The following is a 72,089-nucleotide window of genomic DNA, read 5'->3' on the forward strand; positions in this document are numbered from 1 at the left end:
ATTAATTGACATAGTAATGAGTAACCAATATGTTAAAAGTAAATGCGAGTTCCCAGCCACCTTCTGTGACCACCTCATTGACATTTCAATTTTAGTTTCTACACAACATATAACATTCAAAACATAACATGTTATACATAAGATCATATCATCTTAAATTAAGGCAGACATGTGGTATTTAACCTTTTGGGATTGGCTCATTTCCCTTAGCATTATGGTTTCCAGTTTGGCCCATTTGGCCACAAAGAACTGCATTTTGTTTTTTTTAATAGCTGAGTAGTATTCCATGGAGTAGATGAACCATAGCTTTCTTATCCAATCCTCTGTTGATGGGCATTTTGGCTGCTTCCATGTTTTTGCAATTACTGATTGTGCTGCTATGAACATAGGAGTGCATGTTGGTTTCTCATAAAACAAGTGTTCTGGATATATTCCTAGGAGTGCTATTGCTGGATCATATGGTATGTTGATTTTAAGTTGTTTGAATGTTCTCCATACTGATTTCCAGAAAAGTTTTATAGCCCCTGTCCCATTCATGGGATTGTGACCTGGTTCTGAACAAAGGCACCATGTTGAAATGAGACTATCTGAAACTATATTGTGATTTATTAGGCTGAAAAATGGATATTGTTTAGATATTTAGCAACATTAACATTTTTGCAAGCAGACTGGGTAATTTTACAGTCCTTGAAAATAATAGCACAGGGGCTGGCATGGAGGCATTTCAGACTAGTCCTTTGTCTGCTTGCCAGTATTTCATCGCTAGTTTGAGGCCCAGTTGCTCCACTTCCCAATCCGGCGCCCTGCTTATGGCCTGGGAAAGCAGCAGCGGATAGTACAAATCCTTTGACCCCTGCACCCACATGGGAGACCCAGAGGCAGATCCTGACTTCCAGCTCAGTACTAGCCTAGCTGGAGCAGCGTCACCAAGCAGAAAGTGAACCAGCAGATGGAAGATCTCTCTCTTTCCTTCCCTCTATAACTCTAGCTTTTAGGTAAATAGAAAAAATCTTTAAAACATTTTTAAAAAGGAAATAGTGTAGGCATTTTTATCATCAAAGGAAGATGTTCCCAGTGTGTCATGACAGGAAAGCACTCGTTCAGTGTTTCTAGTGTCTGTTCATGAAAAACAGCTTGAAATACCATCACCAATCATTACAATTACCTTAACAAATGACATCTAATACTTTGACAATCAGTGATGTTGTATAATTTGCATGCCATGAAGTCCACTCTTTTTTTGTATGTAATCCAAATTTGAAAACAGGATACAGCTAGATTAGCAATAGGATAATCAAGAACAGACCGTTTCTATCCTTCCTGTCTCCAAATTTCCCCTTACTTACCAGTAAACACAGGCAATCAATTTGCTGTTATCGCAAGCTCCTTTTCTAGAATTTCATGTCAATTAATCTTGTACTAAGTACCCGTGGCCTATTTCATTCTCTGTAGCAGAATGCTTCTGAGGTTCGTCCATGCTGTCATGTGTGTAATTAATTTATTCATTTCACCACTGTGTCACACACCATCGTGTGAGCATGTTGTAGTTGGTTTAGTATTTACCAGCTGAAAAATATCGAGCTATTTGCAGGTTTGACTATTTAAAAATGCTACGAATGCTTGCACACAAGGTTTCGTGTTCACCTGCAGCAGACCTGCGCTGTGAACTGCTAATTCCACATGCTGTTCCGCTGCTACATCACTGTTTTCATTCCCAGCAGGAATGGCTGACATCTCCCAGCTGTCCACAACCTGCTCAGCACTGAGTTTCATCAATCATTTTCATTTTCCTGATTTTATCAATAGTATCTATTTGCTTTCCCTTGGCATTTCCCTAATAACTAAGAAGAATGTTGAATAGTTTCTTACATTTATAATTGTCCGTATAACTGAAAAGACACATATCACCAAAAAAGTTAATGCAGTGACCATTAAAAATCTTCTATTAAAAAAAAAACAGTTTGTATATCTTATTATTGACTTTTGAGTGTTCTTTATGCAGTCTTTTTAAAAACAGCTTTATTTATTTTTATTGGAAAGGCAGATCAGACTTGGAGAGGAGATACAAAGATATTCCATCTGCTGGTTCATTCCCCAGATGGCCACAATGACTGGAGCTGAGTTGATTGGAAGCCAGGAGTCAAGAGCTTCTTCTGAGTCTCCCAGAAGGGTGTAGGGTCCCAGGCTTTGGGCCAACCTTGACTGCTTTCCCAGGTCATAAGTAAGGAGCTGGATGGGAAATGGAGCAGCTGGGACATGAACTGGCACCCACATGGGATCCTGGCAGCATCAAGAGGAGAATTAGCCAATTCGGCCATTGCATCAGGCCTTTTATGTAATCTTAATACAAGTTTTCTATGACATATTTTTTCCCCATTCTAAATCTTTTTTTTCATTTTTTTTTACACAGATAAGTGTGTCTCTTTGGAATTGTACAAAGTCTTAGAAAGAAATCTCAATTTTAGGAATAATTTCTGCTTTTGTTCATGAGTGGGTATCTTGTTTATTTTTGTCTAACCCAGAATCACAAGTATTTTCTCCTACATTTTATTCCAGAAACTTTATAAGTTACACTTATGTCTGTAATACATTTGCAGTTAATTTTTAAAATATGCTGTGTAGTTAAGAGGCAATGTTCTTTTTTTTTTCTGTTTCAGTATCAATTTTTTTTATTCTTTTTTTTTATTCATTAATTACATTGTATTATGTGACACAGTTTCATAGATACTGGGATTCTCCCCACCCCTCCCACAAACCCTCCCACCATGGTGGATTCCTCCACCTTGTTGCATAACCATAGTTCAAGTTCAGTTGAGATTCCCTCATTGCAAGCATATACCAAACCTAGAGTCCAGCATCTTATTGTCCAGTCAAGTTCAACGGCTTCTTAGGTATACCCTCGCTGGCCTGAAGACAGAGCCAGCAGAGTATCATCCCGATCAATTAAAAGCTCCAACATACCATCAGCAAAAATTTACATCATTATGGAATTAATTGACATAGTAATGAGTAACCAATATGTTAAAAATAAATGCGAGTTCTTAACCACATTCTGTGACCACCTCATTGACATTTCAATTTTAGTTTCTACACAACATATAACATACATAACATAGCATGTTATACATAACATCATATCATCTTAAATTAAGGCAAACGTGGTATTTAACCTTTTGGGATTGGCTCATTTCCCTTAGCATTATGGTTTCCAGTTTGGCCCATTTGGCCACAAAGAACTGCATTTTGTTTTTTTTTAATAGCTGAGTAGTTTTCCATGGAGTAGATGAACCATAGCTTTCTTATCCAATCGTCTGCTGATGGGCATTTTGGCTGCTTCCATGTTTTTGCAATTACTGATTGTGCTGCTATGAGCATAGGGGTGCATGTTGGTTTCTCATAAAACAAGTGTTCTGGATATATTCCTAGGAGCGCTATTGCTGGATCATATGGTATGTTGATTTTAAGTTGTTTGAATATTCTCCATACTGATTTCCATAGAGGCTACACCAGCCTGCAGCCCCACCAGCAGTGGAGTAGGGTTCCCTTTTCCCCGCAACCTCGCCGACAAGTGTTGTTGGTGCTTTTATTCATGTGGGCCAGTCTTACTGGCGTTAGGTGGTACCTCATTGATGTTTTAATTTGGATTTCTCTTATTGCCAGGGAACTTGAGCATTTTTTCATATGTTTATTTGCCATTTGGGTTTGTCCCTTTGTGAAGTGTCTGCCCATTTTCCATGCCCATTTCTTGAGTGGCTTGTTTGTTTTGACATTTTGGTTGTTTTGTAGCTCTTTGTATATTCTGGAGATTAGCCCTCTGTCATGTATGTAGTGTGCGAAGATCTTCTCCCATTCTGTGGGATGCTTTTTTACTTTGTTGATTATTTCCCTTGCGGTACAGAAGCTTCTTAGTTTGATGAGGTCCCATTTGTTTATTCTGGTCTTGATTGCTATTGCCTTTGGTGTCCTTTTTAGGAAGTTGGAACCTACCCCTAGATCTTGCAGAGTATTTCCTACATTTTCTTCCAAAAGTCTGAAGGTTCCTAGATGTAGGTTTAGATCTGTTATCCATTTAGATTTGATCTTAGTGTATGGTGAGAGATGTGGGTCTATCTTTTTGTTTCTGCAGGCTATTAACCAGTTGTCCCAACAGCATTTATTGAACAGACCTTCCCATTTGAGGCAGTGTTCTTTTTTAACTCAACTAGTCCTGTAACGTATATTACAAGGCAATGCTTTTCCTACTACATTACCTTAGTTTCTTTGTCCGCAGTATGTTATATGGGCTTACCTCTACTGTCAGTTCAGTCTCACCAGCAGATGCTTCTACCTCTACACTAAAATCTGATTATCTTGATACACCGTAGGTTTGTTACACATTTTGAAATCAGGTGTTTTAAGTCTTCCACTTTGAATGTTAATTTTTTTGGCTGTTTAATATGCAAAACTGGTGGAATCCAGTTGAGATTGCATCTTAGGGTAAATTTGAAGTCAATGAACATTTTAACAAGAAGTTTTCAAATGAATTGACATAGTATCGTTTGATTTACTTTTGTATTTTTTTTAAAGATTTTATTTCTTTTTATTTGAAAGGTCAATTTTACAGAGAGAGGAGAGACAGAGAGAGAGAGAGAGAGAGAGAGAGAGAGAGAGAGAGAGAGAGAGATCTTTTGTCTGCTAGTTTACTCTCAAAATGGCTGCAATGGCAGGAGTTGAATTGATATGAAGCCAGGAGCCAGGAGCTTCTTCCCAGTCTCCCAAGAGGGTGCAGGGGCCCAAGGACTCCGACTATTCTCTGCTGCTGTTCAAGGCACATTAGCAGGGAGCGGGGTAGGAAGGGGAGCAGCCAGGACACGAGCCAACACTCATACTGGATGCTGGCAACACAGCAGGAGGATTAGGCCTGCTGTGTCACTGTACCCGCTTCCGATTTATGTTTGAAAATTATTTCAGTAATATCTGCTGCTTTCAGGGCACAAGCACGTCATTGAGTCTAGCCTTGAGCTATTTTGTGTTTTATGATGTTAAAATCAACGGTACTGTCTTTATGATTATACTATCTATTCGTTGATTTCTGATAAGTAGAAGTGCCATTGGTTTTTGCATTTTGCCCTTCTATGCAGAGGCATTATTAATTTTTAAATTCTAGTAGCTTTAAGATCCTTTAAGATGTACTTTCTGTGTGCAGAAACTAGATTCTATTGAATTCCTGTTCCGTCTCTGTGAACTTTGTCTTTCTTCCCTAAGGCGAAGGATTGGATCACTGTTCACTGTTGAATGCAAGCGCCAAGGCTGGCATCCTTACTCTGTGCCAGTCATCCCCTGATCACGGGGCAAGCCCTTGGCCTTCACTGCTGAATGACTGCCAGCTATGGGTGCTGCTGGCAATTCCCAGTTTCTAGCCAGTCATGTTTCCTGGACACTGACTCTGAACAAAAACGCTTTTTGTATCTCTGAGTTTGGTTACGGATTTCAGACTTTTTACTTTTAGTCTCTTAATATGATGAGCTGGCTTTCGGCTGTTAACATGAATTTGTGGACTCCAGAAAAACCCACCTTAGGATGAATTACTCTTGGTATGCAAACACTCATTATAGGTTTGTATAGATGTCCTACTTAATTGACAAAGACCCTTCGAGTCCCTACTTGGCTGAGAGCTGCTTTTTTTCCTTTTCGTTTGATCACGATTGGATGTTCACTTTTGTGAAGTGCTTTTCCTGCATCCATAGGAACTATTGTATGTTTTTCCTGCTTTAATATACAGTGAGTTACGTTCCTTGGTTTTGGGAATATTGAATCAGTCTTGCATCCCAAGGTGAAATCATATTTGATCACGATGCATTATCTATGTTATATACTGCTGGCTTTTTGCTAATATTTTGATTTTTCTATGCTGCAGAGGGATACTAAAGTGTAAGTATTTTTACCTTGTAACATCATGGTTACTTCTGTTGTCAATGTAATGCTGGTCTTGTTAAATGAGTTGGAAAATATTTCTTTGTCTTCTGTTGTTTTGGAAGAATTTCATAGAATTTGAATTATGTCTTCTTTAATTGTATGATGCAATTAATTAGTGAAGCCATTGGAACAGTTTGTATTATTGAAAAATTTTAACAATGAATTTAATTTCTTCAGTAGATTCAAAGCAATTCACATTTTTTTGAATGTACATAGTGACTTTCAAAGAAATTTCTTTTTCATGTACATTTCCCAATGTACAAAGTTGTATTAACGCCTAGTGATTGTTGGTGACATGGCTGATGGCTCCTCTTCTGATATTAGCAATTTAGTCACTTATGGCTATGCTCTGCTCTTTTCTGTCTTCTCTCTTTTACTAAATAAATGAACAAACACAGTTGTAGTCATGCATCTCTTAATGACAGGGATAAATGATGAGAAATGTATTGCTGGGCGATTTTGTCATTAGATGAGCATCAGCATGTGTTTACATAAATTAAGATGCGTACAAGGCAGTGCAATCTCCTGGAACCAAAATTGCACACATTACTGTTGCCTGAAACATCGTTATGGAGGTTCAGCAATTTTCTCTCTCTTTCTAGGGACCAGATTATAGTTTTATTGATTTTCCTCTAGGTTTCTGTTTTCTAGTTCATTTGTTCCTTCTTGTATCATTCAAATTTTCTTTCCTCTGCTAATTTAATGTTTTGCTTTAATAGAATGGAAATCCTGTACAGCTGATTTAAGGCCTTTGGCAGGCCCTACGTCCAGGTGGTGGCCCTTGGTGATGGCGGACCAGGTCCAAGGTACCATGCTCTCTGCCTTCCATCTGCAGTCTCACGTGTGGGAAGCTGCTTACCTCTCTCCTAGCCCTAGGCGATCTTTAATGATCTGGGCCCAACTCATGTTGCTGTCCCCAGGCTCCAAAAGTTTTCTTTCTTTCTCCAGTTGCAAAGATTCGTTTCTGTGTTCTGAGGTCTTGGGGTTACTTTGCTTTCCAGTGGTATTTGGCAGCTTTACCTGATTTAGGAAGGTGTCAGTATTCGACCAAATCTCAAGTTCACCCCATCTAGATATCTGAGGTGGTGTCTTTCCATGACTTTCATTCCTTTCTGTAGCACCAACTCGCATTCCCCGAGTCCTGCCCAGGTCTGATGGGTGTCTGCTCAGCTCCCTGGAACCCCTGAGCTTCGTTTAAAGGCCTTCCGTATGGGGCCGCTGGACTCTGTCCCCAGGTACGAGTGAACACCCGTGGGCACCTCATTTGTTTCTTTCTCACAGCAACTTCAGTCTCACACGATGTTTTGGCCAGTTTTCCAGCTGTGTATATAGCAGGAGGGCAATTATATAGTGGTTAATCCTTCATAAGTGAGAACCCAGGGAAACAGAGGTGTGCTTTGTTTGTATAATAAAGGTAAATGAGTCCGTGGAAATTTTAAATCCACAAATTTAACTGTAGTCGCTGCATTCTGGAAGACAGTTCCATGACCCCCACAGTGTCCCAATGGAGTCCCAGGTTGGGAGTGCAGCACAAGAGTCCCCATGTACTGCCAACAGTTCTGCTGAAGCTACAGTAACACAGTAATGCTTCGATGGCCCCTCACACCAAACACGCGTTTGCTCCTACTACCCCAGTTCTGTGCAGCACCACAGGACTCTCTCTCAAATTTCCACTCATTCCTCCAAGAAATCTTCCTTGGTTCTTCCCAGGCCTAAACTTGCAGGTGTCTGAGGGTTCTGTCTTTGGAAATCTGATCCACAGGAGCCACCTCAGCCCCACTGCACTGTGAAAGCATTCCCCTTAGGGGCTTGTCCTGCTTGCTGGTCTGTGCGCATTGAGGTGTGGGTCTGTGATTTATTGGCCTTTGCAGACTAGTACAGTAGTGGTCTTGTTCATTCCAGGGATTCCAGATATGATAATAAGATCCCCAGTATGTTTGTAGCTTCACATAATGAAACAGTGTCTTTAACAGAAGTGATATTGAGAGTGCTACTGGTTCTTAGGAAGAGGTGAGTCTGCCACATAGCTGACACCCTGATTCCTTCTGCTCTTGGCTTCATTGATGCCCTTGGAGCCCATGTACTTGTAAGGCTGATCTGGAACATGCCAGAGAGTAGAGCAGATCACAACTGCAATTCTTCAGACAAGAGTTTATGTGGCAAACTAAAGTAAGATCCAGCTAAGATAATCTGTCCATCTGTAACTCCCTAACATCTATAACTATCTTCCAATCCACTCATCTATCTAGGAATAAACTATGCTCAGTGTGTCCTGATTGAACAGCCACTTTTCCAGGACAACCAAGGAAGGGAGAATGTGAATGGTGGTCTGAAAATGTGTATCTCTAGCACAGAAGAGGGGCCCAGTCAATTGACTGAATGAATGACATTCTCTCATCCTGAATATGATGGCTCTAGGAGAGTTTCTTAAAACATGGTGGAAAAATTGAAATGCTGGGATAGTTGCAGAACAGTAGTGCTTTTGCAAATGTAGTTTTTAGTAAAATAATTTTATAATAACTTGCATTAACTTTTAACATAAAATTATAATCAGAAACATAGATATTCACAAAATGCCATCAAATCAAATGGAATCATATTGCTATGAGTAGTTTAAATGGATATTAATTTATTTCTTATTGATTGCACCATCTGCTAACACTTGCTAGTATGCTCTTAGTAATACATGCCAAACATTTCTGAAACAATGAAGGCAACAATAAAATTGACATTTGTAAAACTACCTGCTCACTAATTTTGTTTTTCAAGAGGAAAGACCATTGTTGCTCTCCTAGGCAATGGAATTTCTAGAACTAACAGCTTCAGGACCTTAATCTGAAAAATATTTCTTGTGTTCTGGATAGTTGGATCCTAGAAATTAGGATGCAGGACCAATCAATTTTCTTTTTTTGGAAGATTTGTTTATTTATATTGGTAAGGATGATTTACAGAGAAACAAAAGAAGAGAAATATTTTCCCTCCACTGTTTCACTCCCCAAATGACTACAATAGCCAGAGCTGAGCTGATCAGAAGCCAGAAGTCAGGAGCCGGGAGCTGCTGGGTCTCCCATGTGGGTGCAGAGTCTCAAGGCTTTGGGCCATCCTTCACTACTTTCCCAGGCTACAGGCAGGGAGCTGGATGGGAAGTGGTGCAGCTGGGACAAGAACCAGTGTTCATATGGGATCCCAGCATTTGCAAGGTGAGGATTATACAACTGAGCCATTGCACTGGTCCCAGAACCAATCAATTTTGAAGAGGGAGAAAAACAGACCATATGTGAACTCATCAGTATCCGGGAGCAATGTCAAAGGACAAGCTTCAACCAGCAGTGGGATGCAGGAGGCCTCGTGCTGGCCTGCTATCTTGGGGTGACGATGGAGAGCTTCATCCTTGACTTGTGTCCTGAGCCTGTCTTTACTCATGGACTGTCTACCACCCGCTTCCAGCTGGATGTCCAGCTTCTGCTCTCCTTCACCGGTTCACCCTGACCTTAGCTCTTGCTGTGGCTGCCACCATCGGTGCAATTCAGTCCCTGGCTCCATAGTTGGCTGCAGTCAGGCCCTGAGCAACCCTGCTGGGTGCTCAGTCCTGACCCACCTGAGACACACACTTGCTTCTGGTTCGTTTCATAAGGCCACTGCACAGGAGCCAGGGGAAGCTTGAGTAGGTCTCTCTCCCCCCTCCCTCTGCTGCCACTCTGATTATTCTACAGCAGGTCACCCGGCAGACATCTAATGGCACGGTTGTATTGCCTGGGAGCTGTCACACTGAGTGTTAATGGAGACTGTGCTGAACGCCCTTCTGGGTCTTTTTCAGAAGTGCTTTGTGTGAGGAGAGAGAAAATGGAGGATGCTTCGGGAATTCTAAACGAGGCCTGGGTCACACATCCCACAACATCTGGCTCCATCCTTGAGCTAAACGCACCTTTGGCAGGCTCTGGTCATTCACCCTGGACTGTGAACAATCACAGAGGCTGAGCCACATCCCTGGGACCTCTTGTTTCTCCTGATGCCCCCTCTTGGCCCCAAGACTCGAGCTTCTTCTTTCCAGGAGACACACTCTCTCCCTCTCCTTTCCTTCTCCAAGTGTGATTTACCCATCTCTCTTTCCTGATTTATACGGATGGAATGACAACTGGGGAGTCTCCCAGGGTCTGTGTTAGCAGGAAGCTGGAGGCAAGAGAGTTGGGGATCAAACCCAGGCGCTCACGTGTGGGGTGTGGGCATCTTAACCGCTGGACTAAATACCCACTCACTCCTGTTGTTAGTTGTTCTAACCAGCTTCATGTGGCATCTCAATGTGGTTTTGATTTGCATTTCTCTGGTAGCTAGATAGGAGAGAAAAGTAGCAATCAAAACTCCAACCACAAAGTAATGACAGGAGAGGGACGTGTCAGTCATCTTGATTTGATCGGGACATGTTGTGATCATCTATTGGAATGTCACACTACACCCCATAAACAAACATTTATGGAGACTGCACTCCACAAATAATTTGTAAGTGTTTAAAATGTCAAAAATACTGAAGATGGTGGAAATGCTAAATAACTTGATTTTTAAATATCAAAATATGTGTATTGAGTATCATGCTGCATCCAACGCACAGGGGCAATGAAAACAGCAATAAATAATTGATTTAATAAATGCTGCTGGGACAGTGTTGTGGCCTAATTAGCAGCCCATAGGAGAGCTGTTTGAGTCCACCTCCAGTTCATTTCCTTGCTAATGGCCCGAGAAAGCAACAGAAGCTGGTCCAAGTGTTTGGGTCCTTGCACCACGTGGGAAACCCAGATGAAGCTGTTGGATCCAGCTGGCCCAGCACTAGTCATTGTGGTTACTTGGTGAGTAAAAGCAGAGAAGAGCTCTCTCTCCCCCTCTCTTTGTTACTCTGGCTTTCAAATAAATAAAAGCACATTTGTTTACAAAGAATTTAGAAGACATAAGAGACATGTCTCAGTAAAGAAACTTTTAAAAAATATTTATTTTTATTGGAAAGTCAGATTTACAGAGAGAAGCAGATACAGAGAGAAAGATCTTCCATACGTTGTTTTACTCCCCAAGCAGCCACAGTGACTGGAGCCGAGCTGATTCAAAGTTAGGAGCCAGTAGCTTCTTCCAGGTCTCTCATGCAGGTGCAGGGTGCCAAGGATTTGGGTCATCCTCTATAATCAGGGAGCAAGATGGGAAGTGGAGAAACCAGGACACAAACTGGTACCCAAATGGGATTCCAGCACATGCAAGGCAAGGACCTTAGCCACTAGGCTACTGTGCTGGCCCTTCAATAAAACACTTTTGAAACAACAAATGGTTGAAGTTTGAGTGTCCTGGGAATTCAGAGAGACAAATCTTCATGTCACCTCTCCTCACACAAAGCACTTCTGAAAAAGACCCAGAAGGGCATTCAGCACAGCCTTCGTTAGCACTCAGTGTGACAGCTCCCAGGCAATACAACCGTGCCATTAGATGTCTGCTGCCTTTGGCTGTGGACCAGGCAGTGCCCACAAAAGGTCAAGAGCAGTAAGACAGGGCAATCCTCCAGAATGCTCAGGCTGGGGGTAAACAGAGAAGCGTGGTTCCCAGAATTAAATGCTCTTGCAGAAAGAGGGGCAGGGCCACCCTCAGGACTCAGCTCCCACACTGAAGATCAAAACTCTCCAAAGCTCAAGCATCACATGTTAACTTAGAAGTCTGTCTTAGTCTAATACAGGTCCCAGAGGGAGACAGAGCTCAACTAAGGGCGTGCATTTTGCTTAGTGTCTTGTCATTCGGTTTCTCTTTCTTGGAACATCGGGGTTGGACACACAAATCACATTCAGGGGTTGAACTGAAGGGTTGGTCTGGTAAGCGGTCCCAGCCCCTGACTGCCTGTTACAGCACAGGCTCCGACCCTGAATCTTCCCAGGGAATCACTAGACTGGTACCTTTCTCCAAGGAGCCCACTGTAAACCTCCTTCGTGGTGGCCATGGTGGTTCTCTGCCCACAGCATCTGGCATATTTCTTTGAACTCAGCAGCCTGCTTTACACATCAAAAACCTGCTTCTCCCCAGCACCAGCAACGGGGAGGGGCATTTATCAAGCCAGGTTTGGTCATTACACATCACTGTCAGTTGTGGAGGAAGATCAGCCCCCACACCAGGGCCCTGCACTTGTGGGTAGCTGGAGATTTCAGATTCCAGGCTTGATTCTTCTTAGGAGATGGAGGGTGACATCTGAAGCAGAGTGGGGATGGCCAAGGTCAGCAGGCTGGCTCCCGTGGTGTCCTCACGCCAACTACAAGTGTGTGCACATTCTGTTCTTGGAGCGGCAGTTGAGGCATCTTCCTCCAGGCCGTCTGTAGCCCATCCGGAGCAGGGAACTCAGTTTCAGACACCATCCCTCCCAAACCCTGGGGAGTTGACCTCTACTCTTCTTGCCTTTTGACCAGACCCCTTGAAAGGACATAAGTGGAGGTTGAGGAGCCAGAAGGAAGCTGCACCATATTTCTCAGCATGGGTCAGGTCTGCTGCAAAAACCCTGCATGTAATTGTGTGTCTTCCAACCACTCTGGGAATAGACCATGATATGCTTGCAACACAGTTTGTCATTGTGTATTTTGCTTAGTTGCAAAAGCCAGCTGCAGCTAACACTCTCCAAGGGGTACAGCTGCCCTCACTGCCCATGGTGCCCTCCACACTGACCTTGGCCCTTTGTCCTTGGGCTGTCCATGCTTTGCTGATCTCCCCAGCATGCTGGAGCTGCATGATCCAAATCACACCCTCCAGAAACCTCCATGTCCCGGCTCTTTCGAGGCCTCACAGAGACTTTGTCACTACACTGGTCATTGTAATCTTGTGACTCATGAGAATTTGGAGATGAACTACAGCTGAGTGTAAGGCACATAGGGAGTCCTCAAGGGGAGTCAGAGGCTTCCAAGGAGATGGAGCTGGGCAAAGGTAGAGTCACCAGGTAATAGAGCTGGTGCAGTTAGGCAGTGTTGAAAGGTGACTGGAATCAGGTGTTCCCTCCAGGCGAGCAGAGTGGAGATGCAGGAAGGCAGAGGTCTGCTAGGGTTCTAGGCTCAGGTGGCAGAGGCCAGACCTCCTGGCAGTGACCTAGCAAACCGGATGGAGCTGAATATTAATTTGGAAGCAAAGCTGCTAGCAGCAGCTGAGAGTTTAGCAGGACTGGCTGTATTGATTACTCGGCTTGGTTCTGAATCAACTCAGACCCCAAGTTTTTGTTTTGTTTTAAGTATCTATTTTACCTGAAAGAGTCACAGAGAGCGAGAGCGAGAGTGAGCGAGAGAGATCTTGTATCTGCTGGTTCACTTCCCAAATGGCTGCAAAGGTGAGAACTGGGCTGGTTTAAAGCCAGGAGCCTCCTTTGGGTCTTCCATATGGGTTCAGGTGCCCAAGGCCTTGGGCCATGCTCCACTGCTTTCCCAAGTTATCAGCAGGGAGCAGGTTTAGAAGTGAAACAGTCAGGCCTTAAACCAGCTCCTATAAGGGATGCTGGCACCACAGGCAAAGTATTAACCTGATATGCCATTATGCTGCCCCTTCCCCCGCCAAGGCTTTTACATTTCCCCAAGCTCAGGGTTGTCCTGTATCCTAGATCTCAGCCTGTAACCTACACTGAGGGTGGAGGCCGAGCACTCCCAGATGTGTGCCAGGCATGGCCTTCGGGCAGGAAATGGGGCATGACAGCTTTATGATGTTTTTGCATTCTAGGAGGATTCACGATGCCTCATTATCAGTGTCAGACATCAAGCTGGAGCCTCTCCGGTGGTACACTGTGATACTGATCGCTTCTGCTTCTCCAACATGGATCTTAATAAAGTCATCCAAGTGTGAGAGAATGCTCTGTGGCTCAGGTCCTCATCACAGACTCTATGGGGCAGCAGGTGAGCTAAGTTAGAAAATAACTTTGCAAGGGAGTTTCAAAATCAGCAGAGAAAGCAAGGTTGAACAGGGATGAGGGGTGCTTTCCTCCGTGGTGATGAAGAGAGGGCTGCTCCCGGAGGCATGACCCATTTTGGTCAGCAGGGGCATCCGGGCAGTGCCACTTGACAGAAACCACTGAGTACATTGAGACACTACAGGCAATGTAGCTACACCACACACTGCATAGTAATGTTTTAAAGACCGGGAAAACAGTGTGAAGTGGAAAACAGCAGCAACCAGGTGCAGCTGCTTCCCGCCACGCTCTTCCCGCCTTGGCCAGCATGTGTGGGGATGGGCAGCCGTGCGTCTTCACTCAGGATCAGACACGCTCTGGTGCTACTCAGTGTGCCCTTCCCTAGATGTGTGATACCACAGAGCAGTATTTTAGCCCCAAAGTAGGGGGCAGTGACTCTCCAGCTGAATGGGACTGGGATCCCCTGGTGGGGCCTGTGAACACTCACACTGCTGTAAGAACTTAGAGATTCTCACTTGTCAAGCTGGGCAGGGAGCTCCAACAGGTTGTCAAGTGATGCTGATGATGCTGCCACTCTGAGAACCGACGTGGAGAACTGCCATGTGCAAGGTGCATAAGAAATTCGCGAGAGCCTGAGTGCTGATGTGGAGGGTGGAGTTGCCTTTGGAAACTGCCACCCAGCTGAGCAGAGGGGCCTCAGGGAAATCCTCCCAGGGCAGCAGCCATGACGGGTTGGAAGAGGGGAAGCTGGGTGTTCTTAATTTTCTACTGGTGTGTTAACATTGGAAAAAGGATAATTTTAAAAATTGGTTAATTCATTAGTTTGAAAGATAAGGTTACAGCAAGAGAAGAGATATCTTGTGTTCATTGCCTCACTCCCCAAATGTCCTCAAGGACCAAGGCTAAGCCATCCAAAAACCAGGAGCCAGGAGCTTCTTCCAGGTCTCTCACATGGGTGCAAGGAGCCCAAGTGCTTAGGCTGTCTTCTACTGTTTTTCCCATACCATTAACAAGGAGCTGGATTGGAAATGGAACAGCTGGAACTCAAATTCAGCTCATATGGCATGCCAATGGTGGTAGGTTAACCTGCCCAATGCTGTTCCCCAAAAGAACAATTTAAGGAAAATAAAATTATGAGGATTGCCAACATATCAACTAAATTACTCCAAGAGAAAGAACTGCAAAGGTATCACAGATGCAGAAAATTTGGATATTTTTAGGAATGATGGGCTTCCAGTAGAATAGCAAGGAAATTAAGTGTGCTTTGTCAACTCGTCCAGGCTTTAACATCATTGTAAGCGGACTGTTTATTTAGTGTGTCTCATGGGGAAAAGCTTGATGTAGTCAAAATCCTGGACCAGACACAATACGGGCTAAGTGTGACACTTCGTGTTTTAGAATGTATCTTTTTAATATATTATACGTATATTTTAATTGATACACTCTATATTTTAATCTATGTTTAAGTACTAAAATTCACTGGCTTCCTAGATGTGCTGATGATAACTAAGTTTCTTTCTTTCTTTCTTTCTTTCTTTCTTTCTTTCTTTCTTTCTTCCTTCCTTCCTTCCTTCCTTCCTTCCTTCCTTCCTTCCTTCCTTCCAAGGAGCACCATGGTGTGCCACAGCTGGTTAAGCTGTGCCCTGGTCACTGGCATCCTATATTAGAGTGCTGGTTGGAGCTTTGGCTGCTTTCCTGATCCATCTCCCCGATAACAGCCTGGGAAAAGCAGTTGTGCTTGGGCTCCTGCTACCCAGCTGTGGGACCTAGGTGAAGCTCCTGGCTTCTGGTGTCAACCTGTCTCTGTCCCAGGCCATTGCAGCCATTTGGAGAGTGAAACAGATGGAAAGTTCTCCCTCTTTCCCTTTCTGAGTCTCTCCTAGTTTCTCTATCCCTCTGACTTTCAAATAAATTTTAAAAATAGGAAGATAACTTGTGTACCTTTCTGTATCTTGGAGTGGAACACACATAAAAACCAAAAGCAATACACACTGATATGCACTGATATGTACACATGTACATTGTATGTAGACACATGTGCCTCAGCCGAAGAGAAGGAACTGTAAAGTTACGAACATGCAGCCCAAGTCTTTCATATGATGCTGAGAGGATACAGGCATGGAAACAATGCAAATGGGAGGAAGCTGCCGGTCCTGTGAGAGCCAGGGGAGAATGAAGGAGCAGGCACCAGACAACTGCTTCTTGAGTTTGAAATTTAACTGCAAATATAAACACAAAAGATAGAATACTTAAATGTTCTGTGGTGCAACATAAGCACGTAAGGCAAGCACTCTGGAAGACAGAATGCAAGTTTCTACAAAATCTAGAAATGGTTTTGCTTTACGACCCAGAATTCCCACTAATGGGCATATACCCGAACGACCGGAATGCATGACCAAGGAGGCACCTGTGCCACCGTGTCGACAGCAGCCAAAATGTGGAGTCAATTCTGGCCCCCTTCATCACACACCTGGGTAAAAAATCATGTGCGACATATACACAATGGAATATCATTTGGCTATAGAAGGAATCAGTTTCCACCATTTGCAGCAAAATGGATGGGACTGAAAGTAGTCATATTGAGTGAAGTAAGCCAGACAAATACTGTGTGTTCTCTCTTCTATGTGGGAGCTAAAATCAAAACAAAAACAGAAAAAAAACCCTCGTGTTTCAGAATTGCTGAAAATAAGGTGTTGCCAATTTTGTATACCTTTGTCAAGCAAGTGGGTAAGAATGCTACACTACTGTAGTTTTAATATCTGTACTAACTTTAAAATTTACTCTTTGTGTGTGAAATAGTCAATAGTTTATAGCCTATATTTCTGCTAAACCTTTTGCTTTTTACTTGCTATATTCCTTATTTACTGGAGCATGTAGCCCTTGGCTACAATGCAGAGTAAAGATATGCTATCCCGAAAGTGATGGAGGAGGCTGAATCCTTGTTTTGCAGGCTCCCATATGAATGCCAGTTAATGTTCTGGCAGCTCCACTCCCCATCCAGTTCCCTGCTTATGGTCTGGGAAAGCCCTGAAAGACAGCTCAAAACCTTGGAGCCCTGCACCTGCATTGGAGACCCAGAAGAGGCTCCTGGCTCCTGGCTTCAAATCGGCTTAACTCCAGCTTTTGTGGCCACTTGGAGAGTCAGTTATTCTCTCTATCTCTCCTTCTCTCTGTATCTCTACCTTTCCAACAAAATTAATAAATCTAAAAAAAATAATAAAAGTGAAAGAGGAAATGAGTGGAGGAGGATGAATGGGAGGGGAGAAAGATATGAGAAAGAAAAAGTGAGTATCATTGCATTCTTAGAATTGATCTACAAACTGTAATGAACCTACTAAAAATAAAAAAAATTAAAGTCATGTTCAAAATCAAATAAAAATAAAAAATTAAGAAAGAAATTAAATATTACCAAAGCAGTCAGCACCTTTACATAAACATCTTTAAATCCTAGTCTCTCTCCCTCATTAAAGTAACATGTCACCCTGACTTTTGTATGAACAATTCCTATTTGTGCTTCTACTAACACTTAGACATGGCTTAAGCACACACACACATACACACACACACACACTTCAGAAAGTTTACAGAAAATATAATTTAAAATGTTTATTTTGGTATAAAATTGAAATTCATGCATATGAAAGGAAAAAGTGCATTATGAAAAACCATGAATGGATTGTCAAAATTTTTACACCAAAGTAGACACCTTTCAGTTAGATTTTCCATGAAGTTTGAGGTACCCTCCTGTAGTCATCCATATTTGCTCATAATTTTGGTCGAATCGTGTTTTTTTCAAGCTCAAAAATAATAGATTCTTACAACTGATTTAGGTTGAGCTCGTCGGATGTACCTAAGTGTCAATGAGCTTTCGCTTTCCATTCGTAATAATTATGTTACTGAACGCTGATCAAGATCTTGTTATTGGTAATAGCCCTTCAGTCTTCACAGAGGCTCTCTCAAGGCGGCTGTGTCATCACCCTCAAGCTGCAGCAGAGACATGGAAGTGAGAGATGAGTCCAGATTTATCACCAAATAGGGAGCTGAACAGAAATTGGAGCACTGCAAGTTTGGCACCAGGGACTGTGCTGAGAGTCTGGGATCCTAGATTGGTCATGTTTATTCTTGAAACACATCTTGTTCTCCTTACTGATAAACTTTTTTCCCTCATTTTTTTTCTTGTATATATTTAGGTTGCACAGTGTTCTGTTTTGTTAAAATCATGCAGAAAAATGATGACTGCAGTCGAGACAATGAGCACATCCATGTCATATAGTTAATTTTGTGTGTGCACATGTGTGTGCATGTGTAGGGGCATATGTGCACATGTGTCCATAGATATAGGCACGTGTGTTTGCATGTGTATACACACATAGGCATGTTGTGTGTTCACTCATGTGCACACAGTGCTATGTATACATGTGCATTTGTACATGTGTGTATCTGTGTATTTGTGCGTGTGCATGCATGTATGTGCAGTAAGAATACTTGTCACTGTCATTGTCTCCCCCTTTCAAATAAAATGAAAATAAACAAAGAATTTGAAAAAAAAAGTAGGTTCTCCATCTAGGTCCTTGATTCACTTTTTAAAATCTTATTTATTGAATTTCTTCTAGAAGCTTGAAGGTATGCATGTGAGACAAGTAGAGATAAAGAGAGAGAAAGAGAAGAGGGCAGAGCTGGAGAGTTCGTTCCATGCGTCGGTTCATTCTGCAAATGCCTACAAGGGCTCGTAAGCCAAAAACCAGCAGCTGGGAACTCAGCCTGGGTCTCCCAAGGGTGTGGCAGGAACCAAGCACCTTAAGGCCACGCCTGATGCCTCTCAGGAACTGCACTCTGCTATCCCAATGATGTCTTAACTAGTGGGCCAAGCGATCGTCCCTTTTGATTCATTTTGACTTAGCTTTTATAAGGCCTAAGACTGGAGTCTAATTTTATTTTATTTTGCACACAAATATCCAGTAGTCCCAATATTTGTTGAAAAGGTAGTCCTTTCCCCGACTGAATAATCTCAGGAACTGTGTCAAATATGACCTGTTAAATGTCAGTTTTGACATTCCTCCACACTGATCATGTTACACAATTTTGAACTTACTGTTGACGTCCTTTATCTTAGCTGGTTATAATCGGAGCGTTGAGTGTGTTCAGCGTCACTGTGGAGAACTAGGGGATAATGTTATATCTATATTTACACCATTTCTATTTCTCTTTCTTTTCTTCCTGAGTATCTTCTGATACTTATTGTGTTATATATTTTCATCACCTTAACCTCACTGAATGTTCAAGCTTCCTGCCTTCAATCATTGATTTATTTCTCCAGTTTAAAAATTCAAATATATGAGACATTAGAAAACATAAGGATTATCTAGGCAAGACCCCCAAAACACAAGAAATGAAAGCAAAGAAAGAAAAAGCAAATGGGATTTCACCAAACTAAAGATCAAATTCCAAAAGTCTTGGAAATACAAGGATGACCAGATAAAACTAAACAGTTTTTTCTTTTTTTTTTGCAGCAAAGGAAATAACCAACAGAGTGAAGATAAAATGTAGAAACCGGGAGAAAATATATGCGAAAATATATGCAAGCTATACATCTGACAAGGGCTCAACATTCCAGAATATAAGAACGAAAACAACTCAAGAGCAGAGAGCCCAAAGCATCCGATTTTTAAAATGGGCAATAGAAAGAAGCAGGTATTTCTCAAGGGAAGACGTACAAATGGTCAGGCAGATCTGAAAAAGTGCTGAGCATCACTCATACTCAGGGCAGTGCACAGCAGAACCACGCGGTGCAGCACCTCACTGCAGGAAGATTCGGTCTTTGGAAAAGGGCCGAGGGCCGAAGTTGACAAGGCAATACACGAACACCATTGGTGAGACTATCAGTTAGGACAGCCATTGGAGAACAGTGTGGAGTTTCCTGAAAAGGCCAAAAATAGATCTTCCAGATGATCCAACGATCCCAGTCCTGGGTACGTGTCCAAGGGAAATGAGATCCACCTGTCGAAGAGACATTTGCAGTCCTCTTTTTATTACTACACTGTTCACAGCGGCCAAGAAATGGAAACAGCCCACATATCCATCCACTGATAAACTCATGAACTGTGGTGTGCACACACATGAAATATTACTTAGCCATAAAAAGGCTAATGACTTGTCATTGGCAACAATGTGTATGAAACTAGAGATTGTTATGCAAACTGGAACGAAGTTCAGAATGACAAATATCAAGTGATTTCAATCCTGTGTGCAGTCTGAAAAAAATACGTGACATCATAGAAGTTCAAAATACGATTGTGACTGAGGCTCAGGAGGGAAGAGGGGAGGAGGCGGGGGAGGAGGGGGGATGGAGGCGGAGGAGGAGGGGGGATGGAGGCGGGGGAGGAGGGGGGATGGAGGTGAGGGAGGAGGGGGATGGAGGCGAGGGAGGAGGGGGGATGGAGGCGGAGGAGGAGGCGAGGGAGGTGGAAGCTCTATGCTTGTATTGCACAGCATGCCGACTACTTTCTGATCTGTGGCAATTAATACACAGAGCACACCAAACACCATCTCTAGAGATGAAATTAGCATACTGGCAATTATCTGCTGTCTACAACAGGAATCTATACTCATGAGTAACTGTAGGATTTTCATTTTAATTTTAATTCATTTTATTATATATAATCATTCTTTCTCCTTCCTATGTCATGATACCTTTAAATATTGGACAGTTAAGGTTGTTACTGTGAAGAGAATGAATATGCTAGTGTAAGAATTTGGAAGAGGGCCTGGCGAGATAGCCTAGTGGCTAAATCCTCACCTTGCATGTGCCAAGATCCCATATGGGTGCTGGTTTGTATCCTAGCTGCTCTACTTCCCATCCAGCTCCCTGCTTGAAGGCAGCAGAGCATGGCCCAAAGCCTGGGAACCCTGCACCCATGTGGGAGACCAGAAGACACTCCTGGCTCCTGGCTTCATATCAGCTCAGCTCTGGCTTTTGCAGCCACTTGGAGAGTGAACCAGTGGATGGAAGAACTTTGTATCTCCTCTCTGTAAATTTGCTGTTCCAATAAAAAATTTTAAAAATATTTAAAAAATCAATTTGAGAAAGATAATTAGCAGGAGAGGGAGGAAGGGAGGCAGAAGAAGGAGAGAGGTAGACTCCCATACTTCGAAATCTGCATTGTGAAAAATATGATATCTATTCATTTTACATAAATTGAATATAAGACTAAAAACCTAGAATATAGAAAATGTGAGTTCTATAGGGAAAGTAGAAAACCAGTGAAAATAAATATATAAAACAGCATGAAAAATCTGGATTTTTTGCTTGTCTGTGATTGACACTACCTAAAAACTGCAAAATGAGTCCTGTACCAGAGGAGGGGTTTGCAAGTAAAAGTGTTTTACTGTGAAGTAATAATCACGTTAGAATTTACCATTGGAAGATTTTTGTAAGAACAGATTTCTTGATTTAACTTGAAAGTGGGTGTTCTAGAGAGGAAGCTCTTCTGTCCACTGGCTCACTCTCCAAATGGCTGCAATGGTGAGAACCGGGCTGATCCAAAGCTGGGAGTCAGGAGCTTCTTCCAGATGCTCCCATGGGTGAAGTGGCCCAAGGACACAGGGAGCTGGCTCAGGAAGAGGAGCAGCCAGGACATGAACCAAGCACCCATATGTGATACCCGCGATGCAGGCGCTGGAGTAGCATGCTGCACCACTTCCCTGCCCCCCTCCCCACTCAGGAAGGCCTTATAAACCAATGGGAAAAAGAACAAGTACAATATGATTTTTTTAAAGGCTCATGTATAAATGTAAGTGCAGAGGGGATGCAGGGTTACCGCCACACTCTCTGTGGTCTGTTGTTATTAGGATAGCTTTAGAAGGGGAGAAGTCCAATTAGACAGATTTGTGTGTATAAACAAAGCATGAATATGGATGCATGAGGAAGTGGAACTATTTTGTTAATAGTTTGGGTAGTTTCAGCTCCTTCAGTTCACCCAACATGTATCTATTGAACATGTTTTCTGTGTCAGGCAATTTTCTGGGGATAGACTAGTGAAAGAGAAGGCAGAACTCTTGTTTGCAAGGAAATTATGTTCTAGCAAGGAGTCAGTACTTGAGAAGAGAAGAAAGTTGTGTCCATCTGCCAGAGGATGCTTCAGAGAACACAGCCTTGATCCTGAGCACTTGTCAAGGACTGCTGTTTGTGCCCATTCATCTGTGTCATTGGTAACAACTTTCATAACACATGGATGACTGTAAATATACTGAGTTCCATGAGACACTCTAGAAAGTGGAACAAGCTCATTCACTTATGGGCTGATAATGGGAGAAGCACAGGTCACAAATGGTGTTTGCCACTGCCGTGTGCAGTGGGGACAGTCTGCTGGGAGTGAGGCCCCCACTCTGACACCAGCCTTAGGTAGCTAGCATCAGAATGGACTGAACCTAGAACTGCTCGGTGAGAGTGCAGAGAAACCGCCTCTGAGGTCATGGGTGTTGAGTGGTGTGTATGTGTGAGGACGGAGAAGCACTTGGCGCTCCCAGAGACCATGCAATGAAGCGGAGTGGTATAAAACCAGCGATAGGGAGTGTTTCGTTCTTATTTTTCCTCCTCTGCCATGCTCCTATTTCTCTGATGTAAATCTAGAACGGTCATTTGCAGATTGAGCTGCAGGATCCTTGCAAGAAAAGGATGTGACTGCAGTTAGCAGGAGGCTGTGGATGTTGCTTAGAGAACATTCCAGTGTGGGAGCTCACCATGTTCTTTGCTTCTCAGGACCAGCACAATGATTCCACTCTGAAACAATCCTTCCTAAGAGATCTTCAATTGCTTTCCTTGTATGCAGCCATGGGCAGAGCCTCAGCTGCTTGATCTGCTTCAAGCGTGTTTACAGATTTTTCTCACTGTTCCGGGCAAGAAAAAGTCAGTTCTTTTCAGGTAGCCTACTCTCACTCCCAGACCTAATTCAATTGCTGGCTGTGATATGAACGTTTTCTTCATTTCTGAGAAGAATGCTTCTTGATTATAGATGCTTGAATGTGTAAATACTCATGTCCCTTCATTAACCTGAATTGTACAAAATTTTTTTTAAAATGCACAGGCAGGAAGGAAATATCATTTTGTTCTTAGAATTTCATCTATAAAATACATGAAATCTGCTATCATACTAATAAACAAAAATGGGAAGAAAAAATGGTCTCCTTCCTTCCTTCCTTCCTTCCTTCCTTCCTTCCTTCCTTCCTTCCTTCCTTCCTTCCTTCTTTCCTTCCTTCCTTCCTTCCTTCCTTCCTGTCTGTAGGTTCAGACTTCTTTCCAGCAGCCTGCATCAAAGACTGGCTCAGCAGGCAGCCCTGGCTGAGCTATACAAGACTTACACTGGTTCCCTGCTCATGGCCTGCTGAAAGCAGCAGAAGTTCAAGTACATGGGTGCCTGCCACCCATGAGGGAGACCTGGAGGCAGCTCCTGGCTCCTAACTTCAGCCCGGCCAATCCCTGGTCATTGCAGCCATCTGCAGAGTGAACCAGTGGATGGAAGACCTCTCCCCTCTCTCTGTAACTCTGAGTTTCAAAAAATAGAGAGTTAATTATTTTAAACATAATAAATAATAAAAAGAATAATGCTTGGATGTTTCATGGGGTGCAGAGCAATATTTCTATACACATAAACCAATCAAACCAGCCTTTGAAGCTCTACATCTCATTGCCTTTTCCTTCTGTCTGAAGCCTTCAGCCCCTCTTGTCCAGCTCTCTACGTAGTACGTGTAATGTGGCCTGGAAATGGTTGTCTGCTGTGCTGCAGAACACTGTTATCCTGCTTCCCTATATGCTCACCCTAGGAAGAGAGTTTATTATTATTATTATTTTAAAATTATACAGATGTTTTTCAGGAGACATCTTTGTATTGACCTGATAATTTAGTGGGAAGGATTTATTCAACTCCCTGACTCCACAGCAGGCGGCACCACAAATTTATAAAACTGTGTGCTACCCTGGTATAGCACCCTGGTGGTGGGTCAGTTCAAATATTTTTGTCCGGCACTTGCAGCATGGAAATGATACTACATTTTCAGATGATTTGCAGGTTTACTATGGGGACCAAATCATGAAATGCAAGGTTTCCTAGTGTAACAAGAATAAAAGCAGGATTTGTGGGTTGGGATGCAATTAGATGCTTTCTCTCCCCACTTTGATTTGGTTTTAGTTCTTTTGTTTATTTGTAATATAAACAATCATTAGGCATGCACAAACTGTGGCATTTATCAAAGTGGGTTATATAAACATTTTAATGCTGAAAGCATTTTAAACATTGCCTTAAATGAATACAATGAATATTTTCTTAATAATCAAAGACTGAAATGTATTATACCTTATTATCAAAGGAAGAAAAATAGTCAAGGGAACTCTTAGAGATTTTGACTGAGTACAAAAAAGCTTTCTGAGTGCTCTGATTCACAAGATCATCCCAAGACCTTGGAATTGCTGCTGACTGGAGTTTCAGTGTAAGTACTCCAAGGGCTCTGTAATCCAGACCAAGGGGAGATGGGGATGGCGAGAAGGGGTTACACTCTGGGTGAAGATGAGCTAGGCTCTGCAGGGTTGATCAGTTGGCTGGGTCAGGTCTCCTGGTTCCCAGCCGTGCGTCAGGGCATCTGTAGCCTTGTGGAGAGAAGACTGCCGTGTTCACTTTCCAGGGATTCCTCCTGCGCATTTGTCCCACCCTGCCAGACTTACAGTCCTACCTTCTTGGATGAGGTGAAGTCCTTGGTTATTTTAACCTGAGTACCATGTTGTTTTCCTCAGCCCCGTGCTTCTTGAAATGGGACACGGGAGACTGTACAAGACATTCTTTCATGCTTCGTGTTATAATCCGGGTCAAACTCTTGCACCTGGCCACTGTGACCTCCAGTTGCGCCTTCAGGAAATGCTGACTCAGCTGCTCCTGTGTTCTAGGAACTACGCTGGGTTAACCAAACGCAATGGCATGTCCTCCTGAATAGGCCGAACAGTTTAGTGGGAGATAGCATCAACCAAAATGGAAGTTGTAGATAGAATGTGCTACGGGTTTACTTGGGGACTCCACAGAGGAGAAAGATCCCTTTCTCCATCTTCAGCTTCTCTCGGTGCTATTATTGTTCACATCTGCTCATTCCTCTCCTCTCCTGTCCCCTTCCTCCACCCTGCCAAAAACCATCTTTCTCTCATGTGCACATTAACCAGCAACTAAGAAGGGGGAACAAATTTAATAAACACTGCTTAACTAATACGTATTTTTCCAAGACTGCTTTAAAATTGCATCCATAAATGATAATGTGGGACCAGTCTCCCTGCCAAATGACCAGTTCCTTGACCACAGCTTGGACTCTGTCAGATTTGCTATCGTTTATTCATGACTTGTTTAACATTTGGCAAGACTCGGCTATTGCACTGAACCTGAACACACCATCATCTGATGGCTTTTCCTTCTGCAATAGTTTGGAGATGATGTGATCTTGATAGAGTGTGGATACCTCACAAGCACTGCTAGCATGTCAAATCACAGCCTATTTTATTTTCATCAGTGAGTGAAAAAACGTCTTGATAATGACTCTCTGATAGTCTAGCCTAGATTAGCGCCTGGGGAAGACCCGATTCCTCTGATTTTTCATTGGTAGGAACCTGAAGACAAATTCCCCAGCCATCAGCCACCTAATCTTTCCTATGACAAGTACAGGTGGAACAGTGAAGCTGGAAGAGAGTCAGGAATTCTGTTTTAAGTACGTGTCTTCAATTAAAAATACAGAATTATTTCTTTAGCCCTACACTGTGACATTGGCTTACTGATGTATGTGCAGAATGGACAGCAGTTCTCTGAAGCAGCTTGTATTTGAACAAACTGACAGAGAATATGACAACCTTCCCTTAAGACCTAAGTTGTGCCATGGCATTGGTGTCTGAGGACTTAAATATTTACCCAGAACACGTTGCTTTTATTTTAATATGAGTTATCTGCAAGTTTATGAAGACCCGAGTAATGAAACTGGAGGGGACAGGTTTTTAGATCATATAACACATTTTTGTGAGAGAGAAATCCTTCTTTGTCGATCAGCGGGTATAACAACGTGTGGTTACTCTCCCTCTATCAATAGCAATTCACAAACAGTTGTGAAGTATTTGCTGGGTTAAGGGAATCCTAACAGATCTGGCAAAATCATGCCTGGTGAGATGTATAAATTCACAGAAATATCCCTCAAACATAATTTTCAAGATGTAACCTTCTTTGTCAGTAAGACATTTAAGAGATGAGATGATTCTCTAGAAACTAAGTACAAAAGCTCCCTACCGTTGGCACAAAAGCAGAGGCGTATTGTGATAGATTGAACTACTGGTCCCAGGTCATCACCCCCGTATGCAGCCTCTCAGCTGAGTAACTGTGGAAGTCGCTTGTTTCCCTGCCATGAAGGTTGGCTTGCCCAGTGACCTGCATTGGTCTGATAACAACAGGGCGGTGATGTATCTGTAGATTCAAAAACTCCACTGGGTTTTCTCTCTTCTACTTCTGTCATTGCCGTAAGAAGTGCTGGTCCAGCCAGGTCACTGGCAGACCGAGGGACATGTGGAGCAGACCTCGGTCCATTCGTGGGACCAGCTAAGAAGCCTCCAGATAAAGATTTCCAGTTTCATCAACAGTATCTGACAGTGCATGGAAGCTGGCAGAAGGTCTGCAATGAAGGAAGACGTATTGGAGATTGTTGTTTTCTTATCTTTTCCACGGTCTCTAAATTTGCTGCGGTTAATGTGTCACTATGATGTTGTGAATGCTGCTGGCAGAAAGTAAACAGAAGCTATCTGTAAAAGTGTTAGGGACATTTCCAATGTTGCTTCCCAAGGACTCCATGGTATTCCCAAGTGTAACCTTCAAACGGATCTGTGAAAACATCACCCCTACCTCAACTGCATGGTACTTCCTCAGATTCAAAAGGCTGCTGTTCTAAGCCTGAATCACGCGCTTGCCACTAACTGCTGAACTTTGATTTAGAGAGGTACGTTAGCCCCGAGGTGGAGAAATAAACCAAGGATGTCTTTCAGAGAAATTCTAGGAACCTTACAATGGTTTTCAAACACATTCAGGCCAAATGTCTCCATGGATATGAACTTTGAATTCTTGAACAAAAAACCTGGAAGTTCTAAAGGAATGCATGTATCATTTTCAGTAATGATGTAACTTTGGAATTTGTGATGGAGATACTTTTGAAGGCCTCAGAGTTGTTTTCAGTGAGGAACTCAGCAAAGCATTTCTATAATAAGAAAATGAAGACTACAATATTGTCCTCAATTGCGGGGAGACACCCAAGTCACACCCCAGTATGTTCCAGTACCTGGGTATTTGAAGGAGAGAAAAAAGGTTACTAACAGGAAGAGCAGTTTGGAGAGTGGGAAGTTTATGTTTATTCATAAGAAGGTTTTTTCCCTCATTGAGAAAGCCTTTCCCATTCTACATTGTTTGAAATTTTGCCAAAGCATTTACCTATTATCTGAGTGCATATAATGAAATAATTAATAAAAGAAAAGATAACGTGAGTAGAACCAATCTTCTATATACATAGCTGCACAGAATCCACTTAAAAACAATAATCATAAACTTATATAGTACATAAAACATATATATGTATATAAATGCATTTTCAGCACAAAATTTCTTAACCTAATCATGTATTCATTCTTTCATGAGTACAAAAATTTTAGCTTAGTGTGTTTGAATTATTTTTTGCAGGGATTTACAGATCATAATTCATTAGGTGTTTCAGAATTTTATTTTTAATTGTGCATTTTCTTCAATTTTTATATCACTTCTAGGTCAGGATTTCCAAAATAGAACAGAAAAAAACTGAAGGTTCTTCAGGGCCTTTCTTTTGACCTATTTGAATGTGGTTGTCTGGACTGAAAGGGGCTTGTTATCTTTATTATCGGATGAGATGACAGGTTGGTCTTGCTTTGGGTTTGAAGCTTATGGTTTGTGTGTGGAAAGTTTTACAGTTGAACAACACATGCTTCAATCCAGGTGCACAGAATTACGGATTACACAATTTAACAACATAATAATCACTCGGTTAAAAATACTTAACAAAACCTTATTAGCTACAAGTTACAGTGTTAAATATATCTGTAATCTTCTAAAGCATCAAAAGCTTTTAATGGGAAGCAAAGGCTGTAATTTAATTTAATAAGAGAGGCTCATAGGAGAGCATAATTGCCTAACAGCAGAAATTAAAAGTCCTGAGAGTTGCTCAGAATGCTTTTTCATTTCCCTGCGATGACTTTCAGACCTGTTCTCTGTTTAAAGCTGGACTCCCAGTGGGATTAAGGCTGCTGCCAACATCATGTATGCCTATTGGGTGTCTGTATGGGTGATGTTGGAAGCTGGGAGAATCCTGGAGGCGGGACGGAGAGAAGAGAGGAAGAGGTGGGGCGGCAGGGAGGGGTGTGGAGGGAAGCAGGCAGCCAGTTGCCTTGACTGTGTGTAGAGACCAGACTTAGAACAGCAAAGCGTCTTTCAAGAGAGCCGTCAGATTGCATTCACTCCTCTTTTCTTTCAGTGATGTCTCCCAAGGTCCTATCTGGCTGCTCAAAGGACTTCTTCAAGCAAAGCAGGGCCGCTAACCCCCTCCAGTGTGCTGAAAGATCTTGGAAACCCAGTTTTAGACATGAATGATTTCTTTGAAAGAGCATACTACCAAATTTGTCTAAGCTAAAGGAATTTGTTAGTTTGCTTTCCTTGGGCCAGTGCGTATGCCTAACCAACATAAAGCAGTTAAGTTTTTTCCAACGGAAAGAACTTGTTGAAACGTTTACTAGTGTCTATCTTTCATCCAAACCACTGGGGAAAAGTCACACGGGTCCCAGCAACATCATTGTTCGTGGGATGCCATAGAATGCCTGTGAACGGGCACCTGTGGTGCAGGGTCGGATGCGTGGGAGTTCGTGGGTTGCAGGAGGACCCCTGCGAACCGGGACATGTGGGACACAAGGTTGGATGAACGGGAGCTCGCCACCGGCTCCACCTCCAAGAGCCGCAGAACTGCAGAGCTTCCTAGGGGTAGGAATGGCCAGGGCTTAACAGAACTGCTCTTGCCAAAATCTACCAAGCAATACAGAAGGAAGCACTCTGGATACCTGAAGTTTTTCCTGGATGTGAATAGTCAGTTTTAACTGGAAATTACTGTTGAAGACTCAGCTAAATGAACCCAGTGTGTGAATTGCAAAATATTTTAAAATAAATAAACTATGTACATTTAAATGCATAAAACCATCATACCAGTTGAGGTCTTTGGGAATTATTTTCGTAACAGAATAATGCAATTTATGGTGAAGTTTGTTTCTGTTTCTTGTTTTAAAATGAATGATATTAAGTTCTTAATGAGGTGGTCATAAAATGACACATATAAGCTTATATATACAATGATTTATACATACAATCACCTTTTAAACAAACTATACAGAAAGCATGAAGGTGACGTTTGTAGGCAGAACAAAGAAACCATACAAAATTCCATGTTTCACAATGGGGATGTGACAGTGACCTGAGTTTTATCATGAAACATCTCTTTAAATTGTGTTGATCAAACCATCTATAGAGGCGCAGTCACTGTATTAGGATGATAGAAGAACAGGATCGTAGCTTTGGTGAGTGTCTGAGGATCAGCCTGTCTACACTGCCTGTACTTTAAAAAGAAGGATAGATCAGGTGACTCATCAGTTCACTTGTAACTTCCTCCAAAAAAAAAAAGCCAGATCAGGTTATCTTCCTACAACTTGACGCCATCTGTTCAGTAGGTGTCAAAGGATAATAGTCTATAAAAAGAATTTATGAAGATATAGGTTTTCTTACAATATATGGATTTTCAAATGAATGATAATGAGATAATAAATGATCTGGGGTTAGACAAACCTAAAATTAGCTAACAAGTAAAGGGAAACCCAACCAGCACAGACCCTGAAAGCTCCATACACTGGACAAAACAGCAGTACCTCCTACCCTGCCTGTCTGGGAAAACTCAGCGACTTCTTTCACCCTGGCAAACTGGCAGCCCTTGCTGCAGGAGAATTCCACAGACCTCCTAGTCTGGGATCCAAGTGACTGCTGTGCTTCCAAAAGGAACAGGCATTATTGCATGCTCCTCTTGATCCTGGCAGCAACTTGAGCTACTGTGATGTGATCTCTGGTACACTGTGTTGTGTCTTAGGGTCAGTTAGGCTGCTCTGTGACCACCAGAAACACCCAGAAGCAGTGTCTTTTACAGGACAGAGAGCAGGCCCCTCTGTAGATTGCACCTGTGGGATTCCAACACACAAGCCTAAAGCCATGCTTGCTAATTCTGCATTATTGACCTATGGAATTTCCCCCTGTGCTTTTTGGGAGCAGCCAATACACAAGCCCAGAAGGATATGACACATAAAAGACCTGGAAGAGCTCCTGGCTCCTGGCTTTGGATTGACGCAGCACCAGCTGTTGTGGTCAGTTGGGGAGTGACTCATTGGATAGAAGATATTTCTCTCTGTCTCTCCTCCTCCTCCTCCTCTCTCTCTCTCTCTGTCTCTCTGACTTTGCAATAAAAATAAAATAAATCTTAAAAAAAGAAAATATGTTATTGCAAAAATTAAAAAGGAGAAAGAGAGAACAGGAGAGGAAGGAAGGAAGGAAAGAAACAAAGAAAGAAAAGGAGGGAGGGAGAAAAGAGTGAAGGAAAGGAGATGCAGAGATCTCATCTGATACTAGCCAACAGCCAGGAATCCCAAACTCAGCTGGATTTCCTACATAAGAAGCAGGGACTCCAAGGGCTTGAGCCATCACCTGTTACCTCCCAGAATCCCCGTGATCAGGAAGTGGGGATCAGAAGCAGGCTCAGGACTCAGTCAGGCACTGCATTCCAACTGGTATCTTAGCTACTACACAGAACATAGAGTCATAATACGCTGTGTTAATTTTAACGTATTTGAAACGATTTTTGGTTTCCTATTTAAATTTCTTCGATGATCATTTGATCATTCAAGAACATGGTAGCCAATTTCCATGTATTTGTAAATTTTGTGTTATTGCTGACTTCTAGTTTCGCTCTATTATGTCTGAAAGATACGTGGTATGATTTCTTTGTTGTTAATTTGTTGATACATGATTTATGGCATAGTATGTGGTCTGTCCTTGGAAACATTCCCTGGGCTGATGAGAAGGGTATGCACTCTGTGACTGTTGGATAAAATATTCTCTAAGTGCCAGTGAGTTCCATTAGCAGTGTCATTGAGTATCTTTGTTGAGTTGCTGCTGGGTGATTTATCTAGTGATAACAGCGGAGTGTGAAAGTCTCCATCCTCGTTGCATTGGAGCTAACAAAAATGATATCATATGCTCTCCATTGTCTGCTGAAATACTCTATCTGAATATAGAATGGTAATAGCTAGAGGCTGAGAGGGGTGGAGGACATGAGGAATAGTGGATAACAGGTACCAAATCAGAGTCCAAAGAAAGACTTTTCCAGAGTTATATAGGAGGAAAAGAACTGTATTTCACAAATAGAAGGGAGAAACTCTAAAGCTTCAATCAATAGTTACATAAAGAAAAGTGTTACTCATCTTGATTTGATTTGTACACATTGTACATATGTGTTGTATATATGTACACATGTGCTACCCATCAAAAGCTTTTACATGTTTTAAAAAGAAAGTTTAAAAATGGAAATGCAAACATCAACTACTGATTTTATTACACTAATTATTTATTACAATCTCTAGTTCTGATGTCTTGTGTAGAATTTTCATTTTCTAAGATTACAAAGCATTCTCCTATGTCAATCTGTCCATCTCTCTGACACTCAAACAAGAAAGCCCTTATAACCAGCACAACAAATGGATGGGCGTTTAGCCTAGCACTTGCTACACCTGACTCCATTGTTAGCATGCCTGAATCCAGTTTCCAGCTCCTCACCCCCCTTTCCTGTTCATGTAGACCTTGGGATACAGAGATGGTGGTTCAAGTGATTTGGTCACGGCCCACTCTGTGGGAGATCCAGTTTGAATCCTTGACTTCCTGGATCCAAGCATTAAGGAATGAAGAATAAAGGAATTCCCCCTCTCTGTTTTTATGTCTCTCAAAATAACAACACAAAGCATTCTCTTCTATTCTAATCTTACACGTGTACGAATTTAAGAATCATTCATTCCCTACTTATTTCAAACCATTATAGAACTTTGAGACTTGGTAGGGAGAAGAAGGACTGTAGATATTTGGCAACCTTTTCCTGTAAACTCCCAAGATACATAATATGCAATTTTAGTTTTAAGCTTCACAATTTACTACTGCATACCAATGCACACTTCTGATTTTTAAATTTCAATAAAAATCCCCTAACAAAGAAATGTTTTCATGGTGACTAAGAAGTTAGCACCTCTAAGATTTGATAGTGTTAATACAACATTTGAATATGTGGTAAGTTATCATGTGCACATGGCCGACTGCTGATGTCATGTAAATGAGCTATCTCTTGGAAGACTCAAGAGGCCTGTTTTATAAATGGATTCATATATGAACGATATTATACAAAGGTTTGCAGGACTCTCAATTTAGAGTGTGGAAAAGGGCTTAGGTTGTATTAATATATTTCTGTAGTCATCACTACTTTCCTCTAGATTTTTTTCCCAGTGGATTCCAACAGAATATTGAAAAGGAAATGGAATTTGTGGGGGTAGACTCAAGCATTTCCTCATTTACATACCCTCTTTTGGAAATATCAGATGTGACATTGTGTCAAGGGCATAATGGGAGTGGAAGAGCTCCCCATTGTGATGCTATTATAGCAATATGATTAGAGCCTAGAGATAATGAAGGGCACCAGTATTGGGTACTTCTAAATTGTGCTGGTCCTAAGTGTCCAGTCTTGTGGAACTTGCAGTTGTTGCTACAAAGGAGAAAGGAATGCTTGGTTAATGGGCGGCAGACCTGGATGGCTGGTAGAGAAAAAGGCTTGAATGGCAGAGAAGACATCGACAGGAGGGATGTGTGGGGCTGTCCTGGAGCAGCACAGCCTTGAGTTTGAATCTTGAAACCTGCTAGAACTGTCAACCTGCTACCTGCACTGCCAAGTGGGAGCTGTCCAACAGCCAGCAGGGGCTGTCAATCAACACCCTGGCTTCCTGAGTGGGTCCCCAGGAGCTGTCCAACAGCAGTTCTCCCAGGAATGTCAGACCTCAGCGCCTCTTTCTATCTATATATTCCCACAAAAGAAATACAAATTTGGGTTGTGGAATTTTTTCCCCTAGAAACATACACTTCCAAGTTTAATCCCTTTGCTTTCCAAATGTTGAGTGTTGTATCTGAATAAATTGTAATAAAGTCTACCCATGACTTTCTCTGACTCTACTTTTCCTGTTGGAAAAAAAGTAGAACACTTGCCACAACATCAGCTTCAACACACTAACGGTATACTCTGAATAGTTATTATTGTCCTGTAGGCAATAACATAGCCACAAACTTACCCATACCATCAGTAAAATTACATTTCAATCTTGAAAATTCCTTAGTGATAAGAACTATTATAGATTTACTGCATTGTGTGTTCAAAAATACCTTCCTTAATACTACTGGTGAGAATTTTGAAGAAGCAATAGGCTGCAAAGAAGAACTAGAGATGAGAAGATGGGAGATGGGAGATGCCACAGTCTGGGCAACATTTGGCTAGTACCTAGGAAGGTGACGCTTACAGCAAATGGTAGTTATATGCTTAATCTTAAAAGATTAACTACCAAATTGGGGGCAGGCATTGTGATGTAACATACTACACTTGATCTTAGCCAAAAGGCCGAGAAGCGAAGTGATGTAATATAAAAAAGCCACCAGCTGAGATGCTGGCATTTCATCTGGGCCTCTGGGTACTTGTCTGTGTCCTGGGGGCTCCACCTCTGATTCAGCTCCCTCATGGCCTATGAAAAGCAGTGGAAAAAACCTAAGAGCTTATATGCCTGACACCCAACAGCGAGACCTGGAAAAACTCTTGGATCCTGGCTTCAACTTGGTCCAGCTATTGTGGCCATCCGGGAAGTGAATCAGCAGATGAAGGAGCTCTCTTTGGTCTCTCCCTCTCTGCAACTCTACTTTTCAAATAAAAAATTAAAAGAAGTTACCAAATGATTGTTCAAATTAGTTGAACCATTTTTACATTCCCATATATGAGAATTCTCATTATTCTATAGCCTAACCAAAGTGTAGTCAGTCAATTGATTTTTAGTGATTGCAAAAGAAAAATTGAAAACATAGGGGCACACAAAGCTTTATACATGAATATTTATTGCAGCCTTATTTGTAATTGCCAGGAACTGGGCCAATGGTTTGTATTACTTATAAATAACCCAGTCTTAGGTGTGATGACAAGAGTCCAATTTCATTCTGTGATGCTACATCTAGTGCAGGAGGGCATCAGGTAGACATGAAAGAGGGACCACAATGCATGAAATGAAGAAGCAAATTCACGTCAGTGTTTGTAGCCTGGGAAAATTAGGGCATGTTCCATCTATGTGAGACAAGAGGCCCCAAAGTCTGGCTACTTCTAGATTTTATTACCAGCTGTGATACAAGTGATCAATCATCAAGAATGTACAGCTTAATGAAAAGCAGGATCTTGTGATGAGGAAGTTTAAACATGGTGAAACAGACAGAGAACAATTGGGGAGTTTCAGTGCTTACAGGAACATATTTTGAACACATATATAATGGATTACTGAGAAACCAGTAACTAAGGGGACAATCACAATGTCGGGAAATCTTGAGGAGGATGTGTTGTTATCAACTAACCATTAACTAAACCCACACGATGTTTACTGTAGCCCAACACACTTCCTTGGCTGCCTCAGAATACTTGCCATTGTTAATGATGCACTTGACTGGTTGCCATTGTAGCTCAGCCAAACATGCTACAGCAAAATATAGAGCTGTGGCAGTTTCCAAGAGAGAACCAGGCCTTCGTTTCGCCATGCGGTGGTCCCCAACACGTCTTTTTTATGGTACAATTTCATAAAGTCTGAGATTCCACCCCCCCAAAATCTCACACCCCTCACTGATTTTCCCCATGTTGTTACAACAGTATAGTCCTTCGTGAGGAGTCATGATCCCATCAGTCTGTTATTTTATTTCAGTGTGCCCCGACATTGATGGTACAGACAATGTCAGACAGTCCAGCATCCAATTGTCTACTCATGTCCAACAGTTTCATTGGGAGTCCATCTTTGATTTGGAAGCAGGTATGCCCATTGCATTGTATCCCCACATCTGGACAGGGTAGTCTCTATTATTCCATCACTATCCATTCCCTTAAATGAGAAGCCACGAAATAAGGTCAACAACCGGTATGAATTAGAACAACAACAACAGATTACAACACCATAAAGTCTAAAATAAAAAACATGCCACTGAGTAACCACTGCACTGGTGACAAAAAGAAAACACAAACGTCTCTTGGGTAAAACTATGTCACTGTGCAATCCATGAGCCAGCGATGAATTCAGCAAGAGAAAAGAAAGTGTTTGGAAAAAATGAAAGTGAAATTGGAAACATCAAAACACATGGGATACAGCCCAAAAAAAAAAAAAAAAAAAAACCCACTAGTATGGAGCGGGTTATTGAACTTAAAATTTGCATGATGGTCCCCAACACTTTTAAACGTGAAAGCCCAGTATTTTCAGTACTTTACTTTGTGATATAATCTCAAAAGAGAAGATGTGGCGCCTGGAACTTTGTTCTTCCTCAGTACTGCTTTGTGTCAATTGAGATGATAAAGTAGATTTTGTGTTTTATTCTGATAATGTAATACACCACATCGACTCATTTTCCCTATGGTAAGCCAGTTGTACAGGCCAGGGATTAATCTCACTTGGTGATGATAGATAATCTTTAATATGTTGTTGGATTTGATTTGCTAATAGTTTATTGATTTTTTAAAAAAAAATCTATGTTTTTAGCTTTCTGCACAGTGTTTTTGACTGAGGTAGCGATGTGATCTTAGCCTCATAAAATGTGTTTGCAAGTATCCCCTCAAATTCCATTTTTCTAACAGATATACATAAGAATGCTTCAAAAGTTTGTTGAAATGGAAAAAAATAAGCTTACTTATCTTTGTGCAAGATTATGGTGAAAAATTTTTCAAATCCATATGTAGTCATACTTTATAATTGTTTGAAAGGCATAATTTATGGATGGGTGAGGGAGAGAGAGAGATCTTTGGTAGACTGGTTTGCTTTCTAAATGGCAGTAATGGCCAGTGCTGGGTCAATACAAATCGAGGAGAAAGGGGCTTCATCTGCTCTCCCACATGGATGAAAAAAGTCCAAAGAACTGAGTCATCTTTGCTGTTTTCCAGGGCGTATTAGCAGGGAGTTGGATTGCAAATGGCATAGGTGAGACTTGAATGAGTACCCGTTTGTAGCGTTAAGTGTCAGCTGGTGCTTTTGCCTGCTACCTCACAATGCAGGCCCTGCAGTATTTTCATGCCACACATTCTACATAATTGTTTTGAAATTTTCTCAGAAAGTTTCATCCAAACCATAACAGAAGATACAAATACAAACTTTTGCTAACAAACACTTGTTCTCTGGGTGAGAGAACCGTAGGCCATCAAACAAAGTCAAGGGAATTGAAATTATTAAGAGAAGGGATCTTGGAAGCTTCATAAAGATATGTGGATACTAAGCAATATTCTTTTGAACAATTAATGAACCAAAGGAAAAAATCAGTAGGGAAACTGAAAAAAATATTGAGGCAAATAACAGTAGAACAAAATAAGTGAAAATCTATGGGTTGCAACAAACACAATTATAAGAGAACTTATGATAGCAATAAAATGCCTACATCAGAAAAGAGCAGACATCAAATAAATAGCCTAATATTATATTATAATTACCTAGAGAAAGAAGAGTAAAACCTGCACTTGGCAGAGGGAAGGAAATGATTAACATCACAGCAGAAATAAATAGAAAAGCCATGGGAAATTTTGATGAAATCAAGTGATGGTACTTGGAAAAATAAACAAACAAACAAAACAAAAACCTTCTAGGTAGGCCAACTAGGAAAAACTGTGGAGACTCAAATAAACAAAACCAGAACTTACAGTGAAACATTATGACAGATACTTCAAAAATATGAAGGATCATAAAGACCAATTATAAGCCACTACATAACAGATCCTCAAAAGTTCTTAGAAAACACACATGGAGGGCCCAGCATGATGGCTTAGTTGGCTGGGCTACCGCAGCAAGCACTGATAAACCACATGTGTGCCTGCTCATATCCTGGCTGCTCTAATTCCCATCCAGCTCCCTGCTTGTGGCCTGGAAAAGCAGTAGAGAATGGCCCAAGACCTTGAAACCCTTTACCTGCACAGGAGACCCAGAGGAGGCTCCTGGCTCCTGGCTTTGGATCAGCTTAGCTCAAGTTGTTGCAGACACTTGGGTAGTGAATCGGCAAGCAGATCTATTTCTCATTTCTGTGAATCTAACTTTTCAATAAAAGTAAATGAATCTTCAAAATACACACAGAAAAACTGCATATATTTTCCCAAATTCTTTTGTACTAAAGTAAACACAACCTTAATTCCTAAATTTCCAAAATTTTAAAGTACTTTTGTCTGCCATCAAATTTAATAACCTAAAGCAATGGATAAATTCTTTGAAACATATAGCTTACAAAGATTGAATGGGTGGGGGCTGGCACAATGATCTAGTGGTTAAATTCTCACCTTGCATTCTTTGGGATCCTATATAGGCACCAGTTCGTGTCCTGACTCTCCACTTCCAATCCAGCTCCCTGCTTGTGGCCTGAGAAAGCAGTAGAGGACGGCCCAAAGCCTTGGGACCCTGCACCCATGAGAGACACCTGGAAGAAGCTCCTGGTTTCAGATCAGCTTGGCTTCAGCTGAGTGAACCAACGGATGGAAGGTCTTTCTCTCTGTGTCTCCTTTTCTCTGTAAATTTTCTCTGTAAATTTGCCTTTCCAATAAAAACAAACAAATCTTTTTAAAAACTGATTGAAACAGGAAGAAATAAAGAACTACAGCAGAAAAATAATAAGTCATGAAAATAAAGGAGTAATTTTAAAAAATCTCCAAATAAGGAAAATTCTAGAACCTGATGCTTTTGTGGCTGAATTCTAGCAAACGCTGAAAGAATTATTATCCATGGGCCTGGCGGCGTGGCCTAGCGACTAAAGTCCTCGCCTTGAACGTGCCGGGATCCCATATGGGAAGCTCCACTTCCCATCCAGCTCCCTGCTTGTGGCCTGGGAAAGCAGTCAAGAATGGCCCAAAGCTTTGGGACCCTGCACCCGTGTGGGAGACCTGGAAGAGGTTCCTGGTTCCTGGCTTCGGATCGGCGCAGCACTGGCCGTAGCAGTCACTTGGGGAGTGAATCATCGGATGGAAGATCTTCCTCTCTGTCTCTCCTCCTCTCTGTATATCTGACTTTGTAATAAAAATAAATAAATCTTAAAATAAATAATTATTATCCACACTTTTATTCTAAAGATTTACTGATTTTTTTTCATCAGAAAGGCAGATGTAGAGAGAGAAGGAGAGACAAAGAGAAACATGTTCCATCTGCTGGAGCACTCTGCAAATGGGTGCAAATGACTGGAGCTGATCCAAAGCCAGAAGTCAGGAGCCTTCTCCAGGTCTTCCATGTGAACGCAGGGTCCCAAGTCCTTGGGCCATCCTCCTCTGCTTTCTTAGGCCACAAGCAGGGATCTGATCTGGAGCAGCCGGAACATGAACCAGTGACCATATCGGATGTTGCCACTTGTAGACAGAGGATGAGCTAAGTGAGCCATTGCACCAGCCCTTATCAATACTTCTTCTTCATACTCCTTTTTTAAAAAGACTTACAGAAAGACAGATTTACAGAAAGAAGGCTATACACAGAGAAAGATCTTCCGTCCACTTGTTCACTCTCAAAATGGCCACAATGGATAGAGTTGAGCAGATCTAAAGCCAGGATCCAGGAGCTTCTTCCAGTTCCCAAGACATTGGGGGCATCCTACACTGTTTTCCCAGGCCACAAACAGGAAGTTGGGTGGGAGCATTCAGGACACAAACTGGTGCCAATGTGGGATTCTGGCATCTGCAAAGCAAGGATTGAGCCACTAGGCTGTTGTGCCTAGTTCTTTTATTTTTTAAATTGTACTTCTCTTTATTATTATCACTTTATGATACAGTTCCATAGGCCCTGGGATTTAGCTTATCCCTTCCTTAATTCCCTCCCCACTCACTGAGTTCCCCTATATCATTACTATAGTAGAGTTCTTCATACACATATATCCATCATTGTGGGCATGGACAATGGGAGAGAGTCCAGCATCCTATTGTCAAGATATAGGAAACAGTTTCAATGGGAGTTCATCTTTGTATAGAAGTAGAGATGCATACTGCATTGTATCTTCACATCTGGATATGATAATCTCCATTACACAGTTACTGTACCTCCCCTCAAAGGAAAAGCCATAATACAAAATCAACAACAGGAAGAAAAAAATTAACAATATTATGAAGTTAAATAACATGCTACTGAATGACTAATGTGTTGCAGAAGAAATGAAAAAGAAAATCAAGAATCTTCTTGAAGAAAATATTGCTATTGTATGATCTATGAATCATTGAAAAATTTAATGAGAAGGAAGTGTTTTGAAGAGATGAAACTAACAACAAAAAAACCCAAAACCCATGAGATATAGTTTCTGCTGATCTTTGTTGATGAAATGTGTCTCCTGTAGGCAACAAATAAATGAGTTTTGTTTTTTAATCCAGTCTACGAATCTATGATGTGTGAAAAGTTTCAGCCATTTACATTCAGGGATAATATGAATGGGTAGTGATTTCATTCTGTCATTTTAGCAATGAGTTCTTCATTGATTTACTCTTTCATTGTTATTTAACTGGCATGTAAGTCACATTTGCCTTTGGTTTTGGTGGGTGCCATTCCTTTGCTCTGTCAAGAAAATATCTTGAAATATCATTTGTGAGGGCAGGTTTGGAAGAGGCATATTCTTTCAACTTTTCCTTTACTGTGGAAGAATTTTATTTCATTTTCAAAGACAAAGGAAATCTTTGCTGGATTTGTTACCCTGGGCCAACATTTTTTGCTTTTAGAATCTGGAATATGTCGCTCCATTTTCTCCTGGCCTGTAGAGTTTCCTGTGAGAGGTTTCCTATGAGTTTAACTGGCATTCCTTTATATGTCAGTTGATTTTTTTCACGTGCACATTTAAGGATCTTTTCCTTATGTTCAATTCAAGAGAGCTTGATTATCATGTGTCGTAGTGAAGATCACTTTTGGTCAACTCTGCCAGAAGTTCTATGCTCCTCCTGGATGTTGTTTCCCAATTCTTTCTCTAGATTAGGGAAATTTTCCCTTATTATTTCATTAAATACATTTGTAAACCCAGCTTCTCTTTCTGCACCTTCTGGGACTCCCATAACTCTTATATTTGGTCTCTTAATAGTGTCTTTCAATTCTTGAATACTTGTTTTGGCCTGATCCAGCTCTGCTTCCAGCTTTTTGCTTGTTTCCTCCTTGTGACAGGAAATATCTTCCAGTTCTGAGATTCTTTCTTCTGCTTCATCCATTTCTTTTTGGAGACTCTCCATTGCAGTTTTAACTTGCTACATTGTATTCTTCATTTCTGATATGTCAGCTTTCGTTTCAATCATTTTCTGTGTAACATGTTCCTTAAATTTCATGAACTACTCCATGCAGCGGGAAATTCCTTGTGGCCTCGCCTGCAATGGAACAGTTCTCTTCACACCTTCATGTCTTCCACTGTTGGCCGTCAGGTCTGTGGGCCTCACAGTCCTATTTTGACCCATACAATGCTGTAATTGGTATTATTTTCCTGTGGGACCAGTGTGATGCACTGAGCTCAGTGAGTTCTTGCCGAGCTTAGCACATGTGCAGGTCACTGTTGTCACTGTAAGAAATAGTGCCTGATGTGCCACTACTAGAGTTCTTGATCTGCTGGCCATCAGGTCTGAGGGCTACCTGGACCTGTTTTGGGTGGAACCTGCACTACTGTCCATAGCCTTGCCTCCTTAAACAAAATGGCACCCGATATGTCTCAAGGGTGCAGACTGGTTTGTGAAATCTATCCTATACTTGCACTGCTTGTCTGTGATCTACTGCTCTGTCTCTGCTCCTGGTCAAGTCAAACAGACCAGAAGGATGGGCAGTTCTTTGTCTGAGTTCACCTTCTGAGCTCCCAGTAGATGTCCCTTCCCACCTTGTTGCTGGTGTAGTTCCGGCTGACAATGGAGTTTAGATCATGCAGTGCTCAGGTATCAGCCACTGCAACAGCACACAGTTGTGTCTGCTGCTTTCCTGTGTCTGTCAGTCTCCAGGTACCCTTCTGCTGTTGTTCTGTCCTCTCCCATTTCCTGGAATGTGCCCTCTCTGCTTCACACTGGCTAATATATCTCAGTCTGTTTAAATGTGTCCTTACCCTATTCTGCCATTTTGATTTCCCCAGATCAATAGTTCTCAAACTCTCCCCAGCCTCTTTGCAATACTGTTTCACAGTATAGTCTTTGCTTTCCTGTTATTTTCATCCTACTTTACAAATGTTAAATGTGTTTCCTGTAGAGAAAATAGTTACATTTTTTTATCCAATCTTGAAAACAATCTCTAGGGTAATTAATAATATATAATACTTACATTGGCCATTTAGTGTTTGATTTCTTTTTTATGCTGTGGCTTTTGTAACAGCTTTGATTCTATTTTTTGCCAATTGGCATTTCCTTCATCTTAAATGCATGTTTTCCAGGGTGTCCTCTAACTGGCTTTTCCTTTCTTGCACTATATTTATTTGTAAGATATTTTCTAAGTTATTTCCTTCAGCATTATAATTAGTGTTCACATTACCTATAGAAGATCTATCCTACAGAATGTCTTAAATGCAGTTGAGAATAAGATGAGCTCTGTAGATGTTGCACGGATAATTCCGCATTAGATGTGCCTGTCTTTAGTGAAGTTCAAACCTGACCCATTCTGTAAGCAATTTTCTCTCTGAAGGCTTGTCCTTTGCACACGTGGGGACTGATATTCCCAGTTAATATCATATCACAGTCTATGTTGCGCTTTACATCCCTCAAAATTTCCTTTGAATATTTGTGTACTCCGATGTTGAGTGCTTATGTCTTTAGAATTATTATTTCCTCTCGTGGAACTGAATACTTTGTTATAAAACAACCTTTTCTTCTCTTTTTATAGTTTTTTTAAAATTAAAAAAAAAAAACATTTTGAACAGTATGGATAAAGAAAATCCTATTACATTCCGGTTTGTATTTGAATGAGATTGTACATTTCGTAACTGTCACTACATGCGTGTCCTTTGAGGTGAAACTAATTTCTTGCTTTAAAAAAAATTGTAACATCATATATACAGAGAGGAGGAGAGACAGAGAGGAAGATCTTTCATTAGTTGACTCATCCCCCAAATTGTCACAACAGCCAGAGCTGAGCCGATCTGAAGCCAGGAGTCAGGAGCCTCTTCTGGGTCTCCAATGCAGGTGCAGGGTCCCAAGACTTTGGGCGATTCTCAACTTCGTTCTCAGGCCACAAACAGGGTGCTGGATGGAAAGTGGAGCCTCCGGGTCATGAACCGGTGCTCATATGGGATCCCAGCACATACAAGGTGAGGACTTCAGCTGCTAGGCTATCATGACAGGTAGTTTCTCGCTTTTAAAATCAATGTAACCATTGTAGATCCTTTTTAAATTTGAGATTTTCCATGTGACACAGGGGCCCCTGTTTTCAGGCCACTTCTCCCTGGTGTATTAGCAGGGAGCTGAATCAGAAGTGGAGTAGCTGGAACTCAATTGAGATTATTGAGATTATAAAACAAGGAGAGAGAGAGTAAAAGTGGGAGAAACAGAATCTGTCAGGATCTCTCTTTTATTACATCCAATCACTCTTTAAATTCAAGACACAGGGGAAAAATAAGAAAGTGCTCCTACTTGTTGGTTATATTCCAAACAACAAAAGTGGTCAATTTTGCTGTTAATTGTATTCTATTGAGCAAGCAATATCCATTCATTGTATTTTTCTTTTTTAAGGGGGGTTTATTCATTCCATTTGAAAATTTGAGTTATGGGGTTGAGGGGAGAGAGAGATTCCATGCTTATTTCACTCACCCAGAGGGCCGCATTAGCCAGGCTTGAGCCAAGCTGAACCAAGGACCTTCATCCAAATCTCCCACATGTGTGCCAGGAGCCCAAGACTTGGGCCATCCTCTACAGCTGTTAGTAGGGACATGGATCAGACATGAAGCAAGGAAGGTACTGAACTGACACCCATAGGGGATGCTGGCATTGCAGGTGGTTGCATTACCTGCCATGTTACAACACTGGCCCCTCATTGTATTTTTCAGTACTAGGATTTCTGTTATATGTTTAAAATTTCCATCTGTCAGTTAAATTTCGTAACCTTCTGAATTGTTTCTGAATTATTTTCTTGAATTTAATTCAGTTTCCTTAAAACAGCTATTTTGAATTCTTTACCAGGTAAGTCAGATCTATCTGCCTCTTTAGAGCTTGTCATAGGCACCTTACTCTGTTAGTCTATTGTGGATTCCTTTAATTGAGCCATTATTAATGCTTCCTCATTTCTGCAATAGCAAGAAATGAGCAGCAGGAACAGAGCTGGTCTCAAACCCAAGTGCTCCACTCTGGGCTACATACAGTATCCTTTTCAAAAAGTAATGTATTTATTTTAAAGGCAAAGTTATAGAAAGAGAGAGGAGGGAGAGAAAGACACACAAATATACACAGAGAGAGAGAGAACAAGAGAGAGATCGAGAGAGCAAGAGAGAGATCTAGAGACATGGAGAGAGATCTTTTCATCCATTGCTTCGCTATCCAAAAGGCCCCAACAGGCCCCAAAAGGCCCCAGATTGAAGCCAGTAACCTAGAACTCCATCCAAATTTCCCATACAGGGGCCCCTGTATTCAGGCCATCTTCTACTGTTCTCCCAGGTGCATTAGCAGGGAGCTGAATCAGAAGTGGAGTAGCTGGAACTCAAACCAGTGCCCATATGAAGTTCCCAGGGTTGCAGGTGGCTGCCTCACCTACTATGCCACATGTTGGTCCCATGCATGAGTTCATCACTTCCTGCTTGTGGAGAGCCCCACAAGGGACCACGGGTTTTGTTTGGGCATACACACATCTCTGTCCATGTGCAGGACAATCTATTTTCTGAGGAATATAGTGGAAATTTTCAGCCTTTTGGGTTTTTGTTTTTCTGTTGGATGTTCTTATTTGCTTCAAATGTTATTACTTCCCTGGAAAGACGTGATTTTATGTGCACATACCATGAACTTTATTTTTTTAAGCAAATTCACCCAAATTAAAGATCATTCACACTGAGTGAACCTTGAGTCAGGTCACCTAAAGGTAAGTCACTAAGTAAAAGTTTCTAGGAACTTCCAGACATGTCAAGCAGTTACAGTTATTTGGACTTTGGGAAACTTCTAGCCCAGCTAATTCTCTCTAGTGGCTCGCAGGCTACCAATTTTCACAGAAATCACAATCAGGAGGCTGTTGGTTTTCAAGGTTACCATGGAACAGATGAAGGATGGTTAGAAAAGGAAAAGCTGGAATATCACAACTCTCTTAGGAAGATCAAGTTATTATGCTGGGTAAGGGCCTAGCACCCGCCAGCATGCATGAGATCTGGGTCTGGGAATAGGCTTGGTGGGAGAACTTGAGAAACTCCCCCGGTGGGCCATAGCTCCCACTGGTGGGCACGTGAAACAGGACTGGGTGTTGGTCAGGCAAGGCTGCTCCATTTGTTGGCAGGTGTGTGGGCTGGCTTGGGAAGCAGGCCAGGCAGCGCTGGACCAAACTCTAGCACACTGGCAGGTGCAGAAGCCCAGAAGGGATGTGTGTAGTGCTGGGCTAGGCCACCACAATTACTGGTTTGCATCAGTACCAGGGATGGAGGCAGCATGGGCAGGGCTAAGCTGCCGGGGCAGGCCAGGCTACAGCATCTGATGGCAAAGGCCAAGCTGGGGGTGGGTTATACCCAACTGGGTCAAAGCAACTGCTTGCAAGCACAAGATTTGTGGCTTAGAGCAGGCCTGATTGGGGAGCTAAGAGGACATACAAGCTGGGCTATGATTTCCATTGGTAAGCATCAGAAGCAGAATGGCAATGGCAAACTGGGCTGGACATGGCTGTAGTATCCCTCAGCATGAGTGTGGGCCAAACTGGGCTAGGCTCCAGCACCTACTGGTGCTCACAAGAGCAAGGGTGGGTATAGGACAGGCTGGGCTAGGTCTTGGCTCCCACTGAATCATGTGAGAGCTGATTCTGGGAGTAGTCCAGGCAGGGCTGGGCTGCAACACCCAAAGATAAGAGCTGGAATGAGTGTGGGATGGTTGGACAAAACTGCTGCACCTGCTGGGACAGGAGATGGGCAAAGTCAGTCAGGGCCAAGAACTCAGCAATGTGCACAAGCTCTACAATTGGGAGGCAACCTGACATAGGAGATTAGGGACTGCTCTCTCAGGATGCACTCCCTGCTGGTGAGCATAAGAGCAGGTTATAGTACCTACTGCCATACGTGCGGCTCAGGTCTGGGGACAGGTCAGACTGAGTTAGTTCATAGCACCCACTCACAGATGTGAGAATGAGGATTGGGTGTGGGACAGGCCGGGTTGGGCCACAATACCAGCCAGTTCATATTAGGGTCGGGAATGGGGTTTGGCTGGGCTGGGCTGGGCTGCAACACCCACCAGTATGAGCTGCAACTGGAAGCAGGTTGAGTTAAGCCAGGCTGCAGCACCCACCAGCAAATGCCAAGCTGAAGTGGGTCATTCCAGACTGGGACATAGCATCCAGAGGGGATGGTGAGCTTGACAGGGGGACAGCTAGGGCTTTCCTGCTGGACCAGTTCTTTGGCTGGTGAAAGCTTGGACTTGGAGGTGTACCAGGCTGTCCAGGGCTACAAAACCTGTTGGTCTGAGTGTGAGCTGGGTTATGGAGAGATATAGTCTGGGCTAAGTGGCTATATCCAGAGTAAGTACAGGCTGGTGGAACTCTGCCACAGGATCACCTGGACAAGTCCTTTCAGGCTAGACCACAGCACCACCAGGAAATTGCAAGATTTGTGAGGGGAGTGGGCCTACTTGAGAAGCTGTGGGCACCTCTCTGGTAGGCTGCAGCTCCTATCGGTAAGCATGGGAACCAAGGTTGGGAATGGGCCAGGCAGAATAGGCAATAGCACCCGCTGGAATTAAGTGTGGACTGGATAGTGGGATTGGTTGGGCTGAGCTAGGCTGCAGCATTGATGTGTACAACAGCTGAATGGGATACAGGACAGACTGGAGCACTCTGCTCCCATACCAGCATGTGCAGGAACCCTGGCTGGAGGCAGGTCTGGCAGGGATTATTGGGTATCACTCCTAGTAGACCACAGTGCCCGCTGGTGTGTGAGGGCCAAGCACCCATTGGTTTGTATATGAGATGGGTCTAGGGATAGACCTGATTGGGCAACTGCAATCACCATCGTGTGTAGGCAGATATAGGTGATAGGCTGAGCCGGACCCTGCACTGGTTGGCACACACTAGAGTCAGGTCTGGGGTCACCTCAGATGAGGTTCCTTTGGGGACACTCATCCCCCACAACTAGACCACTGGACTCAAAACTCCAACTATGGTGAAAAAAATCACAGGATCTGTGGTCTGACTGTGGAGTGCATGTGTCAGAACTGGGCCTCCCCGGATGCTGAAGCCTGTGTAGCAGACAACACGCCCAGATGCACACAGGGGACATGACGGATCATTGCAGCCTGCACCGGATGTCTAGTATCGTGACAGAGGATGGAGGGTAGAGCAAATTAGACAACTTTTCCATTCAAGCTTTGACAACAAAGGTGGACTATGTCAGTCAAAGGACCTTAGAAGGGTTTCCTCAACCTTGCAGCAATGAGATCAGCAGCATCTCAGAACTATCAAAGCCACTTATACGGAACCCTTGGAGCATGCTCCAAATCACGGACTTCAGGATAACATTGAGTGCAGTCCTGCATCCCCCGGTACTGATGTGGCTAGACTGCTAGGTGCAGCCCTCTCCCCATCTCCGCCCCCTTCCACCAGATACAGGAAGAAGAAAAAGAAAATCGGAAATAATTGTCTTATCCAGCTTCCTCTATCCCTTGACTCTTACCAGCTTAATCAGTGGTCTGCATGGGCATGCATCCTTCTCAACTATGTAAATCATATCATATATATACAATCAAGTCATTTTTCTTGAACGAACATTTCTTGTGTTGTTACAAAGCTTTGATAACTTCAAGAGTCTTGATAATTTTTTTCTTTGGCAAGTTTGTCAGTGTTCCTGTTGCTTTTGTGGGGGGTCTATTTTTTAAGGACCTTACTTCATCATTTGGAAATTCTGTTTAATTTATAAACAGAAGTGCAAACTACAGTACTTGCTTAGTGAAAGATACTTAACTATTAAAACTGTAGTACACAGGCATGAATAAGTTGGTATGGAAGTAGAAAATATAGAAGTGGAAAATGAAGCAACAAGAAAGTTCCAAGAGTTCTCTGAAGAGAGCTGTAATCCCCACCAAGACAGATTCAGATCTTTTTAGAGTATCATTTCCCCTGGGGAGTCCGTGTTGCACGGGTGGCAGGGATCCTAGCTGGCAGGGTCGTGTGGGAGCCCTAGCTCACTCTTCCAAACCTATCCACTGGCTGCTGTCAAGAGGCAGATGCCAGAAAAGAAGTCCTTTCTCTGGTGTCACCTTTCAGTAATCCCAACATTGACAGCTTGCCAAAGAATTGCTGCTAGTACCCAGTTCTTCTACAGGACATTCTCAAAATTAATCAAATGAATTTCTACAGAACGCCCAGTGCTAGACCTGCTTACCCAACATGTGGCAGAACTGGGTGACACCAGAGTAGTGGGAGAGGCAAGCTTTTTTTTTTTAAAAAAAAGCATAGAACAAGGATTGGGGCAACTACCACTTAATTCCTGAGAGGGTGTGGTAGAGAGGTTTTAATAGACTGGAGTTAGGGTTGAGAGGTGTATGCTAAATTCATGTCTAAGTCTGCAAACACTGGTTTGCAGTGTTCAAGATCATCCTTCAACTGGTCAGCAATATCATGTCCTTAACGGAATTTTGATGTTGGCGATTGGACTCCAGTCATCTGCGGGCTACCTGCAAGTGGTAGTTATTTTTGTTTGGGGTCTGGAAAAGCAACTCCTCAAGACTAGAGGACACATCAGCTGTCTGTAGGTGTCAGAAATGACCTCATGTCATGAGTCTTGTGTTCAGGAATGTCACGGAGATGACTATACCACTCCATCAATGCAGTGATCAATTTTGCCAATAAGAGGTTTCACTTTAAGCTAAGGGAGGGAGGTTGAAAAACTGTGGGAGGTTTGGGCCTGCAGGTGTCTAGTATCCACACTCAGGACATTGTGCAGGAGTTTGGTTTCAGATCCAGTGTTACCAAGACAGGCCAAGAAAAGTGAATTCGGAGCAGAGAGGCAATATACTGATAACATGGTAACACATCTTTATTATTATTATTATTATTATTATTATTATGGAGACAGCTAGGTAGGAGAAGGAAAGCAGGGCTCTCCCAGGCACTGGTTCACTCTGCAGGTGCCTATGGTGTCTGGTGTTGGGCAGGCACTGAAGCCAGGAGCCAAGAATGCAATCAGGTCTCCCATGCGGATGCCAGGGACTCAACTATTTGAACCATCTCTGCCTCCTGCCAGGGTATAAACTGGCGGAAATCTCAAGCTGGTAACTGAACCACACACACAGGGATCTTAATTGCCAGACTAAATGCTGCTCCTGGTACCACATCTTTTGATCATAGAAATGCATTCCTGTAGAATACACCATGGTTTTGCTGTTCTTTATTCATGTAAACACCAACATGCCACAGACAAGCCACAAACTGTAGCATTGTCATTCAGAAAACCTTATTTGGAACATCTTACTTAACTTTGAATATTTTTATTTTGCGATCCAAAGAGTTCTTTGAATGTGTGAAATGTTATTTATTTGAGCATTTTGCACATTAAATCTAAACAGCTGGTAGACCAATGCCAGTGAGCTTTCAATTCAATAAAATTAGCTACTTCATTAAGCCTACCTTATAAACTATCTGGCCAACTCATACTCATCGTAGTTGGGTCCTAACGGAAAATACTGTGCCTCTACTTCAGTTCTAAAACGTAAGTTAAATTATCAGGTCCTACTTTCCTTCCCTCTTCTTTCCCTCCACGCTCCTTTTTGTTTGTTTGTTTTTGTTTTAAGCAGGGAACAAACTAAAAAGCAAAGAATCAGGAACAAACTTGACAGGGTGCATGGTGGAGACATCACCTCCTAGTGTGGACTCATTTGCAGCTGGCTCCTACGATATCCCATGGCAAAATTCTCCTGATAGAAAAATTTTAAATAGCTTTGTTTATTCAGATTTTGTCCTGTGTAACAGCTGCCTAGTTACATGTCTATTTACAAAACAAAGAACTGATTTTGAAAACTAAAAACAGTTGGCTGCAAGTCATAATCAGGAATTATGATTTGAGTAATTTTTACCTGGCAGGAGTTTGGCTATTTCAGAGAGCACGCAATTGCCCCGAACAGATCTGCTGTGAATGCCCTTGTCACCTTGATTACTCGCTTGTGAGTTCCTCCGCTCTCTAAGAAGACGATGAAAGTCAAGCTAACGTTCATCTGTACTGGAGTTGGAGGGTAAAACGTTATGTGAAATGCAATTTTCTGGATTACGAAATGCAGGCAACTGGATGCAGAAGAAATAGACTCTCTGTTAAAAGTAATTTCAGAGTGCACTTGTTCATATGCTAACCTGAGCTGATGTAGGTTATGCTACAGACTAGCAAGCTGTGTTTTTGAGGAAAAAACAGTTTTGTGGGGCTGTGGAGAAGGGAAGGAAAAGAGAAAAGATTTGAAATGATGAGAGAACATGAAATCTCTCCAGTTGATGATTCCATAATGAGAATTTAAGGTCTCCCTGGAAAACGTGCCTTTGAGTTCTTGATGGGAAATTATCCACAGCTTTGGGGGTGGCATCAGAGCCAAAGGCTTTACTTTCACAGCGCCATTCACAGAGAAGCTGCTGTGAGCCCAAACACCCTGAGACATGTGGCTACCGTGGAGGAGTCTCTGAACACCTCAGCCTTGCCCATTCCCAGCCTAGGGTCGCACACTGAGTTCTCCGAGCAGTGCCCTGCCTGGGAGCCTCCCAGCTAGGAAGACAGCATGCATATGACCTCCCCAGAACAATGTGCAGGTTTCTGGAGTGTGATAGCCACTGGGAATAACTGACGCAACACAGGGCAACTTCAAAAACAAAAAGCCTGGACCAAGAGCATGTCTAACTGTTTTTAAGATGCAAACCACTAACCTCTCCTGAGGTCTTCAAGGCTAAAGAGCGAAATACAGACTTCAGGCTGCTGTGTCCTCAGCTGCTCAAAATACAGGTGGATTAGAGATGGGCTCATGCTGTCATCTATAAATGGATGACCTAGTTCAGTTCCAGCCAAGCCTGGGTTTTAGCCTGCATGGACAATAAACTATGGAAAACCTATTCCATAAAAAATAAAAATAGTTCCCCCTCAATTTTCAAATTAGCTGGGAGGTAGAAACATCAGTCTTCTGCTTTTATTATTCAAAAATGTGTAGCACTTGGCCAATTCACTTGTAGAAATTCCCGAAGTTGCATATTTGGGTCTCTAGTAATTTCAAATGTCTGTTATTCTTTGTGGTACAGAGACAACATAACAGAAATAACCCCAAGTTTTTCTGCAATCAATATTTTCAAGTAAATGCGGTTGTTTGACCAGATTGAATTGTCAAAGAACTATAGCTTACCCTAATAATCAAACTCAGTTTCCTTCAAGGCAAAAACACTGAATTCAGACCAGAGTCAACATAATGTAAGGTGAAACCATCTTTGTGCTTTGTTTCATCTACTTGATTCAAGAAAATGTCTCAAAGTCAGCCTAATCTTTACAATAAAACAAAATGTTTTACCATAAAGTAGCAATTTAGGTTGGTTGTGTCATGTTAGCTTTCTTAAGTATTACAGCCAGCCCAAGGTATACATGTCGTTATACATTATGTTTACAGCCCCAAGTGACAGCCACAGAAACACTCTCCCTATCTGAACTGACCAAAGCTAGAAAGAATCCTAAAGTTGCAATGTGGAGCCTAGAGCCTTAACTTTATCAGTTAATGGCTCCAGATGGGAGGAATATGAAAAATTTACTCCTTCCTTCTTATCTCTCTCTCTCTTTCTTTCCAATGCAGAGTCAAGTCCACAGAAGCAGGGAGAGACAGAAAGTTCTCCATTTGCTGGCTCACTCCCCAGGTAGCCAAACTGGCCAGAATTGAGCTGATCTGAAGCTAGGAGACAGGAGCCTCATCTGGTCTCCCATGCAGGTGCAGGGTCCCAAGGCTTTGGGCCATCCCCTACTGCTTTCTCAGGCCAAACATAGGGAGCTGGATGAGAAAGGACACAGCCAGGGCATGAATGAGTGCTTGCGCAGTATCTCAGCACATGCAAGGCAAGGTTTCAGCCAATAAACCATTGCAGGGGGCCCTGACCAGTTTCTAATCCACAACCTGTAGACCAATTCCTGGTGTGGTTTGCTTTGGTTAGTACAGCCTCACCAACTGTAGCTGTCTTTGCCCAATTGATCACATAAACCCCCAGCGATTCCCACAGAACTTCCCAAGCCCAGAATTTCCAACAAAGTTTTGCCAGCACCCACTTCCCCTTGCAAACCATTGTTCTTCCTTTTAGGGCCTCTTAATTTAACCATTAAAATTAAGGAGATTCTGCTCAGCACCCAAGCTTTAGAATTCTTTCTCTGAGGCTGGTCTAAGATTCATCTTTATTGTGTAGAAAATAGAATAGCGCAACATACTTACCCAGTTGTGTTTGTGTGGGAAGGGGATGAGGTAGAGGTAGTGAAAAGAAAGGACAGTCTCTAGATGCTAAAATCACCTCCATTTGTTATGTTTAGGGTCCACATTTGGAAAACAAACCATTCCCCTCTCATCAGTTTTCAGTTCCCAGAGATATGATTTTTGGCAAATATCAATTGCCCTTCCCTCTGGACTTATTTAGAAATTGGATTTAAAACCGAATCAACTAACAGGTGTTTAGTAAAGCTCTACTTTATGGTGCTTATCAGTACACTAGGGCTATGAGGCACAGAAAGCAAGTCTCTTTGCAGGAGAATTTACAGAAGAATGACCAAAGATTGAACAGCAATTAATCATCAAGTAACTCACTCACAACCAGGTGAATGCCCACAGAAGTGTTTGGGAGGCTGGGGGGTGGGTGTGATGAGAATCAGGTGCCCAAGCTGAGCCCCCACCCATGCTGTGAGCTTCAGGACCCTGTCATGTGTGGGAAGCTTTGGACCTTGAACCACCAGGGATGTCAACACGCTGTGCCCTGGGAACTGTCTTCTGCTGAGGGCTTCACTATGTTACCCTCCTCTGAACACACTTCGCAAATACTTTTACTACGTAACTCTTGAGTCCACTGCCATGTGAACCTTCAGTTGCTGGAATTGTTCATCTTTTTGACTCCTAAGCTCCAGAACCTTCCAAAGACAAACCAGACCTTCGGTGATTCATGAATTGAGTTTTCTGTTCTCTTTAAATCAGCTATATTGACTGGAAATGTTCCTCAAAGGTGAAAGGATTGCAGCTGTTGGAAGTCAACTCTGGCTCCTTGAAAGCTTTAGCTAATGCATGTGACACCACAATGCATGTGACAGTGGGAGCAGAGGGAGAAAAAAATAAAGATAAAGGCAGGTAATAAATGCCCATTATCAAAGTGGGTTAGATATGAGGGATCTCCTGAGGCAGACAGGAGAGCCACAGCATGACTAGTAAGACCCGGGCATGGGGAGAGGGGAAGCATCCAGGAGGAGCTTGAGCAGAAATATGGCCTACAGATAAGAGAAACTGTTTCTTCCCATCATAATCTGTCACCGTGGAACAGTGGTCCCTTTATCTCAACTGAGCCAAGAGTTGGGCCTGTGGTCCAAGGTATAGAGACCATTATTGCATGTGCCAATCAGCTTGAAAGGTTAGAAAAAATTTATTTAATACAATTGTCTTCAGCTGGTGCTGGAATTTAATCTGTTGATGACAAGTTTAGATAGGAAATTAGACAGAATTTCTGTTGGTTATTGCAGACATGAGAATACTTTCCTAAATGAGGCTGTGAACTTTTTCTATCTGCCTGTGGTTCCCTGGGCAACACAGCGGTAACACCCAGCCAAACTTGGATCCTGTTGGTTGTTACCCAGAGCAGCCAAAATTAGATATGGTCCAAGGGATGAGTACAAATTGTAGCCTTGGGGAGAGGCCAAGGTTAACATCAGAAGAGCAAGGGCAGTCATCAGCCTTTGGGGCCAGCAGGAAGCTGTAAATAGGTGGGACAAATGGTGAGGCATTGAGGCAAGAATGCAAAGCGAGATAAATGGTCAAGACAGTTTTTGTGGCAGATGATATAAATTAAACTCAAGCCAGTTGTACAAATTGAATGTATTGACTTGTGCAACTGAAAAGCAGGGATTTGTGGACAATGGCGTGAGTCTTGCTGTTTGCTTTGCTCACTGCCCTGGCCCTGTATGTAGGGCACATACATCAGCACCAGCCACACACACCATTTTCTCAGAAAGGAGGGATTTCCATCTCCCTGTGCTGAAATCCTGTTCAAATCCTGAAATTGCAATCCATTGGCTGTGATGGTGTCACGTGCCAGTCCCTCAAGCCATCATGGTAGCCAGGGGATGAGATGTTCAATGGCCAGAGCTGAGTCATTGTGATTCCTGGAAAAGAAGAAGAATAGATAGGTGTCTTCAAGGTTCTGTCATCTTAAAAAAGAGTTACTCAATTCTGGCTATACAAAAATAAGCAATGCCTACCACAGGAAAAAATACAGTGAACACAGTTCCCAGTTGGTGCTGGTGCACGGACTTGTGCAGGGAGCCTCCAGGTCAAAATAGTAATTTGTAGGATTTACAAACAGAGGAACAAACCAAATGACCACCCTCCTTGGAGCTTAAAACAAGTGCTGCTGTCTACCCCTTGATTTTCCATATTTGACTCTCTTAACTACTCAGACCTAAAGCAAGAAGATGGTACCTCCTCTGGGCCAAATTAATTTTCCATTTCTTCTGGGATTAACATCTGGAGAAATGGGATATGCTCTGTAAATGGACTATTAATGTTTCCTTGGCCACTTGTGTCAGTTACTCTGTGGTATCCTTGGAATTTAGCTTTTCCAATCAGTGCCGCTTGGCTACCCAGCACGATATATGGCACGTATGCCACTGTATGGGAGCATGTGCTAGCACTGCCAACCTGCAGGGTTATACATAATCGCATTACTTGATGACTTAGAATGGTGCTTTCAATTTGGTTCATATACCAAAATTTCAATGATGGGTATATGTTCATAACTCTGAAAAAAAAAAAAAACACAAGGAAATGAGCCTGGGAAGATTTATTCTTTGTGAATCCAGAGTCACCAAGTTCCCATGATACTGCCCAGCTCTTGGAGAAGAGGTCATACTCTTCTTCCCTTTGTTATTTCATAGTGGTCAGATATTTAGTACAATCACACATACAGAAGCAAAAACAACACATCGGTCCAGTTTTTGAACTTGGATATTGGCTTCAGGGGTGAAGACATCTGGTCTCCTTCAGGTTTGTGAAATATAATATGATACTGAGTGTTGCGGACAGTAAATTAGCCCAATGAAGGATGTAAGACAGTTAGTGATAAAGGGATGTCTTTCATTAAAGAGAGGACACCAGAGAGGTAAAATATTTGAAGTTCCATAGTGTGGAGGAGGAATTACTTGTGTCCAAGAAGATCCCCAAAGAGAAAACTCAGGAAGAGATTTTGGCTCACTTAGAACAATCCAGACGCATCGTGTTCGCTTTTGGTTGAAAGTATCAGGATTTCTCAGTCTTGAATGTGTTCAAGAGGAATTTGATGTTCCAAGAAAAACCCTGAAATGAAAATAGATTCTACTGTATCAAGGTAAATTCTTCACTGGGGGTAGGAACTCTTTCTAAAGGACTTTGATCAGCCAATCAGCTGGAACATCTAGTTCTGTCTCAGCTTCTCCCCAGTGTGATTGATGCCTCTCCCTTCTTAAAAACCAAACATAAATTAACCCCCAAGTACTCCTCAAGTCTCCATCTGTGGACCTAGCTCGTGCTACCAATAGCTGTACTTGAACCTGTGATCCAGGTGCAGCATTGCTTCATCGTTAGCACTTCACAGACAACCGAACCTCACTTCCCTTTGTGTCACTCCTCCAAACCTGATCCTGCCGAGGTCAACCGTGACTTTCATCAGTCATTCCAATGGACACACTGCAATGCTCAGATTGAAGGACTTTTCAACAACATAGTTACTCATGGAATATCTTTTTTATTTTAAAGATAAGTTTATATTTATCAGAAAGCCAGATTTACAGACAGAAAGAAGATGAAAGATCTCCAGCCACTGGTTTACTCCCCAAATGACTGCAATGGCCAGAGCTGAGTAGATACAAAGCCAGGAGCCAGGAGCCAGAAGCCAGGAGCCTTCTCTGGATCTCCCATGTGGATGCAGGGTCCCAAGGCTTTGGGACATACTCTGTTGCTTTCCCAGGCCACAAGCAAGGAGCTGGACGGGAAGTGGAGCAACCAGTACACAAACTGCTGCCCATTTAGGATGGCAGTTCTGCGAGGCGAAGGGTCAGCCAGTTGAACCATTGTGCTGGCCCTGCCCTGAAAGTTCTTGATATTCTTACTGCCTCTGTGACTACTGTTTCACATGTTCTTTTGTCCTCTCTCCTCTTGTACCCACCACTTAAAGGTGAGGCTCAAGAATCTTAATTTTGAGCTTGACATTGTGACATAAAGCAATCATCTGTATTAATGGCAGCCCATAAGAATGCGCTTATTCAGTTCCTGGCTCCTCCATTTCTGATCCAGCTTCCTGTGGGTGTCTCTGAGAATGCAATGGAGGATGGGAAAAATCTCTGGGCCCCTTCAGCCATGTGGGAGCTATGGAAAGAGTTCCTGGCTCCTGGATTTGGTCTAGCCCAGACCTGGTTTTTGTGACTATTTTCAGGGTGCACTGGTGGATGGAAGATCTCCCTCTCTCTCTCTGTCTCTTTCTCTCTCTTCCTTTCTAGAACTCTTGACTTTCAAATAGATAAATGAACCTTTTAAAAACTTATTTGAATTTAACAGGCATCTTGAGGGTTCTTATGGTAGCACTTGGAGCCTTTCAGAGGCGTGGCTCCCAGGCCTCCTCTCTGACTCTACGCTCCAACCATGCGCACCTGGTTTAGGTTGCCATGTTAGGCAAGGGTTCCCAAAGCACTCCCTCTAAGGTTCTCAAAGTGCAAATGTAGCTATCTTTCCCAGAGCCTCAAATTTTCATCTCCCAACTTCATTATTTTCCAGATTCTCTGTTTCTGGCCAATCTCTAGAGGCATAAAGGAAGGCAGAAAAGGGTTAGTGGGTGGATCTGGGAAGAACCAGTAGAACTTTCCACCCATCTGTTCGCTTTCCTTAGACATACAGTCACCAAGCTATGTGACTTCCATGTTCTCAATGCCACACAGTTCTAGCCATGTATTTGTCTCTGCACGGCTGCCATCCTCATTCAAATCATCATCACTTCTCTCCTAGAGGACCAGATCTTCTGTCTGTCTCCTTTGTTTTTAGATCTCTCATCACCTTCTGTACAGAATCCATGTCTTACATCTTGTCCTCTGAGGCCTTCGCTTGTCTGTCAGGCCATCTTTCAATCCTCAGTGGCACCACCTTCTTCTCCTCCAGGCCTCAGCACATGTTGTACTATTTTTGTATCTGGAACACTCTTAGTCTTAGCTGTTGTCATCCTTTGGGTCTCAGTTGAAGTGCTGGTTCCTCTAGAAAATCTTCTTCAAATTTTAAGGCCCTGAAAACTACAGCTTCTATTTTTTGCCCTTTCCACACCATTCTGCTTATCTTTCTTGGTAAACTCTAAGCTCCCTGAGGGCATAGCTATGTGTGCATATCTGAATGTTGCAAACTCGAGGAATTTCAGAAATGCTTCTGATGGAAACAATGGAATATTTCTCCTTGGGTATGCTGGTCTAAGAGTGTTTCTGGCCTGTGTTCCCCACCATTCCACTGAGGCATGCCTTGCTAGACTCCAGCAGGGTCCCTCTCATACACTACACTTGTTGTTTCCAAAGTGCTGGCCTGTTACCCTTCCATTTGGGCTCCTCTATTTCTACTGCTGAGAATTTTCCGCTAGGAGCTTTATCTCTCTTCTCTGCTAGTGCCCCATCTTTAAACTGGGATTAGATAATGGGGTAACCGGATTGCACAGCCTTGGGGGAACTTGTGTTTGGGATTTTGAGCTCCTTTATCCTTCCCTTCCTCCCTTCTTTGATTCCTCCTTCAGAACTCACAGCTTTCCTCTGGAAGTCTGTACTGCGTGAAGCAGTCTAAGTCAGTTCTAGAAGTTTCCAGGATACACATGACCTGGCTGTTGTCTCTGGAGTCCTGCAGTGGAAATTTCATATTGCTTCCTACCTCACTGTCGCCCAGGGAGGAAGACAATTCACCACATCTAAGTAACTGGCCTTCAGACCCAAAACTCTCAAGACCTGGAAGCACATGGTTTTCTGGCTCAGTTACTCTAGATTTCTGGGTCCTTTCACCCCACATCAGGATCCCTATGACCCACGTTAGGGCTTGGTGCTTGTCTCCGAATGGCTGAAAATGAACAACAGGTGAGCTACACCCAGGCATCTGCTTCCAGGGGCATCCAGGAGAGAGATTTGCAATTATGTGAGTGGTAGCTCAGGGAAAAACCACTGGCAATTTCATTGAAAAAGAGATGGGAAAGGCTGTTTAACCACAGCCGTCAAGAAGGCAGATCTGTCTAAGATCTGCTACCACTGTGGGCTGGATGCTTGCCACTCTGATACAATCTGATGCCTTGAGGAAAGTCTCACAAGCCCGGCTATGTCAATTCCCTCCTGTCAGAGACAGGGCTTGCTTGGTCACACTGGAACACTTCCCAACTTCTAAAGACCTGAGAACCTTTCCCAGCTCACTGGACTGGACTTCCACCTCCATCCTTGTGAAAATTCAAGCCCAGTGTGCGTCTCAGCATCTTTTCTGACTGGTTACTTCCAAACACTCAAAACAACCAAATCCACACTCCAACCTTGTTTAAGCACTGGTTACAGATTCTTTTCTTTCCTGTCAATAGTTTACCCCCAAACAAGCCTTTGGATGGGGATGAAATCTGCCCTCAAGGAGACACCGCTGCCTTCAGTCTTCCTAGCAGCACTCTTGGGGGCAGGATGGGCCTGAGTGGGAATGGGAGCGCTAGTGGAGAACATGGGAAGTCCCAGTCTCTGCACAGCTCATGGCTTCCTCCCTGTACAGACAACCCTGTGTTTACCGCCCTCTACATTCCCACGCGCTTGTTGGCTACACTGAATGGTTGCCTGTCCTCTAAGTGGCCAAATTTATGACATTTCATAATTTGAGAAATTGTGAAAATTCTGGTAAGGTGGACGCAGTGATTTGAACCTGACAAAGGTCAGTAGCTAAGGGATCGCTTGGCCACATTATACCTCTGTGTCAAGTTCCCTCTTCCCCATTGCCCAGCAACACCCTTGGCCATGACGATTTCATCACTTGAAACTTCTCTGGACACTGCTCTCACCATGCCCCCCCCCAAAAAAAGCAAAAAGCCAAAAGCTTAGGGTGCCCCTTAAGCCTTTTAGGATGAATTCTGCCAGCATATCTATCATCAGGCTTTTTCAACTCCCCTTCATAGTTTTACTAAAAGTATCACCTGGATTAAATGGAATACATACCCAATGCAAAATAAAGTCTCTATGCTTGATCCTAAATCTGTGTGTGCCTCTGTACTTATTTGAGAAATTATTAGAAGCACACAGACTAAAGAAATAGGGAAGGAAAGATGGAAAGAATTCAAATTTTGAGTGCTTTTGAGAGAATCAGTGAGAGCAAATTGTTTTAAAAATTGCTCACTGAAATAGGTATAAGAAAAAGCCTGTAAAATATCTAAGAATATAAAACCAAGCAAAAGAAGTTGTTCACAGATGGCTTTATCTCAGTGTCCTTAAGCTGTTCTCTCTTTTTTCTTTACAACAATAACAACAACAACAAAAAGGATAACACAATGTCTTCTTCTGGATTTTGTTTATTCCTAAAAAAAAAATGATAAATTCTAATTATCAAACTTTGCTTTTGTAAGAGCTATGGCTTGTTACCAAAACATGGGTAAGAGAAGAAATAGGCAAACTGTGTCACAGGTTAAAACAGAATGCTTCAGGTAGCCCCTAACACATTACGACTTCCTGAGACAGCTGGGGTTTTGCCCCAGCAGAGTGGGGCGGCTGCTACTGAAGCAGCTCTCCATCAGGAGTGGGGCCCACACCCAGGCCCTACCTCCATGCCGGGCAGAAAATCTCATGTGGATCACCACCTGCCACTTGCCCGATGAAGGAAGAACACGTAAGTGCATTCTGTGAGGGAATTCAGGTAGCAGGCCTCCTGATGGGAGAACAAAGGTGCAATGACCTGCTCTCCTGCTGCATACAAAGCCAACATCCCCACAGCAGCTGTTTACCCACCAGGGCTTTCACGACCACGATCACACGAGCCTTCTCTGAGTCTCCTCTCATTGCTGACCATTGTCTGGGACCGCACTTTCTTGGCTGGGCACATCATATGAATCAGAAGACACCACCCTGCCCTGCCAGAGCATGGCTCAGAACATCAGTCCCGGGGCCGGTGTGCAGGTACAGTGCGTTAAGCTGCTGCTTGCAATGTCAGGATCCCAAGCCAGAGCCCCAGGGTGCTTTTGTTCTGGTCCAGCTGTCTGGTAATGCGTCACGGAGAGAGCAGCGGATGACAAAGCAATTGACCCCTGCTGCCCAACTGAGAGACCAAGGTGGAGTTTAGGCTCCTGGATCCAGCACTGGCTGAGTAAACCAGTGAATGGAAGATTGATCTCTCTTCTCTCTCTCTCTCTTTTTCTCAACTCTCTCTCTGTTTCTTTCCTTCTCTCATTCCCTGCTATGGCTTAATTAGGCAGTTGGTTCAAGTTTAGAGGAATTGAAAGTTTTGTGCTTCTGCAAGATAATGCTGTCTCTTTAACTGTGGGTTTTGAAATAGCCACCTGCAATTCATGTTGCATCTGGGACTAGAATGCTTGCTAAGACCCCACCCTGTTTGAAGTGCCACCCTCCACCTCATAAAAGGAAATAGAGGTGGAGGAGAGGTGGCTTTTCAGCACAGGCCGTACTTGGTTGTAGCATTTCTCTTCTTCTTCTTCTCCCCCCTTTTTCCATGGTGCACACCTGAAGGCACAACTCCCATCTCTCTCTCTCTCTCAAGCATTCATTGGCCCACTTACGACAAGTATTTCTCTGTGTGGGATGGCTCACTTTCACGTGTAAATGTGTGCTTACTCTGTGTTAAGACAACCCTGTTCCCTGCACGCGTTACTAGTCTTCTCATGGTATTTTTGTCTCTGCGAGAGGCAAGAACCTGGATCAGAAACTGATGTGCTCCTTGTCTGCGTCAACTGTCTTTCAAATAAATGACTCTTTTTTAAAGATTTATTAATTTTTATCAGAAAGGCAAGTTTACAGACAGAAGAGATACAGAGAGAATTACCTTCTGTTTGCTGGTTCACGCCTCAAGTGGCCAAAACGGTCAGAGTTGAGCTGATCTGAAGACAGGAGCTTCTCCCAGGTCTCCCATGTGGGCACAGGGTCCCCAGGCTTTGGACCATCCTCTAGCATTTTCCCAGGCCGATGGAATGATCTAGATGAAAAGTGGAGGCATCTGAGACATAAACCGGTGCCCATACAGGATCCCGGCGTGCGCAAGGCAAAGATTTAGCCACTAGGCTGCAACGCCAGGCCCAAACTAAATGAATGCTTTTTAAAAAAGAGTGTGGGTTCTCACCTTTCAGGTCTGTCACAGTGTGCAATGGGCTGAGTCTACACTGACTCCCATGAGCTCCGTACTCAAAGCCCTCCTCCCTGTTGCCCACAGTTCTCTACTAGTAACTTATTTTCATGTTTGGCTCTGTTGAAAATCAAGTAGAGCCCATTTTCCTTTAAAATAGTGCCCTGAAAGGTTGGACCATGACAAAACGTGGACATTGCCTGTATTATGGCCATTTTGGTTTAGATGTTAGGTCTGATGCCTCTGATTTCCATTCCCAGGGATAGTTCCCAAGCTCACAAGCCTTGGATGGTGAACTCACAGAGTGCCCACATGTACATCCACGTGCAGTGGTCCCGTGACCTCAGAAGTGTGTGAGGGCATCCAGAACCATCTGTGGAGAAGGTTTGGTTATCTTTCAGTTTCTAAGAAATTTTCTATGAATACTCATAAAATACAATGAAAATGAGATGAATCCCCCCTCACACATACACCCCTCCCCCCCACACATACATACATGCCTTTAAAAAGATTTACAAAAATAAACCTGTGGTTTTTTTTTTTGGATTCAAAGGACAAAATCATGTTTTGTTAAAGAGGGTAGAAAAATTAGCAAAACACCTACAGGAGTTGTTCACTGGAAGTATATGTTAGGACACAAAGTCATTTTGAAATTGTAACCAAAGGAAAACTTAAATATGAAACAGAGATTGCCCATGCACCTGCTTTGAAGGAACATTGCAGTCACCAGTAGTTAAAGTGTTCCATGTGACAAATGAGCTTGCTTCTCGCTTCACGTATCTAACGTGTGTGGGAGAGTAGGCAGGGCATTCCACGTAGGGACGATGTACACCCAGCCTGCTTTATCTTTAGAAGCAGATAAGCTGGAGACATGCAAGATGAGACAGTCAGTAACTTCAGGAGGCTTACACTATCCATTTTTCTTAACTTTAATCTACCGTGAAACAAAGTGATTCCTTCAGTCTCTCATCAGCTGTCAGCACCGACTATGCATTCTGTAAATCAGAGTTGAGTTTAAATCCACTCCCTGTGGCTGGATCCTGACTTTTATGCGTGTTTCTGTTACAGCCGATAAGCTAATCCTAAAGTGCCACACGCTGAAGCATGGAGCTGCTGTGTAGGCGTACACAGCCTGTAGTCACCATGCATGTTACCGGACACTCAGAAAGGTCAGCTGTTCATCACCTGATTGCTATGGTTTGTCCTATGTCCCCCCAGCATCATGGTGGTGGAGCCTTAACTCCTCGATGCAGCAGGCTCTGGGGGGGTGGGCCCTAGTGAGGGGGATTTCTGTCATGGGGGCAGAGCCCTTACAAGCCAATGTTTTTCTCATGGGAGTGAGTAAGCTACCCTTGACGTTCAAATCCTTTTCTCTTCTGCACATGTCCTCTTGTCCTTTCATTCCCACTGTACCTCAAAGCACCATGAGGCCACACCAGAAGCCAAGCAGATGCCAGAGCCAAGCCTGTTGGACTTCCCAGGCCCCAGACCCATGAGTCCTCCAGCCCTCTCTCCTTTCTTACTTACTTATCCTTGGATATTCTTTCTTAGCCACAGAAAATGAGCTAAGGCATTGGTCAGTGTGGCAGCACTTTGGATCGACAGCTGGGTGACAAGGGTTGCAACATGACTTCTGTGCTCATCTGTCCACAGGAAGCTCCAGGCTTAGAGCAGCCCGTGCCTCTCTTGCTCCTGGAACTTACCTGCAAGGGGCTGGCTGTCCTTAGTTCTAGCATTTAAACGGGCTTTTGCATGGCACGCATTGGGGCGGGCGTCATGTGTGAGTGAGGCTGGACGCATGGATGTTGATGTGGGCGTGTGGTATGTGTTCGCCTGTGAAGGTGGCTAAGAAAGGACACAGAAGATGCTGGGCTGCTGCCATTCTGCGACTCCTTCAAGGTAGCTCTTAGAAGCATCTGTCTGAGCAGCAGCTCACACACACACACACACACACACACACACACACACACACACCCCTTATGTATATGGGAGGTGTACATCAAGTGCATTCATTCACCCATAGAACGGCACTGTGTAAATGTAGCAGAAGTCAAGCCTCTGGGCTCACAAACCTGGAGGGGAGGGGGGAACCTGGACACCTTCTCAAAACCTTCAGCTTAGCAAGGCTGCTGTGGGAGAAGACTGGATTGATTTCTCCCGTGGGATAGTATACTTGTGTCCACGCTGCTGCCCAGCTTTCAGCTGTGGTCAGCCATGCTGCGGCAAACTTGTGCCAGGCAACACCAGTTTGCTCGGACCAGGCTTCTACCTGAGATGAAGCTGGAGATGGGGTAGGGAGTAAGGAAGAGGAACGCTCTTAAACTTGACTTAGTCACAAATTGGCCCCTGGCACTAAAGGAGTAACTTAAGGAGATCAGAGGTATTCAGTTCCGAACATGGGTGAAGACATATCCAAGGTGATGAAGTTGATTTCAAAGTAGGACAGTTGATTATCACAGCCAGGGAGAGATAGGAGGCCAGGGGATGGGCAGATTTCATAACAAGTACTGACGCAGTTAGGTGGGAGGAATGAATTCTGGATTCTACAGTACATGGAGGGGAGCTGGAAGGCTCTGGCATAAAGTGATGACACAGGAAATGCTCATTGCTCCGGTTTGGTCAGCATGCCTTGTACACTCATGTAGATAATGACATATGACATTGCACCATTATTAATGTTAATTAAAACCTCTTTTGAAGTTTTAGGAAGTGAAAATACTAGCCACCTTGTCTGATCACTACATAAGTGATTCCAACACGTGATTAACATCATGAAAGTAATACCCAGATTAATGGATGATGGGTTAAAAGGCTCAGAAACTCCATCGCTCCACCTGTAAATGGAAAGCTATTAATTCAGTCCCTGTATGGCAGGGCTTTATCAAATAGGTGAAAAACTATCCTGTAAATATGAAAAGCAAGTAGAAAACTTACCAGGAGGATGATCCCCTTTCGTGACGTAGTTCGTTTCTGATATCATTGATAACGTTCTGTTTCAACACTTCACATGGAATATTAATGGACTGGGGAGAGGGAGCAAGCTGGCGACCTTACCTGATTTATTGCCTTCTAAAAGTTTCCAGGAAGTACGTTCTGAAAACACCGTTTCCTGGTCCCTTTCAAGCACGTCCGTCCCCTGGGAAAGCAGCCAAGAGGCCAAAACTTAAGCTCTGGAAGGACTACAAATCCATCCCTGGCTGGAGGGGGAGAAGTCCCTTCCTAGCAATGGCATGTTCTGCCTCTGAAACCACATCAGAGACAAGATCACTTAGGAAAGTTGCTTCTCCACAGTTTATTTAGAAGACATGTCCCTGAGGGGTTGCTCCTCGGCCATACTCACACATGTGCTTGCATAGTGCCTCTTCTTACTGCTTGCTCTGTCTTTGCTGTTTGCTTGCTTTTGGATCTGCCCTCCTGCTTCAGACTTCAAGCACATGATCATTTCCTGTTTATTCAGGAATTGGACTTCAAGGTTTCATGTGCCGTCATCATTGTTCATAGGAAATCTGTTTTTTAAAAATTATTTGTTTACAGAATTCAACAAATGACAATGAGCACCACCCCAAATGAAAAACAAGGTACCAAGGCGCCTGCTGGAGAACCACCTACCTCTCCGCTCTCCTTTGATTGCTTAGGCCGGGACTTGGCCTCTGCACTTGCATGTCCACCTCCCTAGTGTGTCCCTAAAGTCATGTGGCTAAGATTTTAGTCGTTGGAAGTTCTTATTTTAGAAATTTCATCTCACATTAAAAATCGAACAGCTAAAATTTTGACATCTGGTTATAGGCAATCATCAATTTTAATTTGCAAATTGTAAAGCAATGTTTTGTTTGAGCATACCAAAGGTTTTCCTAAATTTCGTGGAAAATAGATATTATGAAAAAAAAACTGTACATGGCTTTCAAATGCTTTTGTACCAAAACAAATATTTTTTAACTCAAAAAATTTTAACATGTTTATGTTTATAAAGCGAACAAGTTTCATGTATACAGTTTTAAGAGCATAACCATGCTTCCTGACCTCCTCTTTCCCATTCCCTTACTCTACCTCCCACTCTCTCCTCCTTCGTTTCTTATTTTTCTTTGAACTTTTGTAGTGACATAGTCAATTTACTTTATAATCCCAAGTTTAACCCACCATAAATAAAAAAGCCAACAGGTGTGAAGTTGAAAAACTGTTGTTCTGCAAGGTAGAGACAAGGCTGTGACAGAGAGAGAGAGAGAGAGAGTGAGAGAGAGAGAGGAGAGAGAGAGAGAGCGCGCTTTCTTTTACTGATTTGCTCATCAAATGCCCTCTGCAGCCAGGGCTGGAGCAGACCAAAGCTGGGATCCTAGAACTCCATCCGTCATCCTGGGAGTGGTAGGAGTCCAATTATCAAGCCACGTGCTGCATCTCAGGATACGTGATCAGGAAGCTGAATCGGAGGTGGAGTTGTCAGCACTCAAACAGGCACTCTAGCAGGAGGTGGTGCAGCAGTCCAACCTGCTATACCCTCACACCTGCCCTTAAACTTACCTATCACATTTAACAATTTGTTTCATCTATTTGAAAAGTAGACTGAGAGAGGGACAACCAAAAAGAGAAGAAGATCTACTTGCCGGTTTACTCCCCAAATACTTAGAGCAGCTGGGGCATGGCTAGGTCAAAGTCAGGAGCCTGGAACACCAGTTGGATCTCCCATGTGGCTGGCAGGGGCCCAAGTTCTGGATTATGTTTTACTGCTTTCCCAGGCACATTAGTAAGAAGTTGGAACAGTGGTAGAGCAGTCAACACTCACATGGTGTGACAGTGGTGCAGGCGGTAGCTTGACCCTCTTCACCAAAAAGCCAGCCCTGTAACTTACCGATTGTTTCCATTTTCCTTGAACTGGTTAGTCTTCCTTTCCTGTTGGAAGTCATTCGGATTCTTTCCAGATATTTGCTCTCCTATGTTCCAGCGGACAGGTACCCAGGTTTCTTCTGAGTCACAGGGCCAGAGGATGTTGGGATTGACAGCAAACTTCTCCCCAAAGGGGATGTTTCTCCTCCACTCCCATCAATTTCTTTTTCCTATTTGATTCAGAATAAATTGGAATCCCAGTATGACCTTGATTTGCAATTCCCCAAAAAACCTATGGCGCTGAGCCTCTCTTCAAACATTTGATGATTAGAGCTTCATTTCCTGTGATGTGTCTTATGGACCTTTAACCATTGGTCCCTCTGTCCTTTTCCTAATCCTTCTTACTGGTTTTTTTGAATTATAGATACTAATCTCTTGTTCCTTGCGGGCTGTACGAATCTGCTCTCTCATTGTAATGTCCTTTTAATTTCCTTCAGGTAACCAGATTTTCTGTTGTCAAAAGCACTGTTGAGTTCGTTTCAGACAGTTTGCTGCGTCAGGGCATGGAAGACAATTGTATGTTATACTCCCATCCTTCTGCTATCCTTTCTAGTGAAATCCAGCAGTCTCACCACAGGCACATTTTCAGCTTTAGTCTCAAGGGTGGAGACAGCATTTGGAACCAAGACAACGTGCCGACTTTATTGAGGCTATTTGCGCTTCAGGCTTTCCCCCAAACTGGAGAAAAAGATCTGATTCTTTGATTTAAGGTATGAATTAAGGTATCAACCTGGTAAACATACTAGAGGGCCCTTCTCAATCACCTTGTCACTACAGGAAAGAACCTAACCTGGATGTGCAGGACATTCTGGGCCCTTTGTGTCTTGGGAACAGTTAATCTGGATTTATTTCTACTAGAAATATTTTTCTTAGAGCTGCTAAAACAGAATGATTTTGGATTATCCTGGTCTCACTGCCCCTGTTGTAAAGTCCACAGCAGTCCTCCTTGCTGTGAGGGGTTTTTAAAAATATTAGAAACAAGTCATTGTCTCGATTTGTCTTAAACACAGAATTACCATAAAGCGGATAATATCCTGCTTTTAATAGTCATTAGGTTACAAAATGCAGGTGACCTGCAGTGTGATTTGAAATCAGAGTCATTTTGGTTGCAGTCAGTCAAAATACTCCATTCTAAAAACAGCACGTACACACACACACACACACACACGCAGCTTTAATCACTTCAACCAGGGAAAGAGGAAAGAAAGAGTCCAACATAACGACTGGAAAAGGGACAGATGGATTGCACCTGGGTTAAGAATTCCTCAACTGAAAACCCAGGAAACTTTAGACTGTTTGTATTTAAGTTATGTGTGAGTTCAGAAATAGCATGCTTCCCTGGTCTTCAGCCACACTAGTGCTCTCCAAACGCTGTGCCCTTCCAGGTCTATAACGTAAATGCAAACAGTTTAGAAATGTAAATGGACAGCCCTATGAGTTGATGAGTTTCTACAAGACCACACCCCTCCTGGAGGTACCTGTACCCTTGCTTGATGGTCTTGGTCAATCAATACTTACCCTGTGCCCCCCAAAAGAATAACCCTTGGATTCTGGCAACATTTGTTTTAGCTTTGCCTGGCTTTAAACCTTTTGGAATGTAATAAAACATTCTTCTGAGTCCATATAATAGGTGCTCTGATGAACCCGCCCAGATCCTCTTTCTGAATGTGCCCAGCCGCTGGAAGTGGTATCAGTAGAGGGTCCACACTGCCCACTCCACTGATGGATGGCTTGTCTAAAGCCCTCTTGCCTGGCCCAAGGCTGCACTCCTTCCTGGGGTTCCTCAAATCCATTGATCCTCTCAAGTGTGGGGGAAAGAAACACATTCAGCACTGCTCTGGGGTCATCCCAGCTTCAGAGCTTCCATGCACTAGGATGAAGCTTCTACTGGGGCTGCAGCCCAATTCAAACTCTTCCTGTGCCCAATTCTGCTGCCTTCTAGTCCACAGATGCATTCCAAAATTAACCTGAAGCATCATCAGTTTCCTCTCTGGATCTTCCCCGGAATCAAGTCTGCACTGTCCTTGCCGGCAGTAATACAACAGGCTGGATATGGGAATGCAGTTTTTAAAACCTAATTAATTAATTTTATGATACAGTTTCATAGGCTGAGGGATTTCCAATTCCCCCCACCCCCGTTCCCTTCCTCCTAGTGATTTCCCCTATATTAGTGCAGTAGTATAGTCCTTCAAAAACAGTCATAAGTCCATCATTCTGCTATTTAAGTTTATCTTGGCTTTGAAAGTATAGGCAATGGCAGAAAAATCCAGCATCCTATTATCAATCCTATCATCCTATCATCCTATCATCCTATTATCATCGGTATTTATCAGTGAATGACAAGGTGTATAAGATGAGGTAAAGCAAGAATGTCCCTGGCAGAGTGACAATGGCACCTGTTAAATTCCAGCAGGGGATAAATTGTAATGCTACTTGAGAAAAATGGGAGATGTTCATTAGAAAGGAAGTGGAGTGGCAGCTAAAACTCAAGGGTGAGCCCAGGGGACATCTCGTAGAGCATTGAAACGACAACCATCTCCAGCAGGTGACAACAGGATCCTTCTCAGTTCTCCATCATGAAGGTGATGGGCTCCCGGGAAGGCTAAACTCCACCTCACTGGGGCTGTAGTTGCAAAGCCACAGATAAGGGAGATTTTATCTATTGGAAGCACTCCTGTGGAGTGCATCAAAGAACACCAGGCAGAGAGGGCAGAGTATCTGCAAGGTCAGCTCCTGTGCTCAGGGAAAGCATGAGGTCCGTGTCAAGTAAGGGAGAGATAACAGAATTGCCCTGGGGATGGTGAAGTCGAGTTAAGCAAGCTCAGGAGCGTGTTCATGGTTTCTCAGTCGGCTTGCGTTGCTGTAAAGGAATGCACAGACTGGAATGCTGAGACAGCAGACATAAGTTTCCTACCGTTTTGGAGCCTGCAAGTTCGAGATTAGGGCTCCAGCAAATCTGCTATGTGGCGTGGGCCTGCTTCCTAGTTTACGGACAGCTGCCTTCTTTGCTTAATCCTCAAATAGAGGATGGGGGAAGAAAGAGACAGAGACGGAGAAGGAGGGAGAGAGAGGGTGAGCACCCTGGCCCCAATGCCCTACATCTAATGAAGACACAGAAGCCCACTGTGCTGGAGTAGAGCTCCCACCTCCACAAACTCACCTAACCCTATTTCCCAAAAGTCTCAGCTCCCAGCACCATTCACATTGGGTTTAGGGTTTCAGCACATGGACTTGAAGGCAAATGCAAACATTCAGCTCTTGCGGTTGGGAAGTCCCAGAGGCCTGTGCCAGTTGTAGAGCATCAGCGATGTACCCTGCGCAGGCTGAGCTCACAATGGCAGGGGCCTTAACTGCACTGAGTTTTCTGACAGCCACGGGTTGTAGAGCCCTGAACAAGACAGAACAAGTGACTGCACCTCACCTTCAAGGGGCCAAAGGAATGCAATTACCTGATTCCATGACCAGGAGGAAGTGGCAGTTAAGGTAAATCTGCTTCCCAGAGGGCCACAGAGAAGGCCTATAGAGCACAGCGCCCCCTAGCTGCAAAATGGATGGGAACCAAAAAAAAAAAGAAAGCACTAGTTGCACAAAGAAAATAAATAAGGAGGGTCACCAAGCTGAGACAATCGTCATTCCACAAACACCTGTGAACTCAAGCCAGTTTGGGGACCCATAAACCCCCTATTAAGAGCAGTGCCTGGACCTCAAGAGGAAGAGCACCGGCATGCTCTAGTCCATGGGCACAGTGCTCATCCATCTGTGCTTTCCCAGTCATCCAGGCACTGCACGACAGAGGACGGGGAGCCATTTCCAAGACCCTTGAACTCAGCAGTCCGAGTTGGACCCGAACTGAAGTGTCATCTGGCCCATTTCAGAATGCACGCACCTGAAAACCAAGAAGGGAATAGAATGTTGGCCCAGCTCCAGCTCACACTGGCCAGTCCTTTCCCCAGAGCTCAAGTGTGTCATTGGAACAGACATTCCTGGCGGGTCACATAATCTACACCTTGCTTCTTTCCCTGCCTAGCCCTGCTGTTTCTCTTTCCCTTCCAGTTGTTAACTCAGAGCGTCCTAGTAAGGTCCCAGCAAGTTCACCTCCAGTTTAAAACTGTGAGTTAAATTTCTTTAAGAATCCTGGAGACAGCTAGGTTTTCTATTTCTTCTTGAGTCATTTCTGCTCAATTTTGCTTTTCCAATAATATGCCCTTTGTACCAAAACTATCATGTGTTGAACTTAGTTAGGACTTCTAGTCATTTCTGTAGAATATTCCATGAAACTTCTCTATCTAGTACATTCTGACTTCTGCAGGTAGTGGAAGCTTTTGTTACTGTCCAATGTGTAGCTCCTTTATTCATTTTTATTGCTTTGTTGAATTTACTAGGATTTCCTGGACAAAGCTGAATTGTAGAGATATAAGTGGATATTCTTATCTTTTCAATATTAGGAGGAAAGCAAAAGTCTTTTACTTTCAAAAATGGTGTTTTTGTGCTTCATCAAATTGGTCCAATTCCTTTCTATTCTTGCTTTTCTGAGAGTTTTTATCAAATGAATTTCACCATCTGTTGATTATATTTTTCTCCACAATTCAGTGTGTAACACTGTTGGATGAACTGCTTTGCTAAATTATAATGTACCATGATGTATTACACTGTTTAATCTTGGGCTGTTGAGGCAAGCCGTACATTCCTGAGATAAAACTGACTTGATTATCATGTTTTATTGCTTTCTAAATACGGATTCAATTCACTGATTCTGAGCTGAGAATTTTTGCTCCTTTGTTCATGACAGAAATTAGTCTATAGTCTTCTTATCATTTTTATTTTTGCATCAATTTAATGCTGGACATAAAATTGATTCTCCTATTTTATTTTCATGAAAAGAATGTGCAAAGTTGGCATTGTTTTCTTTCTTTAAATGTGTGGCAGAATTTAACCAATAAAACCATTTGTGTCTGAAGTTTTCTTTTTGGAAGAGCAACTATAAATTTAATGTTTTTAGTGATACAATGTTATTCATATGATCTGTTCTTGAATGACACAAAATATGTTTCAAAAAGTTGGTATGTTTAACCTAAACTGCCAGATTTGTGTGCATAAGTTTGTTCAGAGTACCCACTTATTTTCTTCTACTATGTGTAGGTATTTTAGCAGCATCTTGCTATTCAATTATTACAATAATAATTTATGCTATCTCTTGTCATGTTTGAATTGATAATACTAGGATTTGTTAATTTTCTTGACCTTATCAAGGTATAAACTTCTAATTTCATTAGTTTTGTCTTTTAAAAAATATTGGTGATTCTGCTTTTATTTTCATTGTCTCTTCCGCTCATTCCACTTTGTGACTAAGTGGAGTTCTTTTTCTTTTCCCAATATAAACATTTAATACTACAGAATTTACTTCTGGCCATCAGCTTAACTAGATCTCACGAGGTTTTGACTTGCTTCACTTTTGTTTTCATGTAGTTCAAAATATTTTCTGATTTCTTGGGTCTTGTTGAGTCACAGGGTGTGCAATTTAATTTCCTTTGGAGATTTTTTAAAATCTTGCTGTCTGTTATTGATTTCCAGTTATGTCTTCAAGATCAGGTGACACACATTTGGTGTGTTTTCTATTCTTCCAGATTTGTTAAGAATTGCGTTATGCCCCAGAATATGGTCTATATTGATGAATGTTCCACTTATACTTGAGAATATACTCCTGAAATACACATTCTAGCGGTAGGTCAAGTTTTCCACAGTACCTCATGGTCAACCATGTGGATCCTCATTTTTTCGCTTGTTTCTTCACTTTTGTCTATTTGTTCAACTGACGACAATACAAGTGTATTGAACTCACCGAGTATAATTGTGGTTTTATATCTCACTTCTCTGTTCATGTTATTTTAAGCTCAATTATTAAGTGCACTAACATTGAGGACTGTTATGTCTCCTTGATGAATCGATCGTCTCTGTTTCTGTACCAGTGCAAGCACCAGACTGTTTTGATGACTGCTGCTCTGTAGTATGTCTTGAGGAGTGGAATTGTGATTCCTGCAGCTTGATCTTTATTCTTCAGGATAGCTTTGGGTATTTGTGGTCTCTTGTGCTTATTTCTAAACTGGATTGTTTGTTTTTGTTGTTGGGTTTCTGAGTTCCTTATATGTCTGAGTTCTTAATTCTGGATATTGATTATTTTGAAAATTTATTTTTCCAAAAATGCATTTTGCATGTAAATATTGTTTTCCCTTTATTAGTTGTCTCCTCACTCTGTTCATTGATGTCATTGCTATGTGCAAGTCTCTTC

General features: G+C 42.8%; 1 pseudogene; it reads right to left on the bottom strand.

Annotated features, from left to right (window-relative positions):
• Positions 1-33,566: 33,566 nt before the first annotated feature.
• LOC118760391 (U2 spliceosomal RNA) lies at positions 33,567-33,673 on the bottom strand (annotated as a pseudogene).
• Positions 33,674-72,089: the final 38,416 nt, after the last annotated feature.

The sequence above is a fragment of the Ochotona princeps genome, chromosome 2 (assembly GCF_030435755.1).
Source record: "Ochotona princeps isolate mOchPri1 chromosome 2, mOchPri1.hap1, whole genome shotgun sequence".
NCBI classification, from domain to species: Eukaryota; Metazoa; Chordata; class Mammalia; order Lagomorpha; family Ochotonidae; genus Ochotona; species Ochotona princeps.